A 72,089-nucleotide genomic window follows, 5' to 3' on the forward strand; every position below is an offset into this window, starting at 1 on the left:
CCGATGGGGTGCCTCCTATGTCTGTGATACGTGGCACTTATTGCCAATATGTGTGGGATACCCCCTTTGAGGGGTTTTGGGGAAGGTATATTCGCCTTCGTAGCGGCGCATCGTGCTGGAGCAGGAGAGGGGGGATAGAGGGGCCAGCAAGCTCCTCGCTGGAGCTTGCCCAGGCCCCTCGCCATGCAGGCGGACAGCTCAAGGGGGGGAGGATTCCCTCCCCTCCCCTATTTAAAGAGGGAGGGCCGCATGGTTGAAGGGGGAGGAAGGAGGGAAGAAGATACGCTGCTGCCCTGCTTCAAATGCTACCGCCTGATGTTGCCGCCAATTGCAAAGAGACCTTATAGAATGTCCATACCAAAAGCAATTGAGTTGAAGGAACAACTCAAGCAACTGTTAGATCAGGGGTACATCCGGCCTAGCAATTCACCGTGGGGAGCTCCAGTACTATTCCAGAAAAAGAAAGATTGGACACTTCGACTATGTATTGATTACCGAGGGTTGAATCAATCAACAGTCAAGAATAAGTATCCTATTCCTAGAATAGATGAGCTTCTTGATCGTCTTCAGGGTACAAAGTTCTTCTCCAAGATTGATCTCAGGTCAGGTTACTATCAGATAAGGATCAAGGAAGAAGATATCCCAAAGACGGCCTTCAATACAAGATATGGGCACTTTGAGTTCCTGGTTATGTCATTCGGGCTTACGAATGCACCTGCTACCTTCAATAGATTAATGTAGGATATTTTTAGGCCATTTCGTGCTTGTCTTCTTCGATGACACTTTACTCTATTCTAAATAGGAAGAACATCACAACTTCGGATTGTCCTTGAGACAATGAGGTCACATAAGCTATATGTAAAAATGAAGAAGTGTGCATTCTTCAAGCGTCAGATTGAATATCTGGGATTCATAGTATCATCAAAAGGAATATCAGTAGACCCAGCCAAGGTCAGAGATGTGCTTGTATGGCCAACACCAGTATCTGTCAAAGAAATACGCAGCTTTCTTGGATTGACAAGAAGGTATAGGGTCTTCATAAAAAACTATGCTTTGATTGCAGCACCTCTGACGGATTTACTAAAGAAGCAGACTTCCATTACATGGTCAACACCCAAACAGAATAGCTTCGACAAATTGAAGAAAAGTTTGGTATCAACACCTATTCTAAAACTTGGAGACCTCAATAAAGAGTTCGAGGTGGTAATAGATGCTAGCATTCTTGCCTTGGGGTGTGTACTTATGCAGGAAGGTCATCCAGTAGCATACTCTTCAAGGAAATTCAAGAGCCACGAAAAGAATTATGCCACGCATGATTTGGAATTACTAGCTGTTATCCATGCTCTAAAGATTTGGAGACACTACCTGCTAGGTAACAAGTTTACTCTAGTAACCGACCATAAGAGTCTCAAATGGATCTTTACTAGAACGAGCTCAACATGACGCAACGTCAGTGGATTGAAGTACTGGAGGGTCATCTCCCAGTATCCATGTGGATATCTCACCTCAAAACGAGGTTTTTCCTTCTTGGTTTTATATCGATTTTAATTTAATCATGCAAGATGAATTGTCTGGGATAAGATATATTTTTGTCCTAGTTATTTACGATGAAGGAGTTTAGTTTAATTAAACATACAAAAATGATAATAAAATAAACATAGTTCTTTCAAATAGCATCATGCTTTGAAACGAATTATGAGCAAGATTATCTGCCTACTGTAGTAGTATATTTCAGCTAAATCTTGAAGGTATAAAAATTGCATCTTGCACCATTATCCCCTATTCCGTTATGCAACGAATCATCGTAGAAGATGAAATTCATGAAAGGTTTCTTACGCTGCTTGAATTCTAGGAAGTTATCATTGCTAATTGCATATCTTAGCAAGGAAAAGATTGTTATTTGGCATGAGTTTCGTTTGCAAGGAAAAAGGAAGATTAATTGAATTTACCTAACCTCAAAGCATTAAAGTTTAGGACTGAAAAATCAATTGTCACAAGGATAACAAATCGTGCCGAGGTAATCTCAATATTACATTCTAAAAGATAACCGAATTAATGTAAACTTAAAAATACCTATGCTGAAAAATATGCATTGGAAATGATTTAAAGACCAAGAAACGTTTATACCTTAAACACTTGACTATCTTCCCTGATTGTAGGGTCAATAAATTCGTAAATGTAAAAGAACTAGGGTTGTCCCTGAGGTTCTTAAAAAGAGACCCTAGGTCTGACAAATGTCAGCTTAAAGAAACTAAAACGCATTATTTCATCGTATATAACGATGCAGGACTTGCGCAGCAAGTACGAAGTCTTATAGTCTTATGATTGATTCACAAGAAGGAAGGTTAAATACCCTCAACAAGGATGGCGGATCCTTACGCAAGTTATCTTGCAAAAAGGATGTATTCTTTGATATCCTTCTAAATAAGGAAAGTTAAAAACCGGAAAGTAAAAGTATCCAATAAACTTTAGGGTTGACCAAGTTGGGTTAATAAGGTATGCCCTAACCTAGAATATAAGGGATCTTGTCAAGTTGCAAGACACCTTGGAACGAGTGCTGATGCATTCGAAAGGAAAGAATAATTCCTTAGCAGTTTGCCAACAACAAGATCGGTTAATGAAAGTGTTTGTGCTTGCTAGAGAATTTAGAGCACTGTTTGATTTATGAATTACAAATTAAATGAATATCTACACTTCAGGATTAAGGCCTGAAGGGAGAGGGAGTTTCAGTTACCCCCAACTTCCTACCTGACCCTAACCAAGGGGGTTGTTGACCGCACTGGGAACGTGGACCGAACCCGCCGCGAGAGGTCTCTTCGTTGAGTTCTACTTGGAGGAGGAGGAGGCTTGGGTGCCAGGGGGGGCTCTTGCTGTAAATCCCTCGCCTTCCGGGTCCTGCACAAGAGGCTAACGTGACTCGAAGAACAGCAGGATGATTGTCAAAGAAAACGAATAATGAAAGCGAGGACCTAGAGTTATGTCTTGACCGATTTACATTGTTTTAGGGGAATGGAATGGGACTATGCCTTATGGCAGAGAGGTTGAGCTTTGCATCCCTCTCGTTTCCCATTCTCCTTGAACCAAGTGCAGTGTGAATCCGCTTCGAACATGGCGTTTTTGCGTAAAGTAGTTCGCTTGGGTCCGACGCTAGTTGCTGTTAGGTAATTATCAATCAAGAAAACCCTAATTCCGATCGATCCTAAGTGGGAACCGCCAGGATACTTCCGCTACATGGCAGACGCGGAAATACCTAGATCGCAAATCCCGTAACATTCCATGGGAGTGCCGGGCGGAGCTTTCTAGACATTCTTTCCGATGGACTGCTAAGACGTGTCCTGGATGATACTAGTGGACATGTTACAGTTGGTATCAGAGCCGACCAACAAGGAATTGTTTTTATGAGATCTCAATAAAATGAAGTAAAGAAATTGTTTCTGTCCAAACATTTTCTTACCTTCAATGCTGTCTTGCAGAATTATGAAGCGTGGAACAAGTTTTTGGTATTTCGAGTCATGTTTATGACTGCAATGCATTCTCTGCTTTATAGACAAAGAATTGGGATGATGAACATCCTGGAGCAGATCTATAATCCATCACCTTTGTACATGGAACGAAGATGAATGGGTGCTTCAAGAATCTATTATATAGCCACCCACCGGTTTGCTTATCTACAGACCAACTTAAAAAGGATCAAGTGGTTGGAAAACTTGAAAGTTGTGAAGCTGTTCGTTCTTGTGGAAGCTCACATAAATTCGACTTTACATATTCGAGGTCGGAGGGTTGAAATGAACTCATATGTATATGAGGAAGTAACCCGTGTAATCCCCGCCGACAGGATTAATGTGTTGGGCCGCCATGAGAAGTATGGATTCCAATGAAAAGGATATCCTGAACAGATCCATGACCCAAAACCCTACTATTACACAGTTCCTATAGATAAATGCAATACAACGTTGTTCTCCCCAAACTAAATGTAACAATTGACTTATCATCACAGGGAACGTTGTATTCAAAAAGGGCTATGCCCATGTAAATACAAATAAAGATTTCTTTTTATCAATGTCTGGCTGTGCATAAGAGTTGATAAAAAGTTAAGTAGCTACATTGTTTACGAGATAGCTAAGTTAACGCCGATTATCGTATAATAACGTTAAGAAAACCTTTATTCAGGCACAACCCCAGGTACAGGTTCCAAACTCGCCTCCTACATCAAGTACTGTTGTGATCCAGGAGAAGAAGGTCCTCCTCAAGCAAAATAAGCCACCTGAGTTTGACGGGAGAGGTAGATTCGTTCAGGCTGATACTTTTAAAGTATGCGCCACAGATGGACATGACGCAGTAGGTGTCCAAATTTTGTGCGAGCTTAAATCCACCAGTAAATACCCGTCTCGAATCTATGCATCCATCAGATCTTCAAGATGCACTCATTCGAGCAGCACCTATAATTCAAGAGGTGCAAACTAGACCAAGGGGTAACAAAACTTGGTCTTATAATGACCCGAACAAAGGAGCATTCCGACCTCAAATGAAGAGAGTTCAAGGTCATAATCAAGGACAAAGAAAGAAAGCAAGGACGAATAACGTCAACAACTTTGTTCCTACTCAAAGTAATGGTCGAAACCTCCGTTGTTCCCACTGCAACGAACCCGGTCACTTCAAGAGGCAATGTCCCAAGCTTGGTGGAGGACATCGCCAAGCACCTTTTCAAGGGGTAGGCCGTGGTCAAGGAGCCGCTACTCGAGGAAGAGGAAGAACTGCCTGCATTGCCAATAGGCAAAGATGCCAAGAAGAAAAAGAGGAAGATCCGACCATGGAAGCAGAATTCGAAAAAGCAACAATCCATGGCGCTTTACACAAGAAAGGGCCGAATCGCCAGTTCTCAGTGATTCAGACAACGTCGGACTATCAAGATAAAGATTTCAAAACCTTGATTGATTGTGACAATAAACATTCCTTTATCTCACCACCATGTGCAAGAAGATTAGAAATAGCCACAGTAGAAGCACCTATCCTGCTTGTGGAATTGTCAAATGGTCGTGAGGTAACTTGTACCAGGCAAACTACTAAGGTGGAATTCTTTCTAGGAGGAAAGAAGACTTTAGTCAAATTTAGAGTCATGAATTTAGGTATCCATGAGTGTCTACTCGGGATGGATTGGCTTAAGCCCAACGACGCCCACATTCACTGTGGAAAGGGTCAAAAGGATAACAAATCGTGCTGAGGTGATCTTAATATTACCTTCTAAAAGATAACCGAATTAATGTAAACTTAGAAATACCTATTCTGAAAAATATGCATTGGGAATGATTTAAAGACCAAGAAACGTTTATACCTTAAACACTTGACTATCTTCCTTGATTGTAGGGTCAATAAATTCATAAATATAAAAAAACTAGGGTTGTCCTTGAGGTTCTTAAAAAGAGACCCTAGGTCCGACAAACGTCAGCTTAAAGAAACTAAAACACATTATTTCATCGTATATTACGATGCAGGACTTGTGCAGCAAGTACGAAGTCTTAATGTCTTGTGATTGATTCACAAGAAGGAAGGTTAAATACCCTCAACAAGGATGGCGGATCCTTACGCAAGTTATCTTGCAAAAAGGATGTATTCTTTGATATTCTTCTAAATAAGGAAAGTTAAAAACCGGAAACTAAAAGTATCCAATAAACTTTAGGATTGACCAAGTTGGGTTAATAAGGTACGCCCTAACCCAGAATATAAGGGATCTTGCCAAGTTGCAAGATACCTTGGAACGAGTGCTGATGCATTCGAAAGGAAAGAATCATTCCTTAGCAATTTGCCAACAACAAGATCGGTTAATGAAAGTGTTTGTGCTTGCTAGAGAATTTAGAGTAGTGTTTGATTTATGAATTACAAATTAAATGAATATCTACGCTTCAGGATTAAGGCCTGAAGGGAGAGGCAGTTTCAGTTACCCCCGACTGCCTGCCTGACCCTAACCGACGGGGTTGTTGACCGCGCCGGGAACGTGGACCGAACCCGCCGTGAGAGATCTCTTTGTTGAGTTCTACTTGGAGGAGGAGGACGCTTGGGTGCCAGGGGGGGCTCTAGGCGTAAATCCCTCGCCTTCCGGGTCCTGCACAAGAGGCTAACGTGACTCGAGATTGGATCTTGAGGCCCGCATACTAGTTTATGGATGGAAGCTTGGAATAGTGATCCCTGTGGATTACTGGATAGCCTTCGGGTGGATTATGGACAAGCCTACGGGCGGAAACTCCTTGTATTTCAAAGATAAAAATGATAATATGTTAATAAAGAACTTGTTTGATATTGTTTTTCTATGTCACGTGATAAGATTACGTAAAGGAACTAGTGCTTAACGAATTAATTAAAGAAGCTGGTTGTTACATGTCAAATTAATGTGTTAGATAATTACATAACTAAAACAAACCGAGGAAAGTGCAGAGGATGGGCCATGGGTCCGTCCTACGGTTGGGTGGTCCCGGTTAGCCGGGAACTTTTCTCAAAATCTCGAAGAACAGCGGGATGATTGTCAAAGAAAACGAATAACAAAAGCGATGACCTAGAGTTATGTCTTAACCGATTTACGTTGTTTTAGGCAAACGGAATGGGACTATGCCTTATGGCAGAGAGGTTGAGCTTTGCATCCCTCTCGTTTCCCATTCTCCTTGAACCAAGTGCAGTGTGAATCCGCTTCGAACTTGGCTTTTCTGCGTAAAGTAGTTCGCTTGGGTCCGACGCTAGTTGCTGTTAGGTAATGACCAATCAAGAAAACCCTAATTCTGATCCTAAGTAGGAATGGCCAGGATACTTCCGCTACGTGGCAGACGCGGAAAGACCTAGATCGCAAATCCCGTAACATTCCATGGGAGTGCCAGGCGGAGCTTTCTAGACATTCTTTTTTATGGACTGGACGTGTCCTAGATGATACTAGTGGACACGTTACAGCATCTGGTTATTACAGACACTCCTTGCCTGCGAGGCCGTGTGGTGGTGGAGTTGACTACTTTGTGCATGAGGTCTGGCTAGTGCCATAGCCAGTGCCGGCCCATTTTTGGTTCCATCATGGTTACATAAAATTTTTGCAATGCTTATGAGTGTTTATTGAAGAATACCTTTGGCAACAATGTTTGTGAGCAAGAACAAATTCGAAATAATTTATATATTTATAGTTTAGAACTCAAAATTCTAGGGAACAAACATCTCATATAAGTTCAAATTACATTAGCCTCCTTTGATTGTGGTCTAATTACTTGCATCTCTAGTTTCAATGCAATAAAATGAATATCAAAATCTAAACGAACCAAAGTACTATATCTATGTTTATAACTCCTACAATTGAACATACACTTTAGCATCTTATGGTCATCACCTAATCGCTATTTAATGTTGAATTATTTGACTCCTTTCACATAGATCTTCTCTCCACGTGTTTTCTTGGAAATTATATTGTGGGTTTCCTTGGGCACTTCGGGATGCTGCTAGCCTCCAAATTTTATTTCTAATTATATAATAAATTGTCAAACAAGCTTGGGTAAGTTACTCATAAATATATGTATATGTCATGTAGGCTCAAAATAAGGTATTTTTAAAATAATATTTTTATACAATTTTTACATATAAAATGGTGTAATATAAAGGGTTTATTTATAGATTAAATAGGAAAGCGTTATGCTTTATTCAAATAAAACTCACAGATAAGGATATTTATAAATAGGCTTTGAACACACGTAATGTAGAGGATATACATATAGTAACTTCCCCAAGCAGAAAAGCATGCTATCTTTTGCATAGGCCATGGTGTAATTCATTAATGTAAGGTCCACTCTCTTCAATTTGCATCCTTTTACAATTTGGCATTCTTCAAGCTTGATAATAAACTCCAAGGTTGAAAGAAAACCTGGCAATTATAGTTGGTATGAATTTACTAGAAATAAGTGTACTATATTGACTCCATAATTTTATATTAGGACATGCCAATACATTTCAAGCATTGCACCTCATAGACATAAGAAAATCTTTCAAGCTTAAGTTACCTTCGCTTCTATTTTGTTAGTGATAAAAAAATATTCTCCTATTGGATCAACAATTGATATATTTCATGCTCGTCTTATATCTCTCAGGGGAAATGGAAGAGGTAAAATCATGTGCTTTATTTTTTATATGAGCTAATGAAGTTTCTATCATACTGTATATGGCCTCAAAGCCTTTTCAACTAACCTCAGTTTTATCACATGATATTGGAACTTTTTCCATGGATAAAGTATTAAGAACATTCAGAAGAATGTCATTCAAAGTAGTAAGTCGAAGGCCTCAATGTCAAGAGGCTCTTGAAATTCCAATCAGATGCTTGCATTTTAAGAATTCCTTTAGAATCTCCATTTGTTGATCCTTACCTTGGCCTCTAGCATCCTCCATTCCACCATTCAAGGATAGTGCTAGCATTGGTAGTAATCAAGATTTTCTTTCCTTATCACCCATGGGAGTTTACTTGCACCTTTCTATCTTTGCTTCTACAATGTTCTTATCCTTCTCCATTTTCTCCAAATGCGCTTTAATGAAGTATTCTCCTCCTCCAAGGTTGAATTTCTTTACATATCTTTCATCGTGTCTTGTCTCTTGTCTTTATACTGCTTCAATTCTTCTTCAAGCTTCTACATGTTGATTTGTTGATCTTATAGAGCTTCTTGAAATACATTTAAAGATCCTTGAGATTGTAATAAATATTAATGAGTGCTATATAATATTGATATATATGAATATTTTTGTTTAAGTATTTGTAATAACTTTGTAGGTTATTTTTACCATCCCTAACAAAAAGTGAGAAACAAAGAAGTGGAATTGAAAGGTGGATTTAGCTTGGTGCTCGAATCGTTTTAGGATACAAGAAACCATCCACCCAAATATCAATATTTTTCTTTCTCTCTAAATGATATTGGAAAGAAATTGTCATATCTAGGATATGCTTGCTATAAGGTAACTTTGCAATGTCATACTGTTCAATTACACGAACATGCAAATCCACCCTTCTCTTATAGTCACTTATGTCTCTAAATGGTTCAAGAGAAAAAGTCAAAATTTGGGGGTCAAAATTAGACCACCCTATTGATGTGGTAGTTATGAGGAGTACTGCAGCATAAAGTAGATATTTAACTACTTTTATAGGGTCCCATGTATCACATGTGTGGATATTAAAAAATATGAGTTGATTTAGAGGGCCTTGAATACAAAAAAGTGTATAGAAAATGAGTATTTCAACTTGCAATATGATTGAATGTCTTTTAAAAAAAAGAAACTTATTTTCTGTGAATTTTTTAAAAAAGTTATTTTTGGAACAAAAATAAATCCAAGTTGCTAATGTAGCATCGTTGAAAGTGTGGTGGTATTTTCTTGGAGAATGAACTAATTTAGAGGCTCGAGGGGGTCACTCATAAATATATGTGTATATAATGCGAGTTCAAAATAAGCGGTTTTTAAAACACCATTTTTTACATACAAAAGGGTGTCATATAAAGGGGCTACTTACAGATTGAATAGAAAAGGGTTGTGTTTTATTCAAGAAAAAATCACAAATTAGGATATTTATAAATATGCCATGAATGCACATTATATAGAGGATATATATATAGTGAACCCCCCAAGTTTAGAGGGCCTTTAATGCAAAAAAGTATTAAAAATTTGAGTATTTTAACTTGGAATATGATTGGGTACCTTTTAAGAAAAATAAATCTAATGTTTATGAAAACTTTTAAAAAGTTATTTTTGGAAAAAAAAATCAAAGTTATGGATGTGACAATTTTGGAAGAGTGGCGGTTTTAACTTGGAGGATGAAAAGGACTAGTTACCAGGATGAAACGAAAGGGAGACCCCCCGTCCTCTCTAGGTAGGGTCCACCACAAAAAGTGGGTGGAACCTAGGAATGTAGGGGACCCAAGGAACACAAAGATATGTAATGATGACCATTGAATAGGAACTAGTTCAAGATTAAGAATTCTTAATCAATTTTTTGTGATGCTCTTTTTGAGTCCATATGCCCCCTAATGGCTCCCTTTGAATGCAAATTTGGAGCCATGGAATGTTGTGAATAGATATTTGATAGCAAGATTTTGATGATGTTTAGGTCAAAACTTAGGGAGTTCACTATATGTATATCATCTGCATCATGTGCATTCGAGGCCTATTCATAAATATCCTTATATGTGAGTTTTTCCTAAAAAAACATAACTCTTTTTGATTCAATATATAAATAACCCCTTTATATTACACCCTTTTGTATGTAAATATATATATATAATTGTTAATTTAAAAATATCTTATTTTGAACCTATGTGATGCAGATATATTTCATGAGTGACCTCCCTGAGGTTCCAAATTAACCTATATAATGATTTTTGGAAGCACAAGGGTTGCTTAAGCTCAAGTCTTACTTTAGTAGGGGACCTACTTGCAGAAAACTAGCACATGGGTAGCTTATCCATGGAAGTAGGGGCCTTGTTCTTATCAGAGAGAGAGAAGAGAAAGATAAGAGTTTTTTAAAACTTTATTATGGCTATGGTACAACTTAGATCTCACAATCCAATTGACTAGTGTATGAGAGTATGTTCTCGTTAGATTCACTTCAAAAATCACTTAAAAGATGTGGTAAAAAATGGTACCTTTAGAGGGCACTACATTGGTAGGATCCTCATTGGAGACATTGCCATTTTGCATGCTAGACTCACCCTGGACGTATGGGCTTAGCTCTCTATCCTAAAGACCTTGTCAAAAGTGGTGTATGCATCCACCATCACCTCGAATGCACACAATATTATTCTTGTTAAAAAGGAGTTTGTGAAGCACGTTTTTGATACATGCCTACGTGGAAGGATACTATAGGCCATGGGGATTAGTAATGTCAATATATTTTTCTTGGAATCTATCTCTCGCATATATTTTCTATTTTTTAATTCAATTTTAATGATAAGATTGAAGTATTTTATGAATTGACATTATGTGATACAAGTGTTAATATTTTTAGGGTATGATAGATGCAAAAATATAATTAAATATTTGTCGATGTAAAATTTATGATTCAACAATACACTAGAATGCTTTGTTTTATCTCAAAATAGTGATTTGAGCTATGCAGGATACCATTGGACACCATAGCACATGAATGGGTTGTGGCATCCAAAGCATCCTGCACAACTTAAATCACCTATTTTTTGTCATTGTTGGACATTTTGAGGAAAAGCTAACGTCTCTAGCCTATCAAACCACAAATTTTTTGCCAAATAAATTTTAAACATTTTCCTATATTTCATCACTTGTATGATGCATGCTAGCTTTTCATTTAATAAGGCATAAAGATTAACTATAGATGCTTGCCTTGATAATCGATTAGTTGTTCTACCTAATCATCAAGTTTATAATTGATATTACAAATTCAATCATTACATAATCATGCATAAATACAATATGAGACATCTAAGGCACAATAAAAAGCAATTAGTACATATCAAACTTCACAAAGTATATTTCATTACAATATATTACAAAAACTCTAGATCCTTGATAACTATTATCTCTCTCCCCTCTTATCTGTCTAGCTAATTGTATGTCTCTTTGCATGATGGTCACTCTCTTAGAATGAATTGCACATAGATATGCGTCCTTAAAATGGATAACAGGGATGCTTCTATGACTTCTTGGATAGCCTTAACTACAATCCCTTGCATGCAAAATTATTACCCATAAGAGTGAAGGATTTCCTTCACTAAGCATGCAAAGGACACTTTCTTGATTAGTAAGTTTGTGCTATATTGATACTTACACATCTCCCTAAGAGTTGCTAGGTTATAGTTCTTCCTTTGCTTTAGTATTTTCCTTGCCATCTGGACCTCACAACAATTTGGTCCTTGTGCTTGTTGGGCTTGGGGTTGGGGCTCAGGTGTGGGTTGCTTGGTAGGGGTTGATTCAAGAGTAAGAAGGAGGGTTACTTGAGGAGAAAGTTGTCTGGCTCGCTTCATTCTTAGCTTCAAGTGCTGCATGGGGCCCTTACCACATGTTGAGTGCTCCTCTGTTTGCATCTCCACTAAACTCGGGTCATTCTATGTCATATTGGAACCCATTCATTTTTTTCCAACATTTGCCTCATCATCATTTTTTCCACCTTTCTCATCCGTAGGAGCATCGCCCTCATTGTTCTTTGACTCATTGTTGTCAGCTTCCACATCCTCTCTTGATTTTCCCTCTTCAAAAGAGTCATCTTGCTTGTGAGCTCTTTTCAAAGTCTCCAAGGCCAATTTAGGGAGGCTCTTTGAGCCTTTGGATGGACCTATTTGTGGGGGGGAGGGAGGGAGAAGAGAGGATATGGAGATGATAAGATTGTGTTATTATTTGAGTCATTCTATCAGCTAAAATTGGGAAACTATTTGCCTTGACATGATAGAGAAGTGAACCCACTTGTCTTTGACCTTGGCTATAGTCAATGTCATCGCGTAGTTTGCTTGGTATGGGCCATGAGGTGGATTAGAAAAGACAAAAGAGAAGATAAAAATAGAAGTATGAAATAGGAAATGAACTAAAAGATATCTATTCATATGAAACCTAGTACTAGGGTTTAAGGGGTTTCACACGTAGTTTTACATACATATCCTTCCCTAACTTGTTATACAATATGCTACATGTGTATTCATTCCAAATGTGTTTCATCACTTTTTCTTATTATGTAGTTGGATTTGTTTCTTGAGAGATTTAGCCAATCCCATAGCCTTAGCATTCTCGAATGTGATGGAGCAATTGAAGGTGCACCTATAAAACCAATCAAATAGTTCTACAAGGTAGCTTTTTTTTATGTGACCACCTCCATGACAAATGTTCTCAAAAAATATGCACTACGAGCCTGCTAATGAGACTTTTTCATACCTTGGGTGCTCCATATTTTCAAAGATCCTTATTTTTTCAAAAAAATAATCCATAAGCATATAACATATGCTAAAAAGATATGAAGCATTGACATTAGGTTTGCGACATCAAAGTATCCAAATATTAAAAAACATATAAGTAGTAGAGTCAAAAGTGTGCGGTTTGGAGGGAGGCTTCATTATATATATAATGTATATGTAACTTCAACAACTTTTCAAATATGCGCATGAGGCAATGTAAGGTGCAAAAATGGGCATTCTTAATATTAATTGAAAATATGGTTTTTCAATTCTCATCAAGATATGACCTATTTGGTGGTGCCTTTATATCATAGGCTAGTGCTCCTCCTTCCACACAAAATTATCTACAGCCTCAAAAAAAGTATTTATTTTTATGCAAAATGGATAAGGTAATGATGTTGATTTCTTAGTGTCATAATTGGACATATACTTTAGAGTCTAGAGATTATTGTCCAAGTGCCAATTAATGTTGAGATCTCTGAGTCCTTCCACACGTAAATATTTTTGTCACTTGTTTGCTTGGAAATTATATCCAGATATAGAGTATGTTGAAAGATCCAAGAGAGAATATTATAGGTATCCTTCGACTCTTTGATTGTTGCTAGCCACAAAATTTCCTTTTCTAATGATGCACACACTAAATGGTCAAATAAGCATGCTATATTTTGCATAGGCCATGGCATAATTTATCAATGTAACTCCTACCCTCTCCAACTTACTCCCTTTATGATTTGACATTTATCTTGAAATTTATTGAGCTTGATACCAAACTCCAAGGTTGATGAAACAAAACCTAGCAGTTACATTTGGTACTAACTTAGTAGAAATAAGTTGACTATTTTTAATCCATAATGCTATATTAGGACAAGCCAATACCTTCTGTGCAGCCATGGCACATTGCAACTTAACCAGGTAAGAAAAAAAATTGTTGGAGTTATCGTAGCCATAAGAAATCTTTCCAACTTTATTTTTCTCCAATTCTATTTTGTTAGTGATAAAAAAAATTCTCCTATTCAATTAGTAATGAATATATTTTGTGCTTGTCTTACAACTCTAAGCCAAAATAGACAAGGTAAAATCATGTGCTTTATTTTGCTACAAACCAATGAAGTTGCGATCATATGGTATATGGCATTATCACCTTTTCAACTAACCTTGGCTATATCACATGGTATTTGAACTTCTTTCATAGATAAACTATTAAGAACATCTATAAGAACCTCATTAAAAGGAGCAAGCTGGAGGGCTCGATGTCTTGAGGGTTTCTGAAAATTCCAATCATATACTTGTGTTTTGAGAATGGCTTTAGAAGCTCCATTTGCTGATCCTTACCTTGGCCTTCAGTATCATTGAAAAAGTTCCTAATACAAAATAGACACTTTTAGAAAATAAACTAGACATAGATTGTCTTTTAATAGAAAATAATAAACCTTAATGATTGCATACATCATTTCCACACTCCACCATTCAAGGATAGTAATAGCATTAGTAGTAATCAATGTTTTCTTTCGTATAACCTATGGGAGTTTGCTTGCATCTTTGCAACCTTGGTTCTTCAATGTTCTCCTCTAAGGTTGAATTTCTTTGCGCATTCTTTTCCATGTATTATCTCTTGTCCTTATATTGCTTCAATTTTTCTTCAAGATTCTATAAATTTATTTGTTAATATTTTAAGGATTTTTATAGGTATCTATTCATCTATGCATCATCAAAGATGCCTTGTACCTCGAGGTCTTTAATTTGAAAAGATACCTAATTTTGAATATGATTTCAATATCCTCTATGACTACATGAGAGATATTAAAATTAGTCTACCATGACGATGTGGCACTTACGGGTAGTGGAGCATAAAGAAGGTATATAAGTACCTCTGCACAATCCCAAGTATCATATGTTTGGGTATTAGAAAATAGGGCTAATCTGAAGGGCCTTCAATGCAAAAAAGTGTATGGAAAATGAGTATTTCAACTTGCAATATGACTAGGTTCCTTTTGAGAAAAAGAATCCTATTTTTTATGATTTTTTTTAAATTTATTTTTGAAAAAAAATGATTTTGATTTTTTGATGTGGTAGTTTTGGAAGAGTGGTGGTCCCTTCTTAGAGGATGAACTGATTTAGAGGGCCTTTATAGCAAACAAGTATACAGAAAATAAGTAGTGCAATTTGCAATATGATTGGATACCTTTTAAGGGAAAAAATCTAAATTTTGTAAAAATGTTTAAAATTTTATTTTTTGGAACAAAAATAAATCCAAGTTGCTGATATGGCACTTTTGAAAGAGTGGCGGTTTCAACTTGGAGGATGAAAAGGGCAAGTTACTAGGGTGACAAAAAGGAAGACCCCCTTCCTTTCTAGGTAGAATCCACAACAAAAAGTGGATAGGGCTAAGGAATGTAGAGGGGCCATGGGACCAAAAGGCATGCAATAATGACCATTTAAGAGGAGCTAATCCAAGATTAAGAATTCTTAATCAATTTCTTACAAGGCCATTTTCGAGTTTATATTCCCGAGAATGGGCAATAGAGGTGTTCTTGATTCTGCTATAGACAAGTGTCCAACATGGTTAAGTAGGTTGTGAAACTTGTTGACTCTAGGTTGAACTTCATATCCCCAAAATTATGGTTTGTTATTTTGACGGATATAAGGATAGCCAAATATTTATTTCACATACCTTACATGGTAATTAAGATCTTAGAGTCAACATCCACATGGTTATACTTCTTGGAAGCATTTCATATGCAAGGGGTGTATATGCAAATGAGAGGAACTAAGGTCTAGTTAGAAAGATAGTAGTAGCTTAACCTTTCATGAACTTGGTAAGGCCTCAAGCATGATGCCCTTAGAATCGAAAGGAAAGATTGAGAGGCTAAAGCTTAGGCCTTTTTTCTCAAACAAAGCCCTTGGATTAGTCTCCCGATGGATTTATTCAAGTTAGTGGCACATGATATCATGGAGAAGTTAGTGGAAATAATTGTCCAACTAGAAAATAGTAAATTTCATGGTGCAAGATTGACAATATTTACGAACCATTCAATTGTACGTGTTGCCAGGAGGGCTTTGGTGTAGTTCAAGGTGATCTAAAGTACACTTGGTCTATTAGTACAAGTCATTCTAGACTTCTATCAAGCATCTCTTCAGCACAATTGTGATTGTTAATGGTTTTTCCAAAAGGTTATTCAAGGATCAAAATATGAAGATTCATATGAAATTTTAAGAATCTTCAATCTATATTAAGCTTGAATGAGTCATTCAAGTATCATGAAGAAGCTCTTCAAGGATAGGTTTGATGATATGAGAGCTATCACACTATCAAGGAAGGGTAAAAAAATGTGTTGATGGCTCCTTTCTAGTAGAACACAATGAGAGTTTAAATATTGCAAAATCCAATGTCAAGAATGGGTTTTGCCAAGAAAAAAAAACCACCAGGGCATGTGCTAACACTACAAGATACATGCTTCATACGACGTTCAAAGCCACAAATTGATTTTCATAAAAAATTGCCCCTGTCATTGCTAAACGTGTCGGTATTAGCATCTCCATGGAATCGTCACTATCACCATCGCTATCAGCATTGGTATTTGTGTCAATCCGGTGCAAATATTGAGGCTGATAGTGACGATTTGCGATGCATATTGCAATGCCAATAGTGATGCGTGCAATTTTAATTACGACGCTAATAGCGACGGTTATAAATAAAAAAAATTTGTGGCAGGGCAACAATCTACCCTACCACATGTAGCACTATGTGTTGTATTTACATTCTACAAATGGATTACATGTTAAGTGTACAATGGTCATCAAAATGAGAGTAAAATGTACTAGAACCCACAAGATTGAAACATAGAATAAATACAAGATCATTGATGAAAACTCATGAAATCATGGCAAGATACAAACAATGATAATAACATAGTACATAGAAGATGCCTGCATAAATCATATGATCAAAAAGAAAGAGGATGTGCGCTCCACAAATCCAAGAGTGAGCTAGAGATCCTCGCCATATTCGAAAGCTCGTTCCGATGCAAAGGAGCACCGGATGAAGTCTATAAGAAAAAAACTACACATTACTCCACCATACATAATGCATTTTAGTAAAATATAGTAACTACGGACAATAAATATGAGTGAATTACTAAGTCACCACATGCACATAGTCTATTGATCGATGCAGTGAGACCATCTCTCTCTGCATATCGAGTCTCTAAGCCGATGGGATCGTGGTTTGTAATGGAGTGCTATAAAGAAAGTAAAATATAATTGTTAGAAACATGATTGTTAGTACAAGCGATATTGCAAAAAAGAAAGTGAGAAGACCAAAAGAGAAACTTACAAAGTCCTCTAGATAAGTCTTCTGGCTGCTACTCCCAAGTTGATGGACAACCCTTTCCTCTAGTCATGCCCTCACTGCCTCTCGTTGATGTCTCTAATGTCCTAGAGAATCTATAGCCTCCTCCTCCCTAAGTTTGCGCTAGTCATTTGCATCGAGCCACTCGGGCTTCAAGGTACCACTCTTGAGTGCCTTGCACGCGTTGATTGTATATGTGACATGTATGCACGCATGCACCCCATCATTTAGCTTGTGGAAAACCTCTCTACTACGGTGGGTACCAAAAATTCCTCATGCAAGGATGCTACTATGTAGTCCTTGCTCTCCTCCAGTATGTTTTTCCAATGGTTTAAGACATGCCAAAAAACTTATTGAAACAACTCTCTCATACGAGCCATCACCCTCCTCCCTTGATCATTCATCATCAAGACTCTTGTTCTATCATCTACAAGGTATCCATACCCGTTTGGGGTATGTTTAAGATGTGTCATCTCCCACCTATTACTGTGCTCCTAGGCATAACCAGGAGACTCCTATACATCTAGTGTACTCGCAGGGGTGGTATCTCTTGGAGTAGCACCCATAGGGGTGCCAGCTATGGACGACTGAGAAAAAGCTAGACTCACTAGAGTAGACATCCCCATAGGTGTGACAAATGCTACAAGTGATGCAACTCCACCAAAATGATGAGACGGAGACAGTGCATTGATGTCTCCACAACAACCACCTGAGCCACCCTCTCTCGAACCTGCATGAGAGCAAGGAGTAGCACTTGTATCTCAAACCTACTATGAGCTCACCACATCCACGTCTTTGCAGCATCCCCCCAAAACCACTCCCTCCATCCGTCTAAAGCGTCGACCTCGTCTACTGGAAACCAAAGCATCAGAGCATGCCAATGTAGATCTAATGAAATGGACTGATGGTGTCCGAGGCAGCTCCTAGTCCCCCATATCTCTGAATGGAGCCATCTAATCTAGAGACATATGTGTGAATATATCCTACAACTCCTCATCGCTCATTCCTCGACTCATCATGCTCTCCAAAATATCGTCAAAGGTCACCTGTATTGAGAGCAGAATTTTGGTGCCAAGAAGTGCTTAAAAATAGCTAAAAATTATGAATATCAAGGAAAAAATATTCAACGTCGAAGGCGGCAGCTCGATCTAGGACGATTTTAAGCGCCAAAGTGCTTTAAAGGTGCCCGAGCGACACTTGTTGATTTTTCATAATTTTTAGACTGTCGTGCGGGTTGACAAGAGTTACTGGCCAATGCGGGATGCCGACCGAACGCCGAGGATTTTTCAGATCTCAATTCGGAGTCCGGATGGGAAAATGGCCAAGAAACCGGTCAAGATGCGAAGAGGTGGAAAAAATTTGGCCAAAATGGGCAAGTGACCCTTGGGAGCCCAAAATTTAAATGTAGCATGAAACTTTTCATGCATACGAGTGAAAAAACGTGGAGAAAACGTGGAGGAAGATGACGCCCGATTTTTGCGCTTCTTGGATGGAGGAGGCATCATGGTATGATGCTGCAAACAACCCCCCCAATTGATCATGGGGCTTGAATCCCCTCTGCCTGTGGACTCTATCGCCGTGCTTCGCTCCTTCAATGGTGGTTTCTATGAAGAATTATGATTTCAGTATTTCTCTCTCCTCCCTCTTTCCCCTAAAGGCAGATTCATGTAGTGAAGAGGAAGAAGAAGAATGGATGATGGATGCTTGTCCAATGAAGACCGGATTGCTCCTTGGTGTAAGAGGATTGAAGATTGCTGATTGTGGACTATCATGAGCATTAATGGTGGCTGGAAATCAGTCCAGAGATATGGCAAATAAAAACCCGCAACCCGCAAAGAATGGTAATCTCATTTTTACAAAGGAAAATGGTGTTTTTATGCAATTTGCTTCATGAATACTTGTTCCCATGAGATGATTATGCATTATAATATTGTTTGCAATGTCTTCCAACTGTTTATGATCAGAAAATCAAAAAATCATAAGTGTTGTGGATGAAATTAATAGTGTAAAACCTCTAAAACACGCGAAATATGGAAAAATTGGGTGTTTTTGAGATATAAATGGAAAATATAGTAAGACACACCAACTAAACTGGTCTTTTTGCTGCAAATGAACCTAAGGGCCATAGCCCACAACTCATTTTGTATTTTCAGTCATTTAATATTGCAAAAAATATAAGAAAAATAGAGAAAATAGGAAAAAATAGGAGAAAAATGGATTTTGAGTGTCGAAAATTAAGAAAAAATAAGATTCACGTTTGTGGATGTATGGGGGGTTTGAAGTATGAGGTTTAGCCTTAGTTCAGCCCTACCTTTATGTTTTAGTGAGTTTTTATGGCTTTTTATACAATAAAAATGTGGAAAATGAACTCTAAACCTATGCACCATGCACAACCTAAACGGGTGAGGGGGTAGAGTGTATGAAAAGTGTTTAAATACTGAATGAAATGATGAAAAGCTTGTTGGTTTTTATGCATACCATTTAGATTGGTTGATAATTAAAGATTAAGGACCTAGTAGCACGAGGGTTTCTCGGTGCTAGGTTCATGCAACGCTGCATACGAGCGATAGTCAAATCCATTGAAAGAAATATTTTCCACATGTACACAATGCTGATTTTTCTTAATTGTTAAGCACGTGGACATTTACCATTTGCATGAAGCATGAAATTTAAAATGTATCAGATAATACCTCTTGGATGCATAGCAATTGCTTTCTACAGACATGACCAACGTTGAGTGAGTAAGGTTGTCCCAAGCTGTAGGTTAGGCGTTGGGTCCTAGGGGAAAGTAAAGTGAGGAAGCATGGTATATCTCCTGGAAATACGCGAATCATAAAAGAGAGAAGTTTGTGTGCATGTGTTATATATATGTTTAGCGACGCATCGAGGGGCTAATCCACAAGGTGTAGGAGAGTCGCAGTGAGGTAGTGGCAATCAGCCGTGGGAGGAACTCCTATGTTTGTGCTTCGTGCCATTCAGCAATGTGCTGGGACTCCTTGTGAGGAGTTTTAATTGGGTTAGAGTTAGGCTACAAGACGTGATACAAACGCAATATGTTTAGGAAGATGATGTATGTGTCATCCACGCTCCTGGCCGCGAGGCCGTGGGATTGTTGAGCACATGATAGAGGTCCGGCTAGTGCATGAGCCAGTACCGGCCCGTTTTAGGTCCCATCAGTGGTGCATCTGCCAGGAGCCGCTTAGAAGTGGCGGTCCTTGAATCCTGGTTGTCTAGGGACCAGTTAGTAGTTTATGCCAAAGGATACGGAGATTGATCCGTTATTCATCGATAAGCATCGTCTAGCCGAAATCCAAAAGCAAGAGAGAGACGAAAGAGCTAGGTGACGTGCTGAAATTTTTAGGAGATATTCCCCTAAGCGTAGCGTGCAGAACCCTTACGAGGGAGTGGATCTAGTTGTCTTGGTACCACAAGCAGTAAGTTAGGAGAAGGTGGAAGTTCTAGTGCTTCCCTTTCTTCCATAAGGCAGTCTACATCAAGTGCAGGAGGGGTAACCCCACCGTCCCCTATTTCTAGTGCAAATCCAATTTCCGTCATGGCGCACTCTATTGCAATTCCTGCAGGAACGACGGATTTGCCGGTTCTAGGTTACTCGCTACCCATTTTTAATGGGCTAGTTGAGGAAGATGCGTAACTCCATATCAGGGAGTTTCAAAAGCTGATGTTCAACTGTCGCATCCAAGAAGAAGGACATTTAATGATGTTCTTCAACATGATTCTCAAAGGAAGAGCTGCCATATGGTATCATGGTTTAGAAGCCGGAACCATATTGAATATTGATGCATTTTATGGAGCTTTTCGAAGGGAGTTTGCCCCTGAAAGGGGTGGACAATATTGGTTGCGTGTACTCAACGTGACCCGCCAAGAGCCACACGAGGATATTCGTGCTTACGCAAAGAAAATAAAAGATGTTTTCCGTAAGTTGGACACCTCTATTCCTATCCCCGCAGCTGCCCAATTGCAATATTTCCTACATGGTTTGGACTTTAATATTCAGTTGCAGTTGAGTAGTGTCCCTTTGGGGGATATAGATACTGCCATTACACAAGCACAAGAAGTGGAATCCGGACTACAAGCAGCCTATGCCTCGAGGCAATTCGAATATGGGTCTAGCATTGGAAAATAATATGGCAACGGCCAATGGCAGTAGTAGCCAAGGGATAGCGATGGCTAATCCTAATGGGAGAGGGAACATGATGCAGAATGTGCCTTTATTACCAGCTCCCCCTAGCATGTCGATGCCTGGGGGCAGTCAAATGGCTCCAAATGGTGAAGGCCAGGCAGTTAATCCTAATACCACGACTGTGGTTCAACAACCAGTGCCTAATCAAATTGTTAGGCCGATGGAACGACAAGGTAATGATCAAGGCTACGAGTCGAGCACTTCCAATGTTCTTGGCGAGGTTAAGGACATGATAAAGCATTATACCGACATGATTACGGAGCAATATCGACAAATAGCCGTTGATGTCAACTTTCTTAAAAAACAACAAAAATTGATAGGAAGTAGATACCCAGATGAGGGTGCACCTTCGAGGTTTAGCTGTAAATGGTGTGGTGGGCAACATTATCCATGAAATCGCCCAAATGTCAAGTGTGACATTTGTGGGAAATCCGGCCATTTAGCAGCAACTTGCTGGAGTAAGATTAGTTCCCTCGGGCGAGGTAGTCGGCAACCAAGGCCTGTTAATCATCGTGCGCAAGGAAATGATTCCCAGCGAGAAGACGGGCCTAAATAAATACTCCAACGACCAAAGACTACAGTGGAGGAGCTGCCTAGTGGTAGTGGGGTTAGTTTGATTGAGGCTGTGCATGTTAATGATGCTGAAACCTCTAATCTGCGAGCTGTCCTTACAAGAGGTCAAAAGGGTAGAGAGGCCGACAAGGATAAGCCTGTCGACGGAAACCCTAAACAAGGTGACAAAGGAACACAAGTTCTGGATCCTGCCATGGAAGGGGAACCTCTAAAGCCCGTGGAGAGTAAAGCCGATGCTAAGAAGGATAAGGAGCCACCGAGGAAGAAGGTGAAAGTTAAAAAAGAGACAATAAAGTCGGTTCAGCGACCTAAAGAGCGGATGGTTTGGCGTGAAAAGCAAGCTCTATCGAACTATCATGAATTTGATTTGGCGAGCTCTCTTTGCAAGTCAAGTCGGATGTTAATCTTTTACAGCTTATTAAGCTTTCCCCACGAGTACGCAAGGAATTTAGAAAGATCCAGTGTACCGGGTATGTCGTAGAACCTTTGGGTATTGCGCGAGTTGGTGATGACTGGTTCAAGCATGCTGAGAAGCATTGCCCAAGGCTTGCAGCCTATGTCGATGGGATATTAGTAGATTATGCCATTGTCGACACGGGATCATCTGTTAACATTATGAGTTCTGAACTGATGGAAAGGTTGGGTCTTGCGATCCAGAAAGATACCGCCACAATTCTTAGAATGGCGGATGATAGTTTGAGACAGCCGGAAGGCTGCATTACTAAGGTCCATGTCACTGTTGCAAATGTAGAATGCCTGTTGGATTTTAGGGTGATTCGTTTTGCAGGGCGTCCAAGTTACCAAGCATTACTGGATGACCTTGGATCTTGCAAGCGGACTACGAAGTGGATATACCCGCCGGTCGGCTGATATTCAGCAGAGGTGCTCAGTACGTGGTGATTGATGCCTATCCTGAGTCCCTGCAGAGTGAGAGAGCTCCTCTATCTTCTACAGAATTGGAGACATTAGAGGATTTATTTGCCAGTGAGACATCATCGAGTGATGAGTCCAAAGAGGGATCCACCACGGAAGACATCTATCAGATCACTTTGAACGAGCCGATAGAGGCCCAAGATCATATAAGAGATGTAGATGTTATCGAGCTAGACCTTGGCATGCCAAATTATTCGCGGCTAATTAAATTAGGTTCTATGCTCAGCTCAGCAGAAAGGGAGGACTATGTGTCCTTGATTCAAGAGTTCTGCGATATCTTTGCCTGGAGTTATGATGAGCTGAGAGGCATTCCTCCCAGCCTGGCTGTTCATACTATTCCTGTGAAAGAAGGCAGTCGTCCTATGCGTCAGAAAGTGAGGTGTATGCGTTTGGAACTGAGGGAGGGGATGTTTAAGGAGTTACAAAAGCTTCGGAAAGCTGGTTTAATCTTCCCTGTTCAACACACAGAATGGTGTTCACCAGTTGTTATCGGGAAGAAGAAAAATAATCAAATCTGATTATATGTGGATTTTAGAGAGCTGAATAAGCAGACAGTTAAGGATTACTACTCGTTGCCATTCATTGACCAGATTTTGGATCCATTAGCGGGTAGGGAGATATATTCATTTATGGATTGCTTTGCAGCATACAACCAGATGGCAATTGCAGAAGAGGACAAGTTGAAAACAAATTTTATTACTGTCTTTGATACTTTTGCGTACCATGTGATGGCCTTTGGTTTATGCAATGCGCCTGGTTCGTGGCAACGAACAGCAAATAAGACATTCCGTGACATATCCCCTGAAGAGTTGAAGGTGTTTATTGATGACTTAGGGGCCGCCACCATGAGAGAAAGGCAGTTGATCATTTTAAGAAAATGCTTTGAGTGCTGCAGACAATTTTGTATCGCTCTAAACCCACGGAAGTGTGTTTTTGGTGTACCTTATGGGCTCTTGCTAGGCCATGTGGTTAGTTTGGTAGGAATTGCGACACATCCCGAGAAGGTCAAAGTCATAGTTGCCATGGGTCCACCATGCACTCCGAAAGAAGTTCATAGCTTTCTGTCTTCGGTTGGTTATTACCCTAGATTCATAAATGCCTTGGCAGAAAGAATGTTGCCATTTACAAATCTATTGTCCTTTAGCTGTTTGTTTATATGGGGTGACCCTTATAAGGTAGCATTCGAGGATGTGAAGCAGGAGCTAGTAAAAGCTCCCATTTTAAAAGCACCTAAAAGAGGTGAGGTGTTCTATATATTTTCAGCAGCCATCATGCATAGTATCAGCCGTCTGCTGTTTATCCCAAATTTGGGAAGAGAATTAGTATCATCCGATAGCCTTTGCTAGTCGGAAATTGGGCATTTCAGAGATCAATTATACCTACATGGAGAAGTTGTATCTGGCGATGGTCTTTGGGACCAAGAAATTCATGCATTATATTCTTTATGAGAAAGTTGTGCTTTATATGAAGGGGGAGGGGCTTTGATTATTGATGAATAAGCTGCAGCCACCTAATCGTCTAGCGAAGTGGTTAATCACTTTGCAGGAGTTCGATTATGAGATCAGGAGTAAGCCACTAAGGTTACAGGGTATTGTGGAATGTCTTATGGATTTTGGGAAGCCGAAAGAATCTGTGTGGCTGAAGGTAGTGACATGGAGTCATTATTTAAGATAGATACAGCATCTATTCCCTCCTGGTATGCTGCAATAATGCATTATTTATCGATAGGACAGATTGGATCCGAACTATCTAAAGCTGAGAGAAGGAAAATTAAGCAGCAGGCATTAAAGTTTTCCTTAATCGCAGATACATTATATCGGCAAGGGGTCGATGACATCTATCGCTGATGTGTGATGCCTGACGAGGTGCCATTCATTTTGGAAGAGTGCCATGATTCCGCTTGCGGAGATCATTTTGCTGGATGGCTTACAGTACAAAAGGATTTAAGAGTAGGTTACTGGTGGCCTGCCGTCTTCCAGGATGCGTTTGCGTATGTTAAGAGATGCAATATTTATCAATGACATGATAGTCGAGAGAATAGGAAAAGATCACTTACCCCTATTATGGCGATACTTCCATTTGAGAAGTGGGGAATAGACTTTGTGGGTCCTATTACTCCGTCGTCAACTGTGCAAAAGAGGTATATTATTGTAGCAACTGGCTACTTCACAAAGTGGTTAGAAGCACGTGCAATAAGGAAAGATGATGCTAAAGAAACTGCTAGTTTCCTTTTAGAGCAGATAATATGCCGTTTTGGTCCGCCGAAAGAATTAGTGTTGGACCATGGAGCCCATTTCCTGAATAAGGTGATCAAAAGCTTGACAGAGGCTTGGTAAATCAAGCACAACAAAATGACTCCTTATAATCTGCAGGCGAATGGGCAGGTTGAAAGTACCAACAAGCAGCTTGTGGGTATCCTATCGAAAGTTGTATCTAAAAAGAAATGCAACTGGGATAAGAAGCTGTATGTGGCAGTATGGGCATATAATACCACGTTCAAGCGAGCCACTGGCCACACGCTGTTCAAACTAGTTTATGGTGAAGAGTGCGTTTTACCCTTAGAAATTGAGTTTCCGACCATTAGATTCGCAATAAACCATTCTTTGGGTAATAAGGACACCCTATTAGAGTGATTTACGACCTTAGCACACGTAGATGAAATTAAGTTGCAAAGCCTGTTACATCAAGAGGTGGCTAAACGTCACATGAAGCAGTTGCATGATCTAAAAGCGAAGAAGTATACCTTTAAGAAAGGACAACTGGTTTTATATTATGATGCACGTAGGGAGCTTTTTCCAGGAAAGTTGGAACCTAAATGGGATGGGCCCTACAAGATTGTTAGGTTAGGGAAGAATAGGTCTACAGCCCTATTAGTTGATTTACAGGGAGTAGAGTTTAAGAATAAGGTTAATCTTAATAAGATTAAACCTTATTACTTCTAAGTATGCTAATACAAGGAAATGCATTGCAGGTCCATGCTACGAATGATCTGAGACCTGCGGAGGAGCTTAAAGTCGATTGATGGGTCGATTAATCCCTTATTTGGAGAACCCATATCTGGAGCAAAGATACCATCAGGGAAAACTCATCTGGTGGAGCAAAGGATATAAAGTGATTGAGTAAGAAGACGTAACCTTTGTGTGGGAGATTAAAGTCTTCTGCCATCACTGCTTACGACTATTGACGAGTATCCCTGTTGAGTTCAATGAAGAAGGTGGGATAGAGTCATCAGTTCATCCTCTCAACATGCTAAACTTTGACTATCATAACTACGAATAGAGGAGTTTGTGATGGCCGGCTATGTAAACCCATTGTGGATGTATACATTATACTTTGACGGAGCGTCCAGGGGCCCTAATAGAAAAGGAAGTGTTGGAGTAGTAATCCGCGATCCCTGATGCAGAGTTGCGATGAAGTTAGCTGCTTCTCTTGGGGTAGGATTCACTAACAATATGGTGGAGTATAAAGCCTTGATTATGGGACTGCATATTGCCAAGCAAGGTGGTTTTCGTCGATTGTTAGTAAAAGGGGATTCCCAGTTGATCCTGAATCAGCTAGATGGGACATACACAGTGCGGAATCCCATCCTTTGTATGTATCATCAGACTGCTATGACCCTACTAGAGGAGTTTGAGAGAGTATCTTTTCAGCTGATTCCACATTACTGGAATCAGTTTGCAGATTCATTAGCAAATCTTGCTTATGAGGAAGACCTCTTCTTTAATTGTGGTCCTAGTTTGGATATTGTGATCAATGATGAAATAGGACCCGGTCGCTTGTGGGGTATGTTATCAGAACATGAAATATATGGCAGACGATGGTTGATATGGGTGAAACAAAGAGTAGCCGAGACCAATCTACCATTATTATCTGGGACCCATAGGTTTATTAGACAACATATTATGCGTACGCCTCTTGCTATCTATGCAGGAGGGATGGGTCATAACCTCATGCATTTAGTTTAGGGCTACGAGCATGTTTTTCCTCCTTGGAAAGGAGCTTATGATTGTATATCTGGATTCTTCTAGGGAGGGATGTGTAGATGTTATTTTGTTTGATCTCGTTAGGCGAAGAGGGCCAGTGTTGCCAGGTTTTGAATGCTTTATTTTGTTAGGCCAAGAGGGCCGATTCAATTTTGTAGTGAAGAGTTTTATTTTATTAGGCCAAGAGGGCCAGTTGTCTGTTTAGTGCAGGTACAGTTAATGGTTTCTTGTTTGAGTTCTGTGCTAGACAGGTTTAAAGACAAGCTTGGAAGGAGCCTTTTTGTTGCACGGAAGTGTTGAGATATCGAGCTCCACTCGTGATACGCCAGGGTGACCGTTGTGTATTTATGTCACCGACTTGTCAGTTGCAGATGCGGTTGGTACACCGCCCCTGAATAATAGCTACATGATAGCTATCCTTATCTACTCTAGTTCGTGGCTCAGTTAGTATGCCACCTTAGTTAGTTGAGTTTGGTTTGAGACCCATATCTAGGGTTCTTCTATTTCTTTTGTACTTGAGTTCTTTTGGCTTACACAACTAAGAAGAAAAAAACTGTTTTCAGCCTCCACCCTTGTGTGTATTCCCCCATTGTGCAAGCAAGAAAGCTACAAGTGAGACTCCTTCCTTCTCTCCCACAATCTTGACATGGTATCAGAGCCTTGTTCGTGGTAAGGAGCTCAAGAAAGCAAGCCAAGCTCGCGGTGTTCTGGTAAGAGGAGCAGTGTTGCTTTCATTTTCTGTTTTGGGAGCAGATCTCTGCAGGTAGCACAGTCGGAAAGTGCAGGAGTGCATTGTCTCAGGTTGAGACGCCCTTCGGGGCCTGTTTTGGAGGCGGAAGTTTTCTGCACGCACTCAGGAAAAGGCCCAGTTTTATGCTGTGCAGCCACTGTTCTACAGGTCAGTGAATAGTTACTGTAAAAATTGCATTGTATGTTTGTGCGCAGAGACATTGGGAGTTACAGAATCATCCCTGTTGCCTGTTGATGCAAAATCGTCACTAGGAAGTGACTGTGTGGTCAAATACCACTTTCGCCAGTTTTGCAAATTTTCCCTTGTGAGGGTGAAGCTGTGGTTTTTGCAGTGACAGAATTTTTTTTGCAGTCTTCTGTAATGGCATCTGATTCTCTTTCACAGATTGTCACTGAAAAGCTTGACAAGAACAACTTCCAAGCATGGAAGTTTAGAATGACGAATTTTCTTATGGGAAAAGGATATTGGGAATTTGTTGCAGGAAATGAAGAAGAACCAGTTCTTCCTGATGTTCCCAATCAACAGCAAATACAGGCATTTAAAGCATGGCATGAGAGAGCCAGGAAAGTTATGTATTGGCTGTCTATCAGCATTTCAGACTCTATGATTGTGCATATTCAGGATGCAAGTACGCCAAAGGAGGCATGGGATACTTTGTCAAAAATGTATAGCACAAATACGCAAGCCAGGAAAATGCAGCTCAAGCAAGAGTTGCACAATGTGCAAAGAGAAAATATGAGCATCAACGACTACCACATGAAGGTGAAGAAGATTGCAGATGCACTTGCTTCCATTGGGTCACCAGTGGAAGATGATGATTTAGTTTCTGTGACCTTGAATGGTCTAGGAAAGGATTATGCACAGTTTCGGACATCCATTTCAGTTCGTGAAAGATTTCCTGATTTTGAGGAGTTGATTGCTCTTCTAATTTCTGAGGAACAGAGAAATGGTGGTGCATCTTCTTCAGGAGGAACTTCAAAAGAAGCTGTCTTCTACTCAAATGCTGGAAGAGGTAGAGGCAGAGGTAGAGGAGGCCGATTTGGAGGCCGTGGTAGAAATCAGAATATGCAGCAAACTCAAGAAAACCAGTCCTATGGGGGAGGACGTGGTAACTCTAGAGGCAGGGGGAGCCAAAGAGGTCGTGGTGGATGGCAAAGAGGTCAAAATGCAAACATTAATGTTGAATGCTACTACTGTGGTAAAATGGGTCATATGGCTAAAGACTGCTATAAAAAGCAGAATGACATCATGAATGGAAAACTGCAACAAGGGAATTATGCATCTTCTAGCAGACAGGGTGATGACATAAATGAGCATTTGTTCATGGTGCAGCACATGAACAATTATGTGACAAGTGCAGAAGAAAGCAATGATGTATGGTATGTTGACTCAGGTGCATCAAACCACATGACAGGTCATGCAGAATGGATGGAGGATGCAAGGAAAATGGAAAAATTAGGATTTGTGGAGACTGGTGATGATACTGCACATCCTATTGTGCAGATTGGAAAAATTCCATTGTCTATGCAGGATGGGAAAAAGAAATACCTGTCCGATGTATTTCATGTCCCGAATATCACCAAGAATCTGGTTTCTGTCAGTCAAATGGTTGAGCAGGGCTTGCAGGTCAGATTTAATCCTCATGGATGCTTTGTTGAGGATATGAAAAATAAAGGTCGCTTGATAGCAACAGGAAAGAAGAAGGGCAGAATGTTTACGTTGGATGCAGACATGTCTGAATTGAGTGCAGCAATGTTTGCACATGGGACCGGTGTAGTTGCAGATATTGATATCTGGCATAAGCGCATTGGTCATGTTAATGTACAGCGACTTAAATCAATGCAGGCCCAAAATATTGTTGCAGGATTGCCAAAATTCAAGGTTGCAGAAATGCATAAGGTATGTGAAGCCTGTCAGTTTGGAAAACAGGCAAGGAAACCATTTCCTAGACATGTTCAAGAGAGTGAGAAGCCATTGGAATTAATCCACTCTGATGTGTGGACTACTAAAGTTGCATCTCTTGGAGGCTGTCATTATTTTGTCACTTTTATTGATGACTATAGCAGAAAAGTTTGGGTGTATTTTATGAAAAAGAAAAGTGAAGTTTTTGGGCATTTCAAAACCCTTAAAGCTATGGCTGAAAAAGAAACAGGTCTGCAAATAAAATGCCTAAGGTTAGATGGAGGGGGAGAGTACCTCTCAAATGAGTTTACAAAGTTCTTGCAGGAGCATGGCATAAAGCAGCAATATTCATGCAGTTATACCCCACAACAAAATGGAATTGCAGAAAGGAAAAACATGCATATTGGAGAGGTATCTCGTGCCATGCTCAATGAAAAAGACTTGCCAGATTTTTATTGGGCTGAAGCAGTTGCTACAGCAGTCTATATAATGAACAGGACTCCCACTGCAGCAATACATGGGATGACTCCAGAGGAGAGGTATACTGGTAGGAAACCAGATATTTCTCATTTGAAAATTTTTGGTTGCATTGCCTATGTACATGTGCCAGATGAGTTGAGATCCAAGTTGGATCCAAAAGCTGAGAAGTGCATCTTTATTGGTTACTCTCTGCAGCAAAAAGGATATAGATGCTATAACCCTTCTATTCGTAAGTTTACAGTGAGCAGAGATGTTGTTTTTGATGAGATGAGTAGCTGGTATAAACCACTAAATGTGATTGATGATGTAGATGCACAAAATGGTAATGCTGCACAGAATTCACAGCAGCAGTCACAAAATATTAGTGGACCTGGAGCGTCCTCTAGCAGTGGTTCACATTCTTCGCCATGGACAGGCAGATTGAGATCAGGAGAATCTTCTCAAAGCAATGCAGATAGTGGTATGCAGGTATCATGAAAAGGAAAAGAGAAGGTTGATGAGCCCATGTTTGATGTGAATGCAGGTCACTCTTATGTGGATGGTGAATCCAGTGGCTCAGAACAGAGCATTGATGATGAGTTGGGTATTCCTTCTATTGTTACACCTGGAGTAAGGAAGACCAGGGATGTTTTGAGAGCACCTGGGAGTGAACCTACTTTGCGCAGGTCTACGAGAGCTAGGTATCCTGTGGATAGGCTGAAATATGATGGATTTACAGCCATTCACTATGCATATATGGTCAAAGTGATATAGGAACCAGAACCCACATCTTTTGAGCAAGCCATGGGAAAAGAAAAATGGGAGAAAGCCATGGATGAAGAAATGGATGCCTTGGAAGAAAATGCTACATGGGAGTTAGTACCTTTGCCTAAAGGTAAGAATGCAATTTATGGTTCTGTGAACAAATACAAGGCAAGATTAGTAGTCAAGGGGCATGCACAAACATATGGCATTGACTATGAAGAAACATTCAGTCCAGTTGCAAGGATGGCAACTGTAAGAGCAGTCATTGCTATGGCTGCATCAAAGGGATGGTCTTTACATCAGATGGATGTAAAGAATGCCTTCTTGCATGGTGATTTGCAAGAAGAGGTCTATATGGAGCAGCCACCAGGTTATGTGCATGCTGTTCATCCTGAGTTTGTTTGCAGGTTGAAGAAAGCCTTGTATGGCTTGAAGCAAGCACCTAGAGCATGGTCTGACAAGATAGGACAGTATCTTGTCACTATTGGCTTTCAGATTTCCAAGGCAGATTTCTCACTTTATGTGAGAAAAACAGAGAAAGGTATTATGCTACTTGTCATTTATGTTGATGATTTGATTATGATAGGTGACAGTGATGAAGATATCCTTCATGTGAAAATGCTATTGAAGCAGAAGTTTGAGATGAAGGATTTGGGAGAGCTGCGTTATTTCTTGGGCATTGAAGTGATTAGATCACCAAGTGGGATACAGCTCTTGCAGAGGCACTATGGATTGGACATGCTGTCCAAATATGGGATGACAGGCTGTAAGCCTATTTCAGTTCCTTTGGAGCAGAATGTGAAGCTGAGCACAGATGCAGGTGAGCTTCTAGAAGACCCTACTATGTACAGACGCAGAGTAGGAAGTTTGATTTATATGACTATTACCAGGCCAGATTTGAGCTATGCTGTTGGATTGGTAAGTCAGTTTATGCAGGCTCCAAGGAAACCACATTTGGATGCGGCTAGACGCATACTCAGGTATGTGAAGTCCACATTGCAGTATGGACTATTTTATGAGACTGGGGTTCAGATACAGTTGTATGGATACACTGATGTTGATTGGGCTGGTAGTATTTCTGATAGACGATCTACCAGTGGATATGTGTTCTCTTTTGGGAGTGCTGCAGTCACTTGGAGCAGCAAGAAACAGCCTACAGTTGCCTTGTCGAGCACAGAGGCTGAGTACAGGGGTGCAGCAATGGTTGCATGTGAGGTAGCTTGGTTGCATAAGCTACTTTATGATATGCATCAGTCTACAGATGGGCCAGTTGTCATTTATTGTGACAACATGAGTAGTATACACTTGGCAAATAACCCAGTCTATCATGCTAGAACAAAGCACATTGAGGTGCATTATCACTATGTGCGAGAGAGGGTTTTACTAGGTCTTATTGATCTAGTTTATGTCAGCACAGAGGATCAGGTAGCTGACATATTCACGAAGGCATTGGGCGCAGAGAAGCTGCGCAAGTTCAGAGACCTGCTTGGTGTGCAGGAATTGGGATTGAGCTCGAGGGGGAGTGTTGAGATATCGAGCTCCACTCGTGATACGCCAGGGTGACCGTTGTGTATTTATGTCACCGACTTGTCAGTTGCAGATGCGGTTGGTACACCGCCCCTGAATAATAGCTACATGATAGCTATCCTTATCTACTCTAGTTCGTGGCTCAGTTAGTATGCCACCTTAGTTAGTTGAGTTTGGTTTGAGACCCATATCTAGGGTTCTTCTATTTCTTTTGTACTTGAGTTCTTTTGGCTTACACAACTAAGAAGAAAAAAACTGTTTTCAGCCTCCACCCTTGTGTGTATTCCCCCATTGTGCAAGCAAGAAAGCTACAAGTGAGACTCCTTCCTTCTCTCCCACAATCTTGACAGGAAGCTTCTCGTAGCCCTATCCAAGTGATATCTTTCCTTTATGAGTACTGTGGTTTTTATGCTATATGTGTTTGTGTACTTCTTAAAGGGGTTTTTCGTTTCTTGTTGGGGATGGACGTCCAAGGCATGAAGTCCCGAGGTTTCAGTTTAGTATGTTTGAGAGAGGTCTGAGTAGTCGTTGCCTCCTGTAAAGACATTGTTAAGCATTGAAAGACCTGTTTTAGACAGAAGTCCTAGTGACCCTGTTCTGCTAGCCTGCTAGGCAGTCGCTCTAGGCGCTCTTGTTAGTTGTGAGGCCATTAGAGAAGCCTACCGAAAAAGGAAAAATGGAGATAAAGAAAAAGAACCCCTGAATATCCCAAAAGACAATATAAATATACGAAGGTATGTAAAAAGGGGTTCTAACCCCTAGAATGACAAAAGAAAGAAATGAAAATGTGTATGCAGTGGACATCGCCTTGCGAAGGCCTGGTAGGTTCCTGGGGACGAGTCAGACCCGGGGCCGATACCTTGTCTTCCTAGGGGTGGCTTCTTGCTGGAAAGAAGAAAATAAGGAAGGTTGGAGTGAAAATAAAAGTGAGCGTTAGAAAATGATTAAGTGTCACCTTGCGAGGGCTTGGTAGGTTCTTGGGTACCGAGACAGGACCTGAGGCCGATGCCCTGTTCTCCTTGGGTCACTACGCTCAGCTCCCTCCTTTTTACATGCCCGAGTATGACAATAAAATAAAACCCTAAAAGAAGAAATGTGCTGAAAGAAAAATACTTCTTGATCAGGCTATAGAAGTCCTTGCCTAGTAGGAGCTCCTGGTTGTGTTGTCCTTAGTTAGGTAGGTAGTTCAAACCACCACTTAGGGCAAACTCTTTGACAGTCCTTTTTCGTTTGGCCGTGTTGGAGCAATTGGTTAGTGACTAGCTTCGGCTCTTTTATCAGATGATGCTAGGCCTACTCCTTGTGGATGTCATGCCTTGGTTTTGTCAGGGGGTAGGGTGAGCATTGTGCTGTGATTTAAGTTTATGTCTATTTTGTATCAGCTTGATGCTTCCTTTGGTTGTTTATATCCAGATCTATCGTGGGATTCGACGGACTGAGTAACCCTATCCCGTAGTTGCCAATAAGAGCGGAATTTTGGTGCCGAGAAGTGCTTAAAAATAGCTAAAAATTATGAATATCAAGGGAAAAATATTCAACGTCGAAGGCGGCGGCTCGATCTAGAACGATTTTAAGCGCCAAAGTGCTTTATAGGCACCCGAGCGACACTTGTTGATTATAGCTAAAAATTATAAATATCAAGGGAAAAATATTCAACGTCGAAGGTGGTGGCTCGATCTAGGATGATTTTAAGCGCCAAAGTGCTTTAAAGACGCTCGAGCGACACTTGTTGATTTTTCATAATTTTTCAGTCTGTCGTGGGGTTGACAAGAGTTACTTGCCAATGCGGGATGCCGAGCCGGATACCTAGGATTTTTCAGATCTCAATTCGGAGTTCGGACGGGGAAATGGCCAAGAAACTGGTCAAGATGCAAAGAGGTGGACAAAATTTGGCCAAAATGGGCAAGTGACCCTTGGGAGTCCAAAATTTAAATGTAGCATGAAACTTTTCATGCATATGAGTGAAAAAACGTGGAGAAAACGTGGAGAAAGATGACGCCCGATTTTTGCGCTTCTTGGATGGAGGAGGCATTATGGCTGCTGCAAACAACCCCCCCAATTGATCATGGGGCTTGAATCCCCTCTGCGTGTGGACTCTATCGCCGTGCTTCACTCCTCCAATGGCGGTCTCTGTGAAGAATTCTTATTTCAGTCTTTCTCTCTCCTCTCTCTCTCTCTCCCCGAAAGGCAGATTCATGTGGTGAAGAGGAAGAAGAAGAGTGGATGATGGATGCTTGTCCAATGAAGACCGGATTGCTCCGTGGTGTAAGAAGATTGAAGATTGCTGATTGTGGATTTTCATGAGCATTAATGGTGGCTGGAAATCAGTCCTGTGATATGGCAAAAAAGAACCCGCAATCCGCAAAGAATGGTAATCTCATTTTTACAAAGGAAAATGGTGTTTTTATGCAATTTGCTTCATTAATACTTGTTTCCATGAGATGATTATGCATTATAATGTTGTTTGCAATGTCTTCCAACTGTTTATGATCAGAAAATAAAAAAATCATAAGTGTTGTGGATGAAATTAATAGTGTAAAATCCGTAAAACACGCGAAATATGGGGAAATTGAGTGTTTTTGAGATATAAATGGAAAATATAATAAGACACACCAACTAAACTGGTCTTTTTGTTGCAAATGAACCTAAGGGCCATAACCCACAACTCATTTTGTATTTTCAATCATTTAATATTACAAAAAATATAAGAAAAATAGAGAAAATGAAAAAAAAAGAGAAAAAATGGATTTTGAGTCCCAATAATTAAGGAAAAATAAGATTCATGTTTGTGGATGTATGGGGGGTTTGAAGTATGAGGTTTAGCCTCAGTTCAACCCTACCTTTATGTTTTAGTGAGTTTTTATGGCTTTTTATACAATAAAAATGTGGAAAATGAACCCTAAACCTATGCACCATGCACAACCTAAACGGGTGAGGGGGTAGAGTGTATGAAAAGTGTTTAAATGTTGAATGAAATGATGAAAAACTTGCTGGTTTTTATACATACCATTTAGGTTGGTTGATAATTAAAGATTAAGGACCTAGTAGCACGAGGGTTTCTCGGTGCTAGGTTCATGCAACGTTGCATACGAGTGATAGTCAAATCCATTGAAAGAAATGTTTTCCACATGTGCACAATGCTGATTTTTCTTAATTGTTTGAGCACGTGGACATTCACCATTTGCATGAAGCATGAAATTTAAAATGTATCAGATAATACCTCCTGGATGCATAATAATTGCTTTCTAGAGACATGACCAACGTTGAGTGAGTAAGGTTGTCCCTGTTGAGAGAGAGAGAGAGTACGCGAGAGATATACAAGACATGCTCCCAAAGAATGATTCATATTGATGTAGAGTTAGTATATATAGGTGAGACCCAAGTCAAGTGAGAGATGATATATATAGTTGTAACATCCCCACTCAAACAAAGGTCTCTGGCTGCGAGTGAAAAAACCCTTGGGGAGAACAAGGGAAAAACCTGAGCCCCTACACATACCTACGATACAAAAATGATTTACTATAAAGTTTTCTTGAATACAATGATACATGCCTCAATCAATGAGACAAGAACTTGGAACAATACCAAGTTCATGTCTTAATGAGCTAAAGCGAGCTTCACTAAGAGCTTTTGTGAAGATGTCTGCAACCATTTGATCACTGGGACAATGCTCCACCATAATGGAACCTTTCTTGACTTCATGTCGAACATAATGATAATGAATAGCAATATGCTTTGATTTACTATGTTGTATATAGTCTTTGGTAAGACTAATAGCACTTTGGTTATCGCATCGAAGAGGTGTACTAGATGATGAAGGATGTCCCAAATCTGTAAGTAGTTGTCGAAGCCAAACTAGCTCGCGAGCTGCTAATGATGCAGCAACATATTCGGCTTCAGTTGTAGAAACCGCAACACATCGTTGTTTCTTGCTGGACCAAGAAACCAAACATCCATTTACAAAGAAACAATTCCCACTTGTAGATCGCATGGATAAGTGTGAACTTGCCCAATCAGCGTATGTATATCCAATAAGGTCAAGAGAAGTTGAAGAAGATAAAGAAGAATCCTCTCGACGACGATAAATAAAACCAAATTCCTTAGTACCCTTGAGGTACTTAAGAATATGTTTTGCAGCACTCCAATGAATAGTGGAAGGGGAAGAAAGATACTGTCCCAAAAAGTTAGTTGCAAATAAAATATCTGGTCTTGTGTTTAAACCAATAAATTGAAGACAACCAACAAGATTAGCAAAAGGTTGATGAATGGCTGATTCTTCATTATGTGTTGTAGATGTACCCTTGGTAGAGCTTGAAAGAATGGGAGTGTTAGCAGAGTGCACATTTGTCAACCCAAACTTCTTAACAATATCATTAATAAACTTTGTCTGGCGAAGAAGAAGAATGCCTTGTTGTCGGTGTCGTTGAACTTGAATACCCAAACAAGAATGTATCTCACCAAGGTCCACCATTTCAAATGCAGTTGATAAAAGCTTCTTCATAGCATCCAAGAAAGCAATATTATTTGACACAAGAATAGTATCATCAACATATAGAGCAAGAATAATAAAATATTTGTCCTCCCTTTTGATGTAAAGATTTGGGTTAGCAAAACATGCAACAAAACCTTTAGATGTGAGGAACTGATCAATCTTAATATACCAAGCACGAGAGGCTTGCTTCAATCCATATAATGCACGATGAAGCTGACATACAAGATGCTCCTTTCCTGCAATCATAAAACCTTCAGGTTGCTCCATATAGATTTCTTCTTCAAGGTCTCCATTGAGAAAAGCCGTTTTAACATCCATTTGGTGAATTTCTAGATCAAATAGTGTTGCAAAAGCCAAAATCATACGAACAGCCGTGGAGCGCACGACGGGAGAAAATGTTTCTTGATAATCTACTCCTACAATCTGTGAGTAACCTTTTGCAACAAGTCATTCTTTGAACTTATCAAACGAGCCATCATCTTTGGTCTTGGTTTTATAAACCCATTTACATTTGATAGGAACACGATTTGGGGGGAGTTCAGTAAGAATCCATGTACCTTTGGAGATTAAAGAATCGTACTCAGCTTGCATAGCTTCTTGCCATTGATCCCTTTGAGACGAATTGATAGCTTCCATATACGATATTGGATCCTCTTGGATAGATATAGCATCATCAAAGACATCATATTCAATAGAATAAAATCCATGCTCTATCTCAATAGGAAGATCAACATAGATCTCCAAATTTTCATCAATCTTCTTTGGAGGTGAAGGAGGTTTATGATCATCAGAATTAGTAGAATCACAAAGCAAGTAAGGAAATACACTAAGCAAAGATTGTGTATCATCTGAAACATCTGACGACCATGTGCCACCCATAGTCTTCTCATCAAATATAGCATCACGACTAATGATAACCTTTTGAGAAGAAGGACCATAAAATTTGTAACCTTTGGAATGATCTGAATAACCAAGAAAAATAACCTTCAAACCTGGAGGATCCAACTTATGTCGAGTGTCCTTGGGCACATGAATATAAGCAATGCAGCAAAATGTGCGAAAGTGAGAGACTGAAGGTGTCTTCCCTGTCCAAATTGTTATAGGAATTTTACCAGCAGGTGCAGTAGTTGGAAGATGATTTTGAATAAAAACAGCTGTTAGAAGTGCTTCAGTCCAAAACTTTCGAGACAAACCAGAGTGTATAAGCATGCAACGTATAGCATTAAGAATCGTGCGATTTTTGCGCTCAGCAACACCATTTTGCTGAGGAGAATAAGGAACTGTAAACTCATGATGAATACCTTGATCCTTACAGAAGTCATCAAATAGATTGGATACATATTCACCGCCGTTGTCACTGTGAAGCGTCTTTATAGAGAATCCAGTTTGAAGCTCCACACTTATCTTGTATTGTTTAAATATAGATAAAGCCTCAGACTTATGTCGAAGAAGATAGACATGTGTGTACCGTGAGAAATCATCAATGAAAGTTATAAAATATCGATATTGAGACTTTGAGGCAGGAAAAGGACCGCAAATATCGGTATGAACCAAATCCAAGAGAGCACAGGAATGTGATGAAGTAGAAGTGTGGAAAGGCGAACGATGGTGTTTTCCAAGTGCACAGTACTCACATATTCCCATACGTAGATGAGATTTAAGATCCATACCTTGCACAAGACCATGACGATGAAGATCAAGAATTTTGGCAAAGTCGGAGTGTGCAAATCGTTGATGCCATAATTTGCAATCTGCATCTCCAGGGGCAGTAACAACATTTGCAACTGTATCATTCAATGATAGCTCAAATAGATTACCATGTCAAGGAGCCACTGCTATAGTATGCCCATCTTTCTCTATACGACATTGATTATGATCAAAGCCAACAAACAAACCAAGATCAACTAGACGAGCAACAGAAAGAAGATTTCTTTGCAAATCTGGAACATGAAGAACTCCTCTTAATATTCTAGTGGATGAAACAGTCCCCAGATATAAATCACCCACTCCTTTGACTTGACAAGTCGTATCATCCGCAAGGTAAACAAACTTCTTGACAGGAAGAGAATGATAATTGTGAAGCCACTGCGATTGGTATGTCATGTTTCCAGTGGCACCTGAATCAACGATGAATAGAGAACCATCATGAATATGAAGTATCTTTTTTGGAGAGATATCATAATGGACGAAATTGAGCTCCTGATGAGTATGATCATCATCAGTTGTAGTTTGTTGAACAATATAAGCTCGAGAACGTTCTTCATCATATCTGCATTTATAACAACGACGAGATGGATGATCTGTATGTGCACAATAATCACAAGGAGGAAAACTTTTGGACGAGCGAGGTTGCTTTGTAGTAACTCCATGCTCCTCATCATATTGACGTGCCCAGCAATCAGAAGCCACATGACCTTTCTTATCACAATAAGAATAATGTTTGTTAGGATAAGCAAGACGAGAAGATTTACTACCTGGATTAGGGCGTCCACCCTGCTGAAAACGTGAAGCAGGACGCTTGCGAGCAACAAAAGCAGCATCAAAATCCCTTTGTTCCCGAGTGACCAAAACAGCATCAGATTTTTCCAAATGATGCTCATGACGTTGAGAATATTCAATAAGAGATATACATGCTTTGTCAAAGTGGATATCATCCTTGTTAGACAAAATAGTGATGATATTGTCATATAAAGGATCTTTGATGGTATGAAGAAGTTGAGTAACAATCTAATTTTTAGCAACAGGAGCGCCGACAGCACCAAGTTGATTGATAATGTCTTTAAAAGCCTCGATATGAGAGTGCATAGAGGTACCAACCTTATATTGAAGATTCTTCAAACAAGTTTGGAGATATAAAATTTCGGTGACCGATTTCTTGTCAAACGTTGAGATAAGATACTCCCAAATAGCATGAGAGGTTTCCAGATGAAAGACATCCAACATAAGTGAGTCAGGAAGTGCAGACAATATATAATGACGAGCCGCTTTGTCATGACGAATCCAATCAGTATGATCAATTTTCCATTGTTCAAATAATGGACCATCAGTAATCACAGAATTGTTATTCATCACATCAATAGGTTGAACAGGGCAAGACAGGTCGCCCAAAACAATATCAAATAATTCGTCACCTTCAAGAATTAGCATCATCTTTGCTTTTCACCCAGGAAAGCCTTGTCCTTGGAAGAAGGGAACCGAACGTTGGCCAGACGGATATCCGTTAACAATTACGCAATTGGCCATGCATGTATGTCGAGAGAAAACAAATAAGATGAGATCGCAGAATCTGCAAACCATGATCAAGACGAGCGTAGTTGAGACGCATGACAATCAAAATAGGGATATGCATGTAAGAACGACGAAAAGTATTGAGTGACTAAAAAGAAAGCTCGAAATAGAGAGGCGTAACGTGTAAGACGAGATGACGCATATAAGAAAAGTGTTATTTCGGTCGAGCAAAGAACGTGAACGATAATAAAACATCGCTTAAAATAGCAAGATGTTTGCTTGTCGTAATCAACATCATTAACGAAGACAAGCGATTAATAAACTGTAATTGGGGATTAACAAACTGTAATTAGAAATACAGTTTTAAATAAAGAATCGCAGATTTGAGCAGAATTGCTGTCTTGAATCCTGAACTGTCATAACTTTTGATCCAGAACTCCGATTGACAAGCGGTTTTGACAGGATTCGAGAGCATCACTTGTGCAAACGAGATGACACATATAAGAAAAGTGCTATTTCGGTCGAGCAAAGAACGTGAACGATAATAAAACATCGCTTAAAATAGCAAGATGTTTGCTTGTCGTAATCAACATCATTAACAAAGACGAGAGATTAATAAACTGTAATTGGGGATTAACAAACTGTAATTAGAAATACAGTTTTAAATAAAGAATCGCAGATTTGAGCAGAATTGTTGTCTTGAATCCTGAACTGTCATAACTTTTGATCCAGAACTCCGATTAACTAATACTCCTAATTTGAACAAGTTCATGTATCAAATCATCACTTGTGCAAAGAATTCAATCAAGTATAAACAATGAAACAACTTATCTTCCTTGTTGTTGCTACGCATCCATAGCTCTGATACCATGTTGAGAGAGAGAGAGAGTACGCGAGAGATACACAAGACATGCTCCCAAAGAATGATTCATATTGATGTAGAGTTAGTATATATAGGTGAGACCCAAGTCAAGTGAGAGATGATATATATAGTTGTAACAGTCCCAAGCTGTAGGTTAGGCATTGGGTCCTAGGGGAAAGTAAAGTGAGGAAGCATGGTATATCTCCTAGAAATACGCGAATCATAAAAGAGAGAAGTTTGTGTGCGTATGTTATATATATGTTTAGCGACGCATCAAGGGGCTAATCTCCAAGGTGTAGGAGAGTCGCAGTGAGGTAGCGGCAGTCAGCCGGGGGAGGACCTCCTATGTTTGTGCTTCGTGCTATTCGGCAATGTGCTAGGACTCCCTTTGAGGAGTGTTAATTAGGTTAGAGTTGGATTGCAAGACATGATACAAATGCAAGATGTTTAGGAAGATGATGTATGTGTCATCCACGCTCCTGGCCGCGAGGCCGTGGGGTTGTTGAGCGCATGATAGAGGTCCTGCTAGTGCATGAGCCAGTGCCGGCCCGTTTTAGGTCCCATCATGTATAGAAAAAAAGTGATGTTGCAAATTTCCAAAATACTCCATCTCATCTATAATGGTGTTTGGATTTGTGGCTCGCCATCGGTTCTCTTACTCAAACATTTGGTAGTGCTTTTTGTCGATGTACAACAATACAAAAATGTCCCTCGCACAACCACACCACACTATATATTTTGTATCATACATTGAAACGATTACATTACTTGTCACATATAAAATCTAGATACCAAAGCTTATAAAACATGTGGTCATCTTTGGACTACATCCCCTTGAGAATTCCCACTCAATAGAGACCTCCATCCCTTTGCGAGAGGCTACAATCAAAGCTCCATGTAACCATTGCATAGGCAAAAACTGTGGCATCTCCTCCATGCTCTAGGGATATCAAATCAATTGATAGCACGTACTACGTCAAAATTCCAATCGTGCTTCTTCTTGATCTTTCTTGGCTTGCTCAAATCCATGCTCTATCTCAATAGGAAGACATATATCTCCAAATTTTCATCAATCTTCTTTGGAGGTGAAGGAGGTTTATGATCATCAGAATTAGTAGACTCACAAAGCAAGTAAGGAAATGCACTAAGCAAAGACTATGTATCATCTCAAATATCTGACGACCATGTGCCACCCATAGTCTTCTCATCAAATATAGCATCACGACTAATGATAACCTTTTGAGTAGAAGGATCATAAAATTTGTAACCTTTGGAATGATCTGAATAACCAAGAAAAATAACCTTCAAACCTAGAGGATCCAACTTATGTCAAGTGTCCTTGGACACATGAATATAAGCAATGCAGCCAAATGTGCGAAAGTGAGAGACTGAAGGTGTCTTCCCTGTCCAGATTGTTATAGGAATTTCACCAGCAGGTGCAGTTGTTGGAAGATGATTTTGAATAAAAACGGCTGTTAGAAGTGCTTCAATCCAAAACTTTCGAGACAAACCAGAGTGTATAAGCATGCAGCGTAGAGCATTAAGAATAGTGCGATTTTGGCACTCAGCAACACCATTTTTCTGAGGAGAATAAGGAATTGTAAACTCATGATGAATACCTTGATCCTTACAGAAGTCATCAAATAGATTGGATACATATTCACCATTATTGTCACTGCGAAGAGTCTTTATAGAGAATCCAGTTTGAAGCTCCACACTTATCTTGTATTGTTTAAATATAGATAAAGCCTCAGATTTATGTCAAAGAAGATAGACATGCGTGTATCGTGAGCAATCATCAATGAAAGTTATAAAATATCGATATGAACCAAATCCAAGAGAGCACATGAATGTGATGAAGTAGATGTGTGGAAAGGCAAACGATGGTTTTTTCCAAGTGCACAGTACTCACATATTCCCATACATGGATGAGATTTAAGATCCAAACCTTGCACAAGACCATGACAATGAAGATGAAGAATTTTGGCAAAATCAGAGTGTGCAAATCATTGATGCCATAATTTGAAATCTGCATCTCCAGGGGCAGTAACAACATTTGCAATCGTATCGTTCAATGATAGCTCAAATAGATTACCATGACGAGGCACCACTGCTATAGTATGTCTGTCTTTCTCTATACAACATTGATTATGATCAAAGCCAACAAACAAACCAAGATCAAATAGACGAGCAACAAAAAGAAGATTTCTTTGTAAATCTTGAACATGAAGAACTCCTCTTAATATTCTAGTGGATGAAACAGTCCCAGATATAAATCACCCACTCCTTTGACTTGACAAGTCCTATCATCCGTAAGGTAAACAAACTTCTTGATAGGAAAAGAATGATAATTGTGAAGCCAGTGTGATTGGTATGTCATGTTTCGAGTGGCACCTGAATCAACAATGAATAGAGACCCATCATGAACATGAAGTACCTTTTCTGGAGAGATATCATGATGGACAAAATTGAGCTCCTGATGAGTATGATCATCATCAGTTGTAGTTTGTTGAACAATATAAGCTCAAGAACGTTCTTCATCATATCTTCGTTTATAACAACGACGAGATGGATGATCTATATGTGCACAATAATCACAAGGAGGAAAACTTTTGGACGAGCGAGGTTGCTTTGTAGTAACTCCATGCTCCTCATCATATTGATGTGCCGAGCAATCAGAAGCCACATGGCCTTTCTTATCACAATAAGAACAATGTTTGTTAGGATAAGCAAGACGAGAAGATTTACCACCTTGATTAGGGCGTCCACCCTGCTGAAAACATGAAGCGGGACGCTTGCGAGCAACAAAAGCAGCATCAAAATCCCTTTGTTCGCGAGTGACCAGAATAGCATCAGATTTTTCCAAATGATGCTCATGACGTTGAGAATATTCAATAAGAGATATACATGCTTTGTCAAAGTGGATATCATCCTTAGACAAAATAGTGATGATATTGTCATATAAAGGATCTTCGATGGTATAAAGAAGTCGAGTAACAATCTGATTTTTAGCAACAAGAGCGCTGGCACCACGAAGCTGATTGATAATGTCTTTAAAAGCCTCGATATGAGAGTGCATAGAAGTACCAACCTTATATTGAAGATTCTTTAAACGAGTTTGGAGATATAAAATTCCGATGACCGATTTCTTTTCAAACGCTGAGATAAGATATTCCCAAACAACATGAGAGGTTTCCGAATGAAAGACATCCAACATAAGTGAGTCAAGAAGTGCAGACAATATATAACGACGAGCCGCTTTGTCACGACGAATCCAATCAATATGATCAATTTTCCATTGTTCAAATAACGGGTCATCAGTAATCAGAGAATTACCATTCATCACATCAATAGGTTGAACTGGGCAAGACAGGTCGCCCAAAACAATATCAAATAATTCGTCATCTTCAAGAATTAGCATCATCTTTGCTTTCCACCCAAGAAAGCCTTGTCCTTGGAAGAAGGGAACGGAACGTTGGCTAGACGGATATCCGTTAACAATTACACAATTGGCCATGCCTGTATCTCGAGAGAAAACAAATAACATGAGATCGCAGAATCTGCAAACCATGAACAAGACCAGCGTAGTTGAGATACGTAACAATCAAAATAGGGAGATGCACGTAAGAACGACGAAAAGTATTGAGTGACTAAAAAGAAAGCCCGAAATAGAGAGACGTAACATGCAAGATGAGATGATGCGTATAAGAAAAGTGCTATTTCGATCGAACAAAGAACGTGAACAAGAATAAAACATCAGTAAAGATAGCAAGATGTTTGCTTGTCATAATCAACATCATTAACGAAGATGAGCGATTAACAAACTCTAACTGGGGATTAAAGAACTGTAATTAGAATGATAGTTTTAAATAAAGAATCGCAGATTCGAGCAGAATTGTTGTCTTGAATCCTGAACTGTCATAACTTTTGATCCAAAACTCCGATTGACAAGCGGTTTTGACAAGATTCGAGAGCACGATGAGTTCATGTATCAAATCATCACTTGTGCAAAGAATTCAATCAAGTATAAACAATGAAACAACTTATCTTCCTTGTTGTTGCTACGCATCCATAGCTCTGATACCATGTTAAGAGAGAGAGAGAGAGAGTACGAGAGAGATACACAAGACATGCTCCCAAAGAATGATTCATATTGATGTAGAGTAAGTATAAATAGGTAAGACCCAAGTCAAGTGAGAGATGATATATATAGTTGTAACGAGTATCAAGTTGTGGCTTACTTTAATATAGTAATCTTATTGTCCAATTGTGACTTACTATAGACTAGCAAGAATTGGATAGCCAACAATTTGGTGCATCGTTTGAAGGTATTTAGTATAGGGAATGATGCATAATAGCCAAGTAAATCATTGAGTGATGGTGTTAACTATCATATAAGTGAGAAATTCTTACTAGCTAGCCAGATTCATTCATAGTGGATGCCCTTCCATAATGAGTCATGGGTCTTGTTAGCATTACTTTTAGAAATTATTGTATTGTAGAAAGGGCAATACAACTATAGATATTCCTCCACTATGATATGACAATTGTATTTAGTAACACATTCTGGTATCATGCCTTGTGATAACTAACTCAAGAGCAGTCCTAATTGCCCATATGTTAGGCACAAAAAGTGGAATCTCTCTCCACTCATGAAAATACTAATCATAGTGTATGTTGTGTTAAGAACTTGTGGAATGGCAAGCGATAGTATGTCAATCCCTAAGTAAAACGCATATAAAGAGGACACAAGTTTGCTATGTCTCCAGCACTACTCAAAAAGACTCATCAATGTTGTTTTGGGTGTGCATGGTTGTGGGTGGCTATGCAAGGGACTGCTATACATATAAATAGGTGGTTGGATAGTGGACGATGCACACAACTATGTTGCCAAAAGGTAGTTGGATCAACATAATTGACCAACCCTGAAGAGTTGCAAATAAATTAATTTTAAGTTTCTATGTTTATTAATAAAAATCTAAAATTTACCTTTGGATGTCAGATAACAGGAAGATATTTGTATAGTCACTAAAACTACTAAGAGATTTTTATGAACCCTTCAGACCTACTTTGTGATCAATTCTATAATAAACTAGTATTTTGCATCAATTACATAAGGATCTATTAAATTATTTAGTTGAAAAAGTAAATTTACAGTACATGATTTATGAATATTTCTACAAAGTTTCATAAGGGTCAAGAAAAATTCACAAAATAGATTACATAGGGATATATAAACATGCCTTGAATGCATGTGATACCGAGGGTTTATACATAATGACCTCCCCAAGCGTGGAACTCGGGTTGCATATTGAGTATAGACTAGACTTTTGATATTTGTAACCATTATTATGTATGTAGTGTGACTTTCTTGAATTATGCCATTGGTCCACACACAAATATACATACACACATGTCTTACACATTAACTTGTATGCACATATACCTTGAGGGGTCCACTAGGGTTTATCATATGGTACCACGTGACTGTAAGGGAGGAAGTGTAATATTCCTACTCGTAAATATTGACTCCCCGCATGCCACATAAACCCTGTGCAAGGTTATCTTCCGCATTGTAATTGCCGGCAGTTTATTTCGTAACCCACATGTGTGAAATTGGGACCTCTGCATTGGCAAATCGAGCTGGGGGTTCAAATCCACATAATCACGGGGAAAAACCCTCTTGGGAGGGGAAAAATGAATAATAATAATGTAAAATTTTTATGTTTATCCCTTTCCCCCAGCCGATGCAAGGCTGGAGGAGAGGGAGTGAGGGGAGGGATGGCCAAGGTGGGAGTCGTGGGCTGCATGCACAACCCATGTGGTGGAGCTCCCCTCTCCCCCCTTGGGCTATAAAAACCCTCCCTAGCCTTGGAGTTTTTTTTTTTAAAAAAGTAATGCATTAAGCACGAGAACTTCATGGACTAGGAAACACCTATGCATATCAAATGCAATTGGAAATAAATCGACTATTTGAACAATTACTAGAATTAATTCATGACATGAAATTGGGTCATTGGTATTTTCAATATGATGAACGAAAAAATATAAATTGTCTATGCATCTCACGACCTTATCAATAGTTGCCCTTTCGTGCATTTCAAAGTGACGATCCTAGAACACTTATTGCCTATCATTATAATGTTGAATTATTAAGTGCACCTTTGAGTAGACCTGGAAAGATTAAGTGTAGGTCACATTTTTAGATAAATCTTCATTGTAATGATTCATTAGGGAAAGATGTTAACCCCGCTAGGAAATAGCAGAGTGCCGAAATAATTCTATGAACTTGCGTGGGGCATGTGCTTGTAAATTGGAATAGGTTAACTCCAGCTTTGTTTGGCATGAATTTCACGACGTTATAGTTAGCAAAGGATTGCATGTCGCACATTCGTCGTATGCAAAAAAAGAAAAATTTCATTCATCAAGAGTGGTATTTAGGGAAAGGCTGCATGGTTTATTAAAGCATGAAATCTTAAAAGCTTAGAAAAAGGATTGTGGGCATGATTCTTGAATGTAAGTCCTAGTAGGTTCAATGGAAGTTATTCTGAAATTTATCATGCGATTTGATTTTAACAAGAAAAGTTAGAGTTATTGCGAATTTAGCGGTACGTACAAGCAATGAATCGCGTGTTTATGTGAATTGTGAGATATTGCAACTAGCTTTCTCATTTAGATCAAGTTAACTTCTCTAGTAATGGTTCGTCCTTGTCACAAGACAAGTAGATCGAATTATCTAAATCACCTAACCCACAAGGGATTTGCATAAGCATGGTTCAATCAATACGATAAATACCCCAAGTGCCAACTAGGGTTTAGCACATTAAGGACTTGGCCTAGTTTTGCACTTGTTGCCGAGACGAAACCCTTGAATCGAAGGTCCTACCCACATTCGCGAAGTGTTGGGTCAATTAGACGCTCATGATAATAAAGATCTAGGGTTTCTACCCTAAGGATCATTCGTTCAAATGTTAAAACTCAGTTTGAGTTTAGAATCCCTAGGACCGAACGTTGGCCTAGTGCAATTAGGAGTGGGGTTGGGTAAGAAGACACCCTAAATCCTGCTTCTTGTCTAATCATAATTCCTTGACCAGAAAACACCGTTCAATGGGTGAAATGATCCCTTGGAATAGATACGATACTTGTGCAAAAAATTGCAACGTTACATGGTCTTGTGGTTTGATCACAAGAGAGTTGCCATTCCTTGGAATGAGGTTGGCAGGTTCTTGTGTAAGTTTAACTTGCAAAAGGATGAGTAGTCATCCTGTTATATCACCTTTCTTAGGAAAAATTGCCAAGTTAAGGCAAGTTAGGTATTTGCCTGGAAGGAAAGGATCAATCAATAATTTGGAGCGACATGGTCGCCACGATTTATTGTTAATAACCTAAGGTATTGGTTAAGTTGGGTTAATAGGGTATGGCCCTAACCCAAGGACAAAAGGGTGAACAAACAAACCATTCAGGATCTTGCCAAGTCGCAATTGATCCCGGATCAAACCTTGGATGCATTCGGAGAGAAGGATTCACTCCTTAGCTGTTGGCCAAATAAATGACCATTGGAAATGATTGTGCTTGTAATCAGTTTAGAGCACTGTTTGCATTGTTTGCTCAACGAACTAAAGTATGGAAATATATTTAATGCTTCATGTTGAAGGCCTGAAGGGAGAGGCAGCTTCAGTTACCCCTGACTGTCTGCCTGACCCTAACCAAGGGGGTTGGTAGCCGCCCTGGGAACGTGGACCGAACCCACCATGTGAGGTCTCTCTGTTGAGCGCTACTTGGAGCACGAGGATGCTTGGGTACCAAGGGGGGCTCTGGCCGTAAATCCCTCACCTTCCGGGCCTTGCACAAGAGGCCAACATGACTCAGGATTGGATCTCCAGGCCCGCATACTAGTCTACAGGCGGAATCTTGGATTAGTAATCCCTGTGGATTGCTGGATAGCCTTTGGGAGGATTATGGATTAGCCTGCGGTCTGGACTTTATGGATATATTCCAAAGATAAATATGATAACCTATTGAAAGGAACTTGTTTGAGACTGTTTTTCTATATCAAGTGTTAAGATTACGTGAAGAAACGAGTGTCTAACGGGCTAATTAGGGAAGTTTCTTGATGCATGTCCAAGTAAATGTGGTAGGTAATTAGACAACTAAAGCAACCATGAGGAAAGTGCGGTGGATGTGGCCATGGGTCCATCGTACAGATGGGTGGTTCCGGTTGGCCGGGAACTTTTCTCAATCGAAATGGACAGCGAGGAGCTCTTCTCAAAGGAAATGAAAAGCAAGGGCGTTGACCTAGCGTTTAGGTTACCAGAGTCCCGATTTATGCTGTTTTCGGGGAACGAAATGGGACTATGCCTTATGGGCAGGGAGGTTGAGCCTTGCATCCCTCTCGTTTCCCATTCTCCTTGAACCAAGTGCAGCCTGAATCTGCTTCGTCCCTGGCATTTCTACTTAAAGTAGTTCGCTTAGGGCCCGACGCTAGAGCTATCGTTTAGCAAAGTGACCATTAGGGGAAACCCTGATTCAGGTCGTTCCTAAGTGGGAACGGCCAGAATACTTCCGCTACGTGGCAAACGCGGAAAGTCCCAGATCGCAAACCCCGTAACATTCCGTGGGAGTGTCGGATGGAGCTTTCTAGACTCTCTTTTCGATGGACTGCTAAGACGTGTCGTGAAGGGAACAGGTGGACACGTTAAAGTTGGTATCAGAGCAAACCAACGAAGGATCTGTCTTTATAAGAAATCTTAATAAGAAGAAGTAAAGAAAATGTTGCTGTTAAGAACATTTCCTTACTTTCAATGTTGTCTTGTAGAATTATGAAGCATGGAACAAATTCTTAGTGTTCCAAGTCATGTTTATGACCGCGATGCATTCCTTAGATTATCGACGTCGTACCTTCGAACCAATCTAAAGAGAATCAAGTGGTTGGAGGATCTAAAGATTGTGAAGCTATTCATTTTTGTTGAGGCTCATGTAAACACAACTTTACATGTTGAAGGTCGGAGGGTCGAACTGAACTCATATGTATACGAGGAAGTGACGCGCATAATCCCCACCGATTGGATCAAGGTGTTGGGTCCCTACGAGAAGAATGGGTACCAAAGGAAAGGATACCCTAATCTTCCAATGACTTATCGATTCTTGAAGATCCATGACCTAAAACCATACTATTATCCAGTTCATGTGGCTAAATGTAACACAACATTATTCTCCCCGAACTAATGTACTAGTTGCTCTACCATCCCACGAAATATTGTACTCCGAAAGGGCTATGCCCATATGAATAAAATAAGACTTCTTTTTATCAATGTTTGTCTTGTCTATGAGAATTGATAAAAAGTTAAGTGGCTAGGTTTCTTGGCTGAAAGCTGAAGTGGGTATGAAATATAATCATAACGATTAGCGAGTTGTTAACGTTAAGAATCCTCTACCCAGGCACAACCCCAGGTACAGATTCCCAGTCCATCCCCTACATTAAGTATGGCTGTGATTCAGGAGAATAAGTTTATTCTCAAGCAGATCAAGCCGCCAGAATTCGACGGAAAAGGAAGGACGGTCCAAGCTGATACTAAGATTTGGATAGAGTCCATGGAAGATTATTTTGAAGCGGTCGGTACTGCACCCGCCAACCAGGCAATGCTCGCCAAGCTGAAGCTCACCGACGAAGCCAGGCTTTGGTGGCAGCAATGGTGCAGAGATCAAGGGATCTCGAAAGGATCCATTACTTGGGAAAAGCTGAAGAAAGCTGTGCAAGGAAGATACTTACCACTTGCGTATCGCACGCAGAAAATGAATGAGTTCTATGAGCTAAAATAGCTGGGTACGTATACTACTCAAAATTCGTCTCACTTCTGAAGTGTGCGCCACGAATGGATATAACACAATAAGTGTCGAAGTTTTATGCCAGTTTAAACCCACCTGTGAATACCTATCTCGAATCTATGCGCCCAACAGATCTACAAGACGCACTCATTCGAGCTGCGCCCAAAATTCAGGAGGTGCAGGCTAGGCCAAGAAGTAACAAGACTTGGTCGTATAATGATTAGAACAGAGGAGCATATAGGCCCCAAGTCAAGAGAGTTCAAGGTCAAAACCGGGGACAAAGAAAGAAAGTGAGGACCAATAATGTCAATAACTTTGTCCCTACCCAAAGTAATGGCCGTAATCTCCGTTATTTCCACTACAATGAGCCCAATCATTTCAAAAGGCAATGTCCCAACCTTAGCGGAGGACAACGTCAAGCTCCTTTCCAAGGAACCACCCGTGGCCAAGGAGCCGGCACCCGAGTCAGAGGAAGAACCGCTTGTATTGCCAACAGGGAAATGTGCGAAGAAGAAGACCCGACCATGGTAGCAGAGTTTGAGAGGGCAACAGTCCATGCCACCCTTCACAAGAAAGGCCCGAATCACCAGTTTTTGGTGATTCAGACACCATCGGACTATCAAGGTAAAGGTTTCAAAACCTTGATTGATTGTGGCAGTACGCATTCCTTTATCTCACTAGCTTGTGCAAGAAGATTAGTAATAGCCACAGTAGAAGCACTTGCCTTGCTTGTGGAATTAGCAAATGGTCGTGACGTCACTTATACCAGGTAAACTGCTAAGGTGGAATTCTTTCTAGGAGGAAAGTGGATTTCGGTCAGATTCAGGGTCATGAACCTAGGTATCCATGAGTGTTTGCTCGAAATGGATTGGCTTAAATCTAATGATGCCCATATTCATTGTGGAAAGGGCCAAGTTTCCTTTCGAAACTCTGAAGGGGAATTGGTTACAACTCAAGGAGAGGCTGGAAAGCTAAAAATTCAATTGGCCAAAGCATTTCGGATTATAAAGGGAGTTAGAAAGGGACTATCGGTCTACTTGATTAAGCTTAATAAGCTAGATCAGAAGTAGGAGTATAGTGAAGAACCTTCATGGCTAAAGGAGTATACAAACGTATTTCCTGAAGAGCTGACAGAATTTTTGCCTCCAAGGGAAGTGGATCATGAAATCAAGCTAGTGCCGAGAGCTACGCCAATTGCAAAGAGGCCTTATAGAATGTCCATCCAAGAAGCAATTGAACTGAAGGAGCAACTCAAGAAACTGTTAGACCAGGGCTACATCCGTCCCAGTAGTTTGCGATGGGGAGCTCCAGTGCTATTCCAAAAGAAGAAAGATGGAACGCTTCGACTATGTATTGATTACACAGGATTGAATCAATCAATGATTAAGAACAAGTACCCTATTCCTAGAATAGATGAACTTCTTGACCGTCTTCAGGGTGCGAAGATCTTCTCCAAGATTGATCTCAGGTTTGGTTACTATCAGATAAGGATCATGGAAGAAGATATCCCAAAGATGGCCTTCAACACAAGATATGGACACTTTGAGTTCCTAATCATGTCATTTGGGTTGACAAATGCACCTGCCACCTTCAACAAGTTAATGCAAGATATCTTTAGGCCATATCTTGATGACTTTGTACTCGTCTTCTTCGACGATACCTTAGTCTATTCCAAGCAAGAAGAAGACCATAAACCCCAGCTTTGGATTGTCCTTGGGACAATGAGGGCACACAAGCTTTATGCTAAGATGAAGAAGTGTGCATTCTTCAAACGTCAGATTGAATATCTGGGATTCATCGTATCAGGGAAAAGAATCTTAGTGGATCCGACGATGTTCTAGAATGACCAATACCAACAACTGTCAAAGAAATACGCAGTTTTCTTGGATTGAAAGGATGGTATAGGATCTTCATAAAAAACTATGCTTTGATTTTGCAGCACCTCTGACAGATCTACTGAAGAAGCAAACATCCATTGCATGGTCAATTGCCGAACAATCTAGCTTTGATAGATTAAAGCAAAGTTTGGTATCAGCACCATCTTAAAACTTTCAGACCTCAGTAAGGAGTTCGAAGTAGTAACTGATGCTAGCACGCTTGCCTTAGGATGTGTGCTTATGCAAGAATGTCATCCTGTAGCATACTCTTTAAGAAAACTGAAGAGCCATGAGAAGAATTATGCTATCCATGATCTAGATCTGTTAGCTATTATCCATGCTCTAAAGCTTTGGAGACACTACCTGTTGGGTAACAAGTTTACCCTAGTGATAGATCATAAAAGTCTCAAGTGGATCTTTACCCAGAACAAGCTCAACATGAGGCAACGTCGATGGATTGAAGTGCTGGAGAAGTATGATTTTGAAATCAAATACCAGCCTGGAAAGGAGAATGTGGTTGCCGATGCACTTAGCCATAAGGCATTCCTTAATTCTCTAATCTTGCAAAATCCATCAACAGCTAGATCTCTAGCCACAAAGGTATCCATGCCAAACAACCCAATACATGAGCTAGCTAGAGAAGAAACATGCCATGATCCAACCTATCAAAAGATGCTAGGGGAGATCCCTATCAAGGATGAGGACCAAAAGCTACAAGTGAAGTATCATGAATTCTCTATCAATAGTGGACTTGTCTACTATAGAACGAGATTATGTATACCGGCAAGACAGTCGCTCAAGCAGAAGATACTTTGGGAAGCTCATGATTCCCCTTTCTCAGGACATCCTCGCTATGCCAATACCCTCAATTCGGTTAGAAAGAGCTACTATTGGGAGAGGCTTAAAGGTGACGTTCTCAAATATGTCACTGAGTGTTTGTCTTGTCAAAGCATTAAAGCCGAACATGTCAAAATGCCAGGAAAGTTACAACCACTTGACATTCCCCAAATGAAATGGGAATTCATCAGTATGGACTTTGTTGTTGGCCTACCCCAAGTTCAGGGAGGATACAACTCCATTATGGTTGTGATTGATATGCTCACTAAGGTTGCACACCTTATTCCTGTTAAGACAAATTATAAAGCCTCAGACATCGCAAGGTTGTTCATCAAGGAGACATTCAAGCTACATGGCTTGCTCAGAAGAATCATTAGTGATCGTGATTCTCTCTTCACATCACACTTATGGAGAGCTATCTTTGAAGCCATTGGGACTCAACTCTATTTAGTATAGCTTACCATCCTCAAACCGATAGTCAAACGGAGCAAGTCAACCAAGTCATCGAGGATATACTAAGGGCACATTGCTACCGTGAACCAAAAAGGTGGATTCAATACTTGCCATTGGTTGAGTTTGCCTACAATGCTTCTTACCAACAAAGTATTCAGATGACCCTTTTTCAAGCATTGTATGGGCACAACTGTTGAAGTCCTTTAAACTTCTCAGATCCAACCTTGAGGGTTGAAGCTTCAAGGCAAACGTTGGAAGAGATGGATGACCAAATGAAGTCAATAAGAGAGGACATCCAAGCTACCAAGGATAGACAGAAGGCATATGCAGATTTGAAACGTCAAGATAGAACCTTCGAGGAAGGAGACATGGTCTTCATTCGTGTACGCCCAAAGAAGAGTTCCCTATCCTTAGGAGATTGCAAGAAGCTAAGTCCAAGATATTATGGACCATACAAGATCCTCAAGTGCCTAGGACCCAGTCCTTATAGACTACAACTCCCTAAGAACCTAAAGGTTCATAATATATTCCATATCAGCCTACTGAAGAAGTATGTACCTAATCCTAGCCATGTACTTGATGACCAACAAGTTGTTATGCCTAGCCAAGGAGTCCTTGAGCTACAGCTTGACAGGATCTTAGATGTCAGGGAGAGACAATTGAGATCTAGAACCTTGAGAGAATGCCTCGTCCAGTGGAAAGATTATCCCGAGGAGGATGCCATTTGGATGGATGAAAGCACTCTCAACCAACAATACCCCCTGTTCTTCTCGAGATGAGGACATCTCGATTCCTCCAAGGGGAAGAGAATGTAATATTCCTGCTCGTAAATATTAACTCCCCGCACGCCGCGTAAACCCTGTGCAAGGTTATCTTCCGCATTGTAATTTTCAGCAGTTTATTCCGTAACCCGCACACGTGAAATCAGGACCTCCGCATTGGCAAATCGAGCTGGGGGTTCAAATCCGCATAACCATGGGGAAACACCCTCTTGGGAGGGGCAAAATGAATAATAATAATGCAAAATTTTTATGTTTCTCTCTTTTCCCCAGCCGATGTATGGCTGGAGGAGAGGGAGTGAGCAGAGGGATGGCCAAGGTGAGAGTCGTGGGCTGCATGCACAGCCCACGTGGTGGAGCTCCCCTCTCCCCCCTTGGGCTATAAAAACCCTCCCTAGTCTTAAAGTAATTTTTTTAATAAAAAAAGTAATGCATTAAGCACGAGAACTTCATGGACGAGGAAACACCTATGCATGTCAAATGCAATTGGAAATAAATCGACTATTTAAAAAATTACTATAATTAATTCATGATATGAAATTGGATCATTGGTATTTTCAATATGGTGAATGAAAAAAGTTAAATTGTCTATGCATCTCACGACCTTATCAATAGTTGCCCTTTCGTGCATTTCAAAGTGACGAGCCTAGAACACTTATTGCCTATCATTATAATGTTGAATTATTAAGTGCACCTTTAACTAGACCTGGAAAGATTAAGCATAGGTTGCATTTTTAGACAAATCTTCATTGTAATGATTCATTAGGGAAAGACGTTAACCCCCGTAGGAAATAGCAGAGTGCAGAAATGATTCTATGAACTTGCGTGGGGCATGTGCTTGTAAATTGGAATAGGTTAACTCCAGCTTTGTTTGGCATGAATTTCACTATGTTATAGTTAGGAAAGGATTGCATGTCGCACATTCGTCCTACGCAAAAAAAGAAACATTTCATTCATCAAGAGTGGTATTTAGGGAAAGGCTGCATGGTTTATTAAAGCATGAAATCTTAAAAGCTTAGAAAAAGAATTGTAGGCATGATTCTTGAATGTAAGTCCTAGTAGGTTCAATGGAAGTTATTCTAAAATTTATCATGCGATTTGATTTTAAAAAGAAAATTTAGGGTTATTGCGAATTTAGCAGTACGTAGAAGCAATCAATCGCGTGTTTACGTGAACTGTGAGATGTTGCAACTAGCTTTCTCATTTAGATCAAGTTAACTTCTCTAGGAATGGCTCATCCTTGTCGAAAGACAAGTAGATTGAATTATCTTAATCACCTAACCCACAAGGGATTCGCATAGGCATGGTTCAATCAATACGATAAATACCCCAAGTGCCAACTAGGGTTTAGCACGTTAAGGACTCGGCCTAGTTTCGCACTTGTTGCCAAGACGAAACCCTTGAACCGAAGGTCCTACTCACATTCTCAGAGTGTTGGGTCAATTGGACGCTCATGCTAATAACGATCTAGGGTTTCTATCCTAAGGATCATTCGTTCAAATGTTAAAACTCAGTTTGAGTTTGGAATCCCTAGGATCGAACGTTGTCGGCCTAACGCAATTAGGAGTGGGGTTGGGTAAGAAGATACCCTAAACCTTGCTTCTTGTCTAATCATAATTCCTTGACCAGAAAACACCGTTCAATGGGTGAAATGATCCCTTGGAATAGATGCGACACTTGTGTAACAAATTGCAACGTCGCATGGTCTTGCGATTTGATCACAAGAGAGTTGACATTCCTTAGAATGAGGTTGGCAGGTTCTTGCACAAGTTTAACTTGCAAGAGGATGAGTAGTCATCCTGTTATATCACCTTTCTTGGGAAAAATTTCCAAGTTAAGGGAAGTTAGGTATTTGCCTCGAAGGAAAGGATCAATAAGTAATTTGGAGCGACATGATCACCAAGATTTATTGTTAATAAAACCTAAGGTATTGGTTAAGTTGGGTTAATAGGGTATGGCCCTAACCCAAGGACAAAAGGGTGAACAAACAAACCCTTCAGGATCTTGCCAAGTCGCAATTGATCCCGGATCAAACCCTGGATGCATTCGGAGAGAAGGATTCACTCCTTAGCTGTTGGCCAAATAAATGACCATTGGAAATGATTGTGCTTGTAATCAGTTTAGGAGCATTGTTTGCATTGTTTGCTCAACGAACTAAAGTATGGAAATATATTTAATGCTTCATGTTGAAGGCCTGAAGGGAGATGCAGCTTCAGTTACCCCTGACTGTCTGCCTGACCCTAACCAAGGGGGTTGTTAGCCGCCCTGGGAATGTGGACCGAACCCGCCATGTGAGGTCTCTCTGTTGAGCGCTACTTGGAGCACGAGGATGCTTGGGTACCAAGGGGGGCTCTGGCCGTAAATCCCTCACCTTCCGGGCCTTGCACAAGAGGCCAACATGACTCCGGATTGGATCTCCAGGCCCGCATACTAGTCTACAGGCGGAATCTTGGATTAGTAATCCCTGTGGATTGCTGGATAGCCTTTGGGAGGATTATGGATTAGCCTGCGGTCTGGACTTTATGGATATATTCCAAAGATAAATATGATAACCTATTGAAAGGAACTTATTTGAGACTGTTTTACTATATCAAGTGTTAAGATTATGTGAAGGAACCAGTGTCTAACGGGCTAATTAAGGAAGCTGCTTGATTCATGTCCAACTAAATGTGGTAGGTAATCAGACAACTAAAGAAACCTTGAGGAAAGTGCGGTGGATGTGGCCATGGGTCCGTCCTACGGATGAGTGGTCCCAGTTGGCCGAGAACTTTTCTCAATCGAAATGGACAGCGAGGAGCTCTTCTCAAAGGAAATGAACACCAAAGGCGCTGACCTAGGGTTTAGGTTACCATAATCTCGATTTATGTTGTTTCAGGGGAACGGATTGGGACTATGCCTTATGGGCAGAGAGGTTGAGCCTTGCATCCCTCTCATTTCCTATTCTCCTTGAACCAAGTACAGCCTGAATCCGCTTCGTCCTTCACGTTTCTGCTTAAAGTAGTTCACTTAGGGTTTGACTCTAGCTGCCGTTTAGGAAAGTGATCATTATGGGAAACCCTGATTCAGGTTCGGTCCTAAGTGGGAACGGCCAAAATACTTCCGCTACATGGCAGACACGAAAAGTCCTAGATCATAAAACGTGTAACATTCCATGGGAGTGCCGGGCGAAGCTTTCTAGACTCTCTTTCCGATGGACTGCTAAGACGTGTCTTAAAGGGAACAGGTGGACATGTTACAAGAGGGTACATTTTATAAGGTAAGGTCCCATAAATAGGGGGTAGATAAGGGGTATTTTTCTATATTTCTTGCACGTAAGTGACATCTTCTTATTATTACTAGTGAATCCCCCGTGACATATACACACAGACACATTATGTTTTATAATTTACCCTAACCCTGCTAGTATAGTTAGGTCTATGTTACACACAAGGCTTGAGGAAATTGAAACACCACTCTCCCCATTAATGTTGGGTCACACCATGTGCTTTCAAGGATAATGGAGTTATCTTAACCTTTACACTCCCCTATTAGTAGTGGTTGAAACGAGGATGCAAGTAGGGTTAATAGCATTTGGTGTTTTGCATTTGTTGAGAAACACAACTTTTCTCATACATGTTGTCTTGTTTTAAATTTTAGATTAAAATATTTCCTTTCCCAAAACTATCATGACCTATATGGACGCACTTATGTTTATTCGCCTTCTTCCCTTGATGAGGCTCTTTTGCAAACTTTGCCTATTTTGACAAGGTTATAAAGCATCAACTTAGATTCTGAGGAGACAAACCATGTCAATGTTGCCAATTAGATGTTAACTCTGCTTAGTTCTAAAGATGTCTCATACCCTACTCACACCTTATTTTCAAGCTTAGGGAGTGCAATTACAGGGACCTACCTATAATGTATGCATTCCCAATTGTTTGGAGATATCGCCCCCCCTCCCCCATTGCACTCCATGACCCGAGAAAATGCCCATGATGAATTTATGGAGGAGAGAAATGTGATTCTAATATAAGAGAGAGGAGATTTAGGGGAGAGAGACCAAGGAAAAGTGAGAAAATATTTAAGAAGAGAGAGTAGAGATATTTTAACAGGAGGAATAGGTTAATCACAAAAACAGGGTAATTGAGAGGGAGAGGGCTTTAATGATTTAACTAAGGGATGAAATGACATATTAAAAGCCATGTCTCATGTAAGCCAAATCACCCTACAATGTTTACGAGGAGGAATAGGGTAATCACAAGAATGGGGTAATCAAGAGGGAGATGGCTTTAATGATTTAACTAAGGGATGAAAGGAGATATTAGAAGTCGTATCTCATGTACGTCAAATCACCCTACAATGTTGACACTATGAAGTTGAATATTGCATGGAAATGTAAGACTTACCTAAACTCCATAGGGTTGTGACTTGGGAAAGTGGAAAGAGTACCCTAAAAAATGAGGGTGTTATGTTTACTTGTTGGGGTTCATCATATCCTTATATAAAACATTCATACCAATTTTATAAATTAATAATATCATTTTGTAAAAACTATGCATTCAAGAGATTAAACATCCTTTTATAAATAAATATATACATTTTAAAATATTTCACTTTATGAATGTATATTTGTAAGCTTATCTATTTTTACAATCCCCTTTTTTGAGCTCATGTGATAGAAGTTTTTATACATATTGACCCCCTCAAGCTATGTGCATGACCTTCAACTATATGTGTCGTGTTTAATGTGACATGTGTGGAGAGAGAGAGAGTGTGTGTGTGTGTGGGGGGGGGGAGGGGGGATGGTGGGATGTGATGTAGCTGCACTTGTTACTCACTCAACATGGCACAAAAAGGTAACATGATATGTGAAAGTAAAGTATACTAGACTCGTATTATTCAATCAAAGAAACAATACAATATAGGCACATCCCATGACTACACCCTCATGATGCCACACGTAAGAGGGTTATCCACCACTAGGTATAGGGAATCACACTATGTCAAGCATTTTTTTGAAAGTGAAAACCCCTAGTCTAAATGTAGTTAGATCTAATTTCTACTAGCTTAGTTGTTTGCGTGACAGTTTGTTTTTTTGTTTCGTAATTGGATTTCTTGTGTTTGTTTAGCTTAGGATTTACTTCTGTCATTTTGTTTGATTTGTTGAGTGTGGAACTTGGTAGCCTTGTTTGAGCTTGGTATTTTTTTGAACAGGATGAAGCTTGTGTTTGCTAATAGCTACTGAACATTGAGGAGCTAGGTATGTTTTCTTTTCGAGACTTTTGCACATCATAGGGGATAATGGGTTCACAAGCACTTCACGTTGCACTTGTTGATGCACTACACTCGGGGGTCGTCTCTTATTTCTATCAAATACTTCCATGCCATGGGTTGGGATTATGCCCATTTTGCACCATCATTGAGCACTAGCATGGCATGAGGTCCGCTGCAGCTATATGTAATAAATTTTAGATGCACGCGCATATGAGAGACCACCTATCATTGAGCATACACATTTCTTACACACACGATATTTGGGATGCTCATCACAAAGTTAGGAACCTCTAGTTGAGAGTGTAATGTGGTTGGGAGAGTTTGAGGGTCGTGAAGGACACCACCAATTGTGAGATGGATTGTTCTTATCTGGTCAACATCTTGAGGAGCATCATTTTCTAGAGTGATTGTGAGATTTTTGATGGGTGGAGTGGAGTATATCATATCTTATTGATGAGAGTTGAGAGGTGAGGATAAGGAATTTTAAATTAATCAAGAAATTTTATTTGCATCTTGCATGATGCACTGGCACATGTAGATAGACTAGGCACAATTCTTCAAATGCATATATTATTTTTGTGTGAGCATAGATCGATTGATTGCATATCATAAATCCAACATTGCATGTTTTTTCAAATCATGAATGATTGGGCACGGAGTTCATTTCAAAAAATCATATTCCTGCTAGGACACACTGCATAAAAAAATAGGTTCATATCCAAAGAATATTCATTTTGAAAACTCAAGGATCAAAGGAAAAAGATTGTACGTTTTACATCATTAGCGAGTATTTCTTGAAGAAAAAGAGGACATGTGTGGTGAAAGTATGTGCAATTATAAGAAGAACAATAGGCCAAGGAAGGGAATAAGTCGTCCAAGATAAAAGATGGAGAAAATGATGTGATTTACGAAAATCAATATTTTTGCTCAGTTTTGATGGATTTTCGTAATTATGCTCGAGTTAACTTGTCGACCAAATGTGTTCCGATCGTTTTGAGTATCCAAACAACTATATTTGGAGTTCAAATGACGAAGTTATGATCCAAACAAGTTGCAAACATGCATAAAGCAGAAAAAAATGAAAATAGTAAAAAGCAGTAGAAAAGCCAAAAGCCAAAAAGGTGAAAGCAAAAAGCCTAATGTATGTGAGTGTGGATAAAAAACTATATAAGGAGTTGAGAATGGAGAGTTAAGGGCCTTCCCCCTTGATTATAATTGTATTTTGTGAGAGAGGAGAGAGGAGGGTTGCATGCTAGAGTGAGCTCTTGTCATGCTAATTTGAAAGTCGGAGCCTTTGGATGTTAAAGCGTTGAGCGTCGAATCATTCTTGTTAAGGTGCGAAATATTTTTCACTTGGTTTATTTTCAAATTGTTGGATTTTTTTTTTTGAGTTGTGGTTGTGTGATGCTCTACCCGAATTAGGGTTTTAGTTGTTTGAGCTACAAGAGGTAATTCTTTATTGTTTTGTTTTCCTGGTGTATTGTCAAATATTTGAATTTGTCAAGTTCTGTTGTGCATCCAACAAAGTCAATTATCCCAACCGGCACTCCTTAACGTCTCGTTATCGGGTTGTGAGTGAGGCTTGCTCTCGATCACCACTCGCATAACAACGTAGAGTGGAAACCAAGCTGGGCTCAGAGTCATTACTACTCCATGTCTAGGTGTTTCTAGTAGCAATGCGATGGTATAGCTGCAAAGCCCTTACACTCACCCCCGCTTACTAGCTTGCTATCCTTGGAAATCTAAGGGTAGCATTTATTTGACTCATCCAAGGTCTGAACATAGCTTTTGCTAACAAGCTGGCCATTGTCTATTGTAGTGAGGCATTTGGGGGGTCTTAATGCAGTCTATACTATCAAACTAGCCAGTGTCTCCTGCATTAGGACTTGGGAGACTTATCACAGCTTTTTCTAGAAAGTTGGTTAGTGTCTACCCATCTAGACTTGGTAGGGGCTCTTTGGGTTTATTGTTTAGGTTACCATACGAATCCACCCTCGACTTAATTACATTTTAGGAGTGCAGGCGTCATGGGCCTGTGATGAGGGCCGTTTGTTTGGGATGACTCAAGGTGCATTTGAAGAATTCATGGGATTATCCTTGAGCTAGATGGTGAAGGCGTCTTTGTCACGTTCACGCGTCTCCGCTTTCAAAATCCAAGTGGCTTCCTTGAGACAACACCCACCCCACTTGGTGAGATACTTAGGGTATCCTTTTTGTTCCTTGCATCGGAGGAATGCTTCTACTTTGAAGGGGCCGTTGAAATGGAGCATTGGTACGTGCTGCTCCCATTGATTGTTGGGATAGAACCTATGCAGAAGTCGAGCATGAAAGGCATTATGAACACAAATACTTTCTGGTAGGTCAAGCTTGTAGGTGACCTCATTCAGCACTTTAGTGAAATACTAGGGTCCATAGTAGCGGTGACTGAATTTGGGACTCATATTCCTTGGGAGTAACATATTCTTGGAGCTCACTAGGACTATGTTGCCCTTGGTGAAAAGTATGGTCTTTCTCTTTTTGTTGGCTTGCTCTGTCATGGCGTTTCTGTTCTATTCTAGGCTTTGCTTATTTGGCCACTAGATTTCGATCTCTCCATTTCTTCAAGAAATCCTTCGTATCTTAATCTCTCAACTTTGGTTAATCTAGATGTTAAGGAAATGGGGTTGATGAATTGTTTTCCTGTGGCCAGTTAAAAGGGTATGTAACATGTGGCAGAGTGGATGGAGCTATTGTAGTGGAAATCCAGCACATCGAGGTACAAGGCCCAATCCTTTTGGTCCACATCGGCGTAACTTCTGAGATGGTCTTCAATGCCTTGATTGTCTCTCTCTGTTTGTCAATTTGTCTCAAGGTGGAAGGATGATAAGAATCGCAAATGTGTTTCTAGGGTCTTGAAGAGTTCCTTCCACATGTCACGCATGAATCTTCCATCTCTATCTAACACTATGGCTGCTGGTAGGCTTTGCAGCTTGAACACATGTGTAAAGAAGAGGTGGGCTATCTCTTTGGATTTCAATGGTGGCTTGGCAAGGATGAAGTGAGCTTGCTTGGAAAAATAGTCCACCACTACAAACATGATGGTGTAACCATGGGATTCGGGGAGCTCCACAATGAAATCCATGCTGATTACATCCCATGGGTAGCTAGGTATTGGCCTTAGTTGGAACAAGCTTGCTGGCTTAGAGCATGGTGCCTTTACAAGTTGGCACATAGGACATGTCTTTATGTAGTCAATGACTTCTTCTTTCATGTTTGGCCAAAAGAGTTTCTTCTTAAGGGCCTTAATTGTTTTGCTCTATCCTTTGCATCCACCTAGTTTTCCATCATGTATTTCATGTAAGACGAGTTTCTTTAGCTCCACATTGTTGGGGATATACAATCTCTTTCCTATGAATCAGATTCCCTCCTCGAGGGTAAACATTCCATGCGGTGTCTTGTCAACTTCAACATATTGTATAGTTTTGTACATGTCTTGGTCCTTTTCCAAAGCCTCCTTTACTAATCATCTTTACAGCTCAAGGTATCTGGTATCTTGTTGGTGGAGCATGGCTTGTGTTTGATCTCCAAGTCAAATTCAGCTAGGAAGTCTAGCGAGCGAGCTTTTTTGGCCAATAGCTTTGGTTGGGATTGAAAGTATTTGAGGGAGTTGTTGTTGGTGAAGACTATTGTGTGTTTGTCTTGAACATAATTCTTCCATTTTCTAAGGCAGTGGATTACTGCAAGCATTTCGTTCTCATGTGTGCTCCATCTAGTTTCAGCATATGTGAACTTCTTGGATTCATAAGCTATGGGGTAGCCTTCTTGCAACAACACACCCCTAATGCCATAATCTGATGTATCTGTGGATATCTTAAAGGGTTTGGTGAAGTTAGGTACTTTCAAGTTAGAGATTTGACTCATGCATTTCTTCATCTGTTCAAAAGCATCTTGTTGCTTGCTACCCCATGTAAAGGTGTTATCTTCTTTGGTGAGGCGGGATTGTGGTGCAGTGATGAGGTTGTAATCCTTGTTGAACCTTCTATAGAATATTGTGAAGCCGAGGAACTCCTGCACTTCCCTCATAGTCTTCAATATAGGCCATTTTTGGATGGCTTCTACTTTCTGGAGGTCCGATTTGATACCAACTACTCCTACAATGAATTCTAGGAGTTCTAACTCTTTTACTACAAACTCAAATTTTTTTTGGTTTGGCATATAGCTTATGTTGGCGCAGCTTCTCAAAAACTAAGCGTAAGCGTTGTCTATGTTCTTCTAGGGTTTTGTTGTATACTAGGAGATCATCAATATAGATAATGACAAAGACATCTATTTCGAGTCTAAAGACTCCATCCATGAAGCCACAAAACGTGCCTGGCCCATTACTTAGTCTAAATCACAAGACCATTCAAAACTACCATATCGGGTGCAGAAAGCTGTTTTGGGGATATGTACTTCTGCAATGTGAATCTGATAGTATATTGACCTAAGATCTATGTGGCTAAAGTACTTGGCTCCATGTAGCCTTTCTAAGGTATCCTCCACTAAGGGCATGGGATTTTTTTTTAAAATGATGATTTTATTAAGGGCCCTATGGTCTACACATAGTCTACACCTACCATCCTTGTTTTTAACAAACAACACTAGGGCATGAACAAAGGATGATTTGTTGGGGCAGATGAAACCTTGTTCTTCTAATTCATGCAGCTACTTCTTCAATTCCATGAGTTCTATGTGATTCCTACGATAAGGGGCTCTAGCCGGTGGGGTGGATCCTAGAATGAGTTCGATTTTGTGATCCATGTCCCTTTTGGGTGGTAGGCGCTTTGGTAGCTCTACTTGCACTACATTCTTGAACTCCTCAAGTATTTCTGCCACTTTTGTGTTATTGGTTTAGGGTTTGGGCTTCTTGGTGACCTCCTGCTCAATGGGTTGAATCATGTATAGATAAACCATGTCTCCTTGCTTAATTGATTTCTCCACTTTCTTGGAAGGCATTGCATGTCATGATGCATGGTCTAATAGGGTTTACTTGATACGGTGGTGCTTGGGTTGGTACTACTAGTTGGTTTGGACTTTACTTCACTATTTGGCATGAGACTCTAGGCTTATTCTCTTTCATTTAAGCTTTGATTGGTGCCTTGGCTAGTTGCTCCATTCTTTCATAGGATACTTTGATGCCTTCTCCTTGCATATCTAGTATCATCTCATTGACTCCCTTTTCAAACATTGCAATGACATATTTGTTATAGAACTCCAAGCCTAGAATAACTTCAAAATCATCCACGGGGATTATTGAGTTGAGTTTTTCTTTACATTTCCTAGCATCTACTTATACTACAAAGGCTTGTTTCACTTCCTTGGCCTCTCCTTGTGTGAATGTTACTGTTAATCCTTCTAAGGCCTTCAACAATTTCAATGCATGTTTGGATGTGCACTCCGATGTGATAAAGTTGTGTGTGGCCCTTGTGTCCACGATAATAGCTTAGTTCCCTTTGCTCACTCTACCCTTGATGAATAGGTGGTGGATTGCTACTACCCAGGTCGCCATGCATTAAGGTCACGAACTGATTGTCCCCACTCTTAGGTGGTCCATGCTTTCATCACTTCCACTTGGGATTTCTTGGATGCGCAAGGGTTGTGGTTCCTCTCCTCCATATGCACTAGTGGTTGCTCGAGTAAGTTACTCATGAATATATGTGTGCATCACTTGGGTTCAAAATAATGTATTTTTAAAATACTATTTTTATACATTTTTTACACACAAAAGGGTGTAATATAAAGGAGTTATTTAGTGATTGCATAGAAAAGGGTTATGTTTTATTCATGAAAAATTCATAGAGAAAGATATTTATAAATAGGCCTTGAATGCACGTGATGTAGAGGATATACATATAGTAACTTCTCGGAGAGTGGTACTTGATGAGGCTATGTCTTCCATGGGACATATGTTTTGATAGTGTGTTCCCCCACATTTGAAACATTTGATCCCTGTGGTTGGTTGGGCCAGAAGGTCTCCACCATGGTGTATCTGATCTCGTGGGGCCATATGATGCAGTTGGGGCTGGCATGTAGTGGTTGTTTCCCCTTATACCAACTCCTCCTCTTGGTACTAAGGCCGATTGTGACGTGGTTGGGGTTATGCTTGAGGTTTGGCTCTACGCCTCCGTGAATGGCTCTCTAGGAGCATTGGGTCTCGGGGTCCATAAATTGTTGTTGAATCTGTTCTGGTTCCCCTAGGCTGTCCTTTTACCTTCTCGATCCACTGGTCTTTCAACCATTCTCATGGCTTCAACTAAGTTGGTTAGCTCCAGCCTCTCTACGTCTCTTTTAGCCCATTCTTGCATTCCAAATTGGTATCAGTGTCCATGTTGGGTAGTTCCAATATTATTTGCCTGTACTTTGCTGACATACTCTTTCATCTTCCCTTGCATTTGCTTGAGGTTTCTCCATTAATCTCTCACTTTGAATTTCTACATCTTTGGAACAAAGTAATCTTTGAGTTCCTCTTGGAGTTCTTCCTATGAAAATATGGTGTGTCATTACTCCTTTTCCAATAGGTACCAAAACTAGCAGCGTCCTCCTCCAAGTAGATTGTTGCTACCTCTCCCTTCCTATCTTTGGTGATCATGGCATACTTCAAGTATGTGTCCACTTTTGCGATCCATTTCTTTAGGACCAACCCGTCTCTCTCTCCTTTGTACTTGGTGGGTTGGGGCATCTTGAATTCACCATTTCGCCTCCAGATTGATTCCAACATGCCTGACATGCCCTCCAACTGCCTCTTCAATCCAACTACCTTCCCCTCTTGGGTTACTGATCTCCATTTTGGCCCTCTACTCTTCTTCCTCTCTTCCATTGGTGGGATGGCTGCATTCTTTCTGTCGTCCTCCATGTGGTCGAGGGGGAGTCGTGCCTCAACTTTTGGGGTTGTCGACACGAGGAACCAGCATTTCACCTTGGGTAGTGGTTGTGCCGCAAGCTGAAAGTCACGTCACGTCTTCAGATGGTGGATGGTGTCGAGGGTTCTCATACCAGGGTCAACGCGACGTGGGGCATCTTGAAGAGGGGCGACACGATGTGGGTTGTTTTGGCTTGTTCTCTTTGGGACACTGGATCTTATCTCCTACTTTCGTAAGCACTCTTTCACTCCGAGCAAGAGTTTCTCTGATACCGAGTGTGATGCACCTGCACTCGTTACTCACTCAACACAACATAGAAAGATAACACGATATGTGAGAGCAAAGTATACTCTTGTATTATTCAATCAAAGAAACGGTACAACATAGGCACATCCTAAGACTACACCCTCGTGATGCCGCACATAAAAAGATTCACCACTGTGTAGAGGAAATCGCACATAGAGTGGAAACCAAGTAGGGCTCAGAGTCACTACTACTCTCTATATAGGTATTTTTGGCAACAACACCATGATATAGCTACAAAGCCCTTAAGGGGGGTTGATTTTTAAGAGCCTCGCACTTGGCAAAAAAAGAGATTTGCAAATGTTTAATGCAACCTTTTTTCCTTGGGATAGAAAAGCAAAACTAAACGACTTAATTTTGGGACCATCGTGCACTTGCTAGTTGCCATGTAGGTTAGTGCTAGGCTTGGTAGATTTGTCAATTATAAGATAGTAGCATAGGTTTTCTCGGGCGAAATATAATATACACCTATATATTAAAAGGCCTGAACGTCTCTGCTTATTCGCGCTCTCGCTCTAGTAGTGTGCTATTCATCCCTCTCTTCTCTCTGTCACATCCTCCACATTATGGCGGTGGCTAGGGCTACGTCGACGTACTCTTCCCCGATCAAGAACGCGGTCGCCTTCGCCCTGCTCTTGACGATCAGCAGTTGGCGCGGCTCAAACGCCCAGGATGGCCTGCCGCCAGGCGTGCAGCAGTCGAGTCCGATCAGTACCGTACCAGGCTTGAAGACGGACCAGGACGACTGTATCCTCAACGCTAAGATATGCCTCAACCGCCTGTTTTGCATCTGCCTTGCGGATATCATCATCGACATCGTCCTGACGTTACTGCTGAGAAGGCCGATGTCTCAGGGAATGGCGGGGATAACGAAGGGATTGCAGGGGATGACGAGGGGAATGGGGTCGATCCCGAAGCTGGATGGAGTTCACGGCCCGGCAATAACAGTTCTGAATTCTGGTACTCGTGTACGCTTGTGTATGCGCCCCAATATGCATCTCTAATCCTTTTCTTCTTCGCATAGAATGATTGCGTTTTGGCCGTACAAAATTCCATTTGTAATATATGGTGGATTGTTTGTCGCTAATCCTTCAATATTATGATTAGCATTTCATTACTGTTATCCTTGTGAAATATGACACGGCAGCAGGAGGAGGCTATCTTAACGTGAACGCGTCGTCAATATATAACTCCTCGGGCGCGTCTCCTGATCAAGAGTACTGGTGCGTGCCGCAGAGCTGGACACCAGACAACGTGCTAGAGGTGACCATGGACCTGCTGTGCACACACGAGCCAGAGTTCTGCGCCTCCAAGCTCTTCGCCGTAGACGGACCCTGCGCCATCCCCGATCCCAGCAGCATCTCGAGCAGCAACGATCATAGTACTACTTCCACTGCCAAGGACAACAGCAACGACGTCAACGTCCTCACCGCGCCCAATCTCAGCAACAGTACTAGCACATCGTCGACTAGTCCTCGTAACAGTAGTAGTACCAGTACCAGTACTCGTTCTACTATTCCTGTTACTGCTGCTGCTGCTGGTACAGCTAATTCTACTAGCCTGCAAGTCGGGGATAATGATGATTATGATGAGCTGCTGCGATTGCGAGCGTCTTATGCCGTTAACTTGTACTGGCGGAACAAGCTCGGCGGGGAGCCCGCCGCATGCCAACAGTTCAACGCCGCTGCCGAGCTCGTGACAAAAGACCCGAGTAAGTACTGATTTACATTGCGCTACTGCATATGTTCTATGCAGCGCATATCAATTACTCCATAACTATAAAGTATCGTCGTAGTGCTGGTCGAGGTTGTACTGGATAGTCGGCTTTCCTTCATCTCATGAGTCATCTGTCTTCATGTTTTTAATGGGGTCTAATTGTTGGACGCGTGCAGGTTCCGGCCAATGCAAGTTTCTACCAGGTTCTGCTAAAAATGAGTGATCCACCTCTTTTCTCTTTCTTGAGGCAAGGGCGCTTCTCCTTTTTGGTTTTTGTGGCTGCAGACGCTGCTCCGATCAGCTGAGCCTGGCATGGATCGAAGATTTCTCAGAATTTGACTCTTCCTTTTCTTTTCAATTTAAAGAAAGAAAGCACGCTTCGATGAATATGTGTAAGAATTTGACACTTTTCCAATTTTAAAAATAACTCTAGAAAAAACAAAGCTTTCCATCGCGTGACTAATTCCTTCCTGTTGAAGCGCTCAATATTAGAATGCGATACTATATGATGCACATGATTCCTTTTCTATCAAGGGCTCTTGTAGTATGGAGAGAGAGAGAGAGAGAGAGAGGAGGAGGAGGAGGAGGAGAGCAGTTTTTACATTGTATGAATAAAGAATGGCAGATTATGTTTTTCCTTTGTTTATCTTATGTGTTGTTTTATATTTTAAATTCTGATCTTCACCGATTGTGCATATATCTTGTGCGTAAAAAACGTAATGTGTGTGTAAGTGCTAATAAGAAGGTATTCTACATCTTTATATGTCATTATAATTATGTCGCTGCTAAACTTGCTTTGATGTTCTCCAAATTGGGTGAAATTAGATCTATGTGTTAGCAAACTTTCTTTAATGTTATTTAGCCACTTTAGTGCTTTATGGATTGAGTGTTATTCTCTTGAGTAAATATTTGATTCTTCCATTAGTAACAAAGGGAAACGTGTTGTGTTCCATGAATTACAAAAGAGAACTCCGAGGAGTTGACACAAGTTGAAATCTATCAATTGGAAATACCATTCAAATCCATGCTTTACTATAACCTCGGGTAAGTTACTAATGAATATATGTGTGCATCACGTGGGTCAAAATAAGGTGTTTTTAAAATACCATTTTTATATATATTTTTACATACAGAAGGGTGTAATATATAGGGGTTATTTACAAATTGAATAGAAAAGGGTTATGTTTTATTTAGAAAAAATTCACAGATAAGGATATTTATAAATAGGCCTTGAACGCACGTGATGTAGACGATATACATATAGTAACTTCCCCGAGCTCTACGCTCTATGTCTCCCTCTTCTTCTATTTTTTCTCCCTTCTCATGTCTATCTCTTACAAACTCAAATCAAAGCTTAGGTCTTTTATGCATTTAGTTATCTCAATTTCTCCACATCTGGTCTCCCAGTTCATCTCAAAAAATCCAAGAAGGTAGCAGGTACATCAAGTACATGGTAGGGACTTAAAGGCCTATCGTATGGAGAAATGACTACCTTTAAAGACTTTTATAGGTGTCTTGGACAAATTTGGTAGCACCTGGCAGAAATGCCAACTCATTGATCATTTTTCAGCCATGTTAAAAGCATTTTGGACAAAGAAGGCTAACATGGGTTGTAACTACTTTTGAAAGTCAAGGTCTGATGTTCCCTCTTCTCAAGCTTTCATAAAGTTTTCATGGAGGCAAGCAGCAAGGACTCCTCTTTCCCTCCAAACCATAGCCACTATAGGTCAATGAACTCATGAAGCAGCTTTCTCTTTTATTCACTATAGAGTTCATACTATTTATTTGAATTTGTAAGAAATTTAACAAAAAAACCCCCAAAAGGCATTATTCCTTATTATGTTTGCTTTAAATATCAGTGAGAGGCTTGATCTAACGTTTAGCAAGCTAAAGCTTCAAGATTAATCAGTGATTAAGCATTGTTCTTCTCTTTGAATCTTCTACAAACCCTAGCCATGGTAGCCATAAAAGATTGCTCGCAAGCTTTGAAAGTTTAGGGATTTCTTGGGGAGAACACTTCATTTTAGCTGATGGATTCACCTTTAGCAAGAATTCTTGAAGAAATTGAAGACACTAGAGAAAATTTGGCTTGTGTGTATTTTCAATGGATCAGTCTCACATGGAATCAAAATTTTCCATAAACAAACATAACACATCAATTTTCTTATCTCAATTTGTTGAATATTGCTTTAGGCCAATGAATGAGTGAAGATTTATCATGAATTCAAACTCTCATTAGAAGTTACTCTAATTCATTCTTAGAATGAGCCTAATTAGAAGCCTCTTGCTTGTATTTATGGATTATTGTTAGGCTTGAATCATACCTAGGAAGGCTTAATTGAGGATGACTCTATCTTATAAATTTTATTGTTAATCCTTAATCGAAGCTTGATTGCACTCTTGATAAATTTCATGAGAGAGACTAAATATATTATATGGATAGTGAGTCACTAGTCAAAGAGGTACTCTCTATCCAAATCCTTGTCTTATCCTATTGATCCTTTCAATTCCGATTGCATTTTAACAACTTTTGTTTTCATAAAGTAGTATGCCATTGCTTACCATAGTAATATTCTCACTAAGGGAAAGGTGGATGCTAGTGAGATAGTGGGACAAGAGAGTGGTGCCCCTCCCTCACTATTAAAGGTCTTGAAGGAGTGCATAATGTGATACAAGGAGGAGCTTTGCACATCCCCCACAATTGAGATGCCCTTATAGAGAGCCTTTGCTTACTATTTTATCCCTTATATAGAGAATCTCATGGAGTATTATATATTCAAACTCTCTTGAAGATTTGAGAATCTTGAAGATTGAAATAGGGTCAAACATGACATTTTTAGGGTAATACAAGGTTTGTATAGATCATTACAAGGATACCAATCACTCTAGGAGGTGATACATAGGTGTTATAGGTTTCCACAAGTTCTATTGAAGTTTATATAGGATTTTGTGGCTCGGAATAACCTTTACAAGTCATCTACAACATAAAATAGGGATTTTACAATTGTAGATAGGGTATAGAACTACACAGTTAAGGTTCAAATTTTTAATTGTGAATTTTTTTGTTGAAAACATATTCTATTGATGTACTCATATCAAAGAGAGAATTTAGGACTTCAATTTGAATTAGAAATACTTGCAATCAAAGTTGTTAAGCTAAGGATTTATCATTTTTTCTAAAAGGGGATAGTACAAGACTACAATACTATAATAAGCCAAGAAGGCAAGAGTGA

General features: G+C 40.1%; 1 pseudogene; it reads right to left on the reverse strand.

The window, feature by feature from the left end:
* Positions 1-23,333: 23,333 nt before the first annotated feature.
* Positions 23,334-39,914, reverse strand: LOC148011841 (uncharacterized; annotated as a pseudogene).
* Between the last annotated feature and the right edge of the window lie 32,175 nt (positions 39,915-72,089).

This window comes from Lygodium microphyllum, chromosome 28 (assembly GCF_053477565.2).
Source record: "Lygodium microphyllum isolate KBCC chromosome 28, Lygodium_microphyllum_v1.1.10, whole genome shotgun sequence".
Taxonomy (NCBI): domain Eukaryota; kingdom Viridiplantae; phylum Streptophyta; class Polypodiopsida; order Schizaeales; family Lygodiaceae; genus Lygodium; species Lygodium microphyllum.